The 70,495-nt window shown below is 37.5% G+C and overlaps 1 protein-coding gene, 1 long non-coding RNA gene, 1 other non-coding gene and 3 pseudogenes across 7 annotated transcripts; 3 read left to right on the forward strand and 3 right to left on the reverse strand.

The window, feature by feature from the left end:
* Positions 1-6,903: 6,903 nt before the first annotated feature.
* Positions 6,904-8,132, reverse strand: LOC107611241 (protein JINGUBANG-like; annotated as a pseudogene).
* A 10,784-nt stretch (positions 8,133-18,916) lies between these two features.
* On the forward strand, positions 18,917-19,024 carry LOC148578352 (small nucleolar RNA R71). Its single transcript, XR_015903329.1, has one exon. It is a non-coding gene; the product is annotated as a small nucleolar RNA R71 (small nucleolar RNA).
* Positions 19,025-33,093: 14,069 nt separating this feature from the next.
* LOC107611250 (uncharacterized) lies at positions 33,094-34,506 on the reverse strand. The gene has a single exon (XM_016313201.1). The coding sequence runs from the start codon at positions 34,504-34,506 to the stop codon at positions 33,094-33,096; it is 1,413 nt and encodes a 470-aa protein (XP_016168687.1).
* A 1,620-nt stretch (positions 34,507-36,126) lies between these two features.
* On the reverse strand, positions 36,127-36,830 carry LOC107611256 (vacuolar iron transporter homolog 2 pseudogene; annotated as a pseudogene).
* Positions 36,831-38,295: 1,465 nt separating this feature from the next.
* On the forward strand, positions 38,296-42,168 carry LOC107633990 (uncharacterized). 5 transcript variants are annotated; one of them, XR_015902441.1, is made up of 8 exons: positions 38,398-38,413; positions 38,611-38,719; positions 39,160-39,236; positions 39,309-39,782; positions 40,059-40,278; positions 41,247-41,358; positions 41,581-41,659; positions 41,755-42,168. It is a non-coding gene; the product is annotated as an uncharacterized LOC107633990 (long non-coding RNA). The 5 variants fall into 5 exon arrangements; XR_015902443.1 differs by having other exon boundaries at positions 38,399-38,413; positions 38,611-38,676; XR_015902442.1 differs by having other exon boundaries at positions 38,296-38,676.
* A 1,818-nt stretch (positions 42,169-43,986) lies between these two features.
* On the forward strand, positions 43,987-57,285 carry LOC107611264 (protein JINGUBANG-like; annotated as a pseudogene).
* The last annotated feature ends 13,210 nt before the right edge of the window (positions 57,286-70,495 follow it).

Genomic DNA, 70,495 nt, shown 5'->3' on the forward strand with positions numbered 1-70,495 from the left:
ATGGGGGCCCGGCCTGTGGGTCCCCCTTTTTTAAACTCTTTATATTTGTGGCGATGGTGTGTCGACATTGGCCTTTTATGGCCGTAAACAAAAAGAATATTTATAATTACCCTTTTTTGGATAAGGGTTATTTTAACAAAAATACCCTTTTCGGTATAAGGGTTTCAGCTACCTTTTTGTGTGCATGTTTTTTCTGATTTTGTTTTTTCGAAGCTCCCTTGATCTTTTCTAAAAAACCTTTCTTTTGGCTTGTCTGTTTTCCTGAGCCTTTTCGTTTTAAGGACTTTAGGACAGCTTTTAAGCTTTTTCTAGGTTTTTTCAATCCCTTTTTTGTTATTCCTACTACTCAACTTTGTTTTATTGAGTATTTATGACTTAGGTTATTTTTGCGATGCGTTTTCTTTTCTACTCGATTTTTCATTTCGACTTATGAGTCGGAATGTTTTCGAGTTCCTCACGATCAACTTTTATAACCTCTTTACACCGACTTGTACCTCGTCGTTTTATCCTGACGACCATCTAGGTCGGTTCATGGGATTTTCACGTTTTGTCGAGCTTAAGTCGGCGCGTTTCGTAGAAAAGTAAACGAGAAGAAATTTATAAGAGATATTGTAAAAAAGACCTTTATTTATTTGGGGAGGTACTTTTGCGGCCACTAAGGGTTTAATGATCTATTCCCCCCTTAGCCTCTACTATGATGCCTCGTTAAAAACCCTCTTTCAGAAAAAACCCTTTAATTTTTGGGAAAAAATCATGAAGTTGGGAAAAGAGTACATCAGGGAGTAGAGTTCGCTTTTAGCTATAGTACCTTTTCATGTTACAAGCATGCCACGACCTTGGTAGCTCAGCACCGTTTAAGTCGGTCACCTTGTAATAACCTTTTCCTAAGACCTCATTAACTTTGTAGGGTCCTTTCCAATTGGCAGCGAGCTTTCCTTCCCCCGATTTGTTGACTCCTATGTCGTTTCTGATTAAGACCAGATCGCTTAGTGCGAAACTTCTTGGAATGACTTTCTTGTTGTATCTGGTAGCCATCCTTTGCTTCAGCGCTGCTTCTCTTATCTGGGCTTGTTCTCGGACTTCGGGGAGCAACTCGAGCTCCTCTTTGTGCCCCTGTATGTTTCCGATTTCATCATGGAGAATCACTCTTGGGCTTTGCTCACTAATTTCCACTGGTATCATGGCTTCTACCCCATAGACAAGTCGGAAGGGTGTTTCTCCAGTTGCAGATTGGGGTGTCGTCCGATAAGCCCACAACACTTGGGGGAGCTCCTCTGTCCAGGCTCCTTTTGCATCTTGTAGTCTTTTCTTTAGCCCTGCCAGTATGACTTTGTTGGCTGCCTCGGCTTGTCCATTTGCTTGTGGGTGTTCCACCGAGGTGAACTGGTGTTTGATTTTCATACTGGCCACTAGGCTTCTGAAGGTGGAATCGGTGAACTGGGTTCCATTATCTGTGGTAATGGAGTGAGGTATCCCATACCTTGTGATGATATTTTTGTAGAGGAACCTCCGACTTCTCTGGGCGGTGATGGTGGCCAATGGTTCTGCTTCTATCCACTTTGTGAAGTAGTCTATTCCCACAATTAAGTATTTGACTTGTCCTGGTGCCTGGGGAAAAGGACATAACAAATCCATTCCCCATTTTGCGAAGGGCCATGGAGAAGTTATACTAATGAGCTCCTCGGGGGGAGCCACGTGGAAATTTGCATGCATTTGGCAAGGTTGGCATTTTTTCACAAATTCTGTGGCATCTTTCTACAAGGTCGGCCAGTAGAATCCAGCTCGGATTACTTTTCTGGCTAGCGACCTGGCTCCGAGATGGTTTCCGCAGATCCCATTGTGGACCTCCTCTAGCACTTCAGTGGTCCTTGAGGTCGGTACGCACTTCAACAATGGCGTTGATATTCCTCTTTTATAAAGGATATTTTTCACCAGAGTGTAATGTTGTGCTTCCCTCCGGATTTTCTTGGCCTCTTTTTCCTCTTTGGGGAGGATGTCGAATTTTAGGTATTCGACCAGAGGATTCATCCATCCGAGATTTAGCTCGGATACCTCAAGGACATCTTGTTTGCCCTCTGCTTTTACTACAGAGGGCTCTTGGAGAGTTTCCTGGATCAAGCTTCTATTATTCCCTCCTGGCTTAGTACTCGCTAACTTGGAGAGGGCGTCTGCTCTGCTATTGAGATCCCGAGTTATATGCTTAACTTCGGTTTCGGCAAAGCGCCCGAGGTATTCCAGAGTTTTTTCCAGGTATCTCTTCATGTTTGGGTCTTTAGCCTGATACTCTCCATTTATCTGGGAGGTCACCACCTGAGCGTCAATGTATATCATCACTTTTGTCGCACCGACTTCTTCGGCCAGCTTCAGTCCTGCAATCAGGGCTTCATATTCTGCCTGATTATTTGAAGCTGGGAATTCAAATTTGAGGGATACCTCTATTTGAGTTCCCCTTTCGTCGGCCAGTATTATACCTGCACCGCTTCCTGTCTTGTTTGAGGATCCATCTACATAAAGTTCCTATGTAGTTGGCTTTTCCTCTTGATCTCCCGCATATTCTGTTATGAAGTCGGTAAGGCATTGGGCTTTGATTGCTGTCCGAGTTTCATATTTCAAGTCGAACTCGGAGAGCTCTATTGCCCATTGAACTATTCTCCCCGCAACATCCGTCTTTTGGAGGATTTGCTTCATGGGTTGGTTCATCCGGACTTTTATTGTATGTGCTTGAAAGTAAGGCCATAGTCTTCGTGAGGCTATTACTAAGGAGTAGGCAAACTTATCTAGTTTGTGGTACCTTAGCTCAGGGCCTTGTAGAACTTTGTTGATGAAGTAAACTGGATGCTGTCCGACCTCGTCCTCCCTTATCAGGGCTGATGCGACACCTTTGTCTGCTACGGACAAATAAAGGACGAGGTCCTCCCCGACTAGAGGTCGGGTTAGTATTGGTGGTTGGCTCAAGAATCTTTTGAACTCCTGGAACGCTCCTTCGCATTCTGGAGTCTATTCGAACTGGCATCCCTTTCTTAATAAAGAAAACAGTGGAAGGGATTTTAGTGCCGATTCTACCAAAAATCTAGAGAGGGCTGCGAGTCGGCCATTCAGTTGCTGAACCTCTCTTAAGCAAGTCGGGCTCTTCATTTCCAGGATAGCTTTACACTTATCGGAATTTGCTTCAATCCCTCTTTGTGTTAGCATGAATCCTAGGAATTTTCCGGCCTCCACCGCGAAGGTACACTTTGCAGGATTTAGCCTCATCCCGTGTAACCTTATGGTGTCGAATACTTGCGAGAGGTCGGCTAAGAGGTCGGCTTCTTCCTTGGTTTTTACTAGCATGTCTTCTACGTAGACTTCCATTAAGCTCCCAAGGTGGGAAGCAAACACCTTGTTCATCAGCCTTTGGTATGTGGCCCTTGCATTTTTTAATGCAAATGGCATGACCACGTAGCAAAAATTTGCTCTGGGCGTGATGAATGATGTTTTCTCCTGGTCTGGCTCATACATTGGGATTTGGTTATATCCCGAGTAGGCATCCATGAATGACAAGTATTGATATCCCGAGCTAGAATCTACTAGAGTATCAATACTCGGGAGTGGATAAGGGTCTTTGGGACATGCCTTGTTTAAGTCGGTGTAGTCAACACACATCCTCCATTTGCCGTTTTGCTTCTTGACTAGCACTACATTTGCTAGCCATGTTGGATATTTAACTTCTCTGATGAAGCCGGCTTCTAGGAGTGCCTGAACTTGCTCTTCCACCACCAGGGCTCGTTCCAGGCCGAGCTTGCGCCTTCTCTGTTGTACAGGTCGGGATCCCGGATGTACCGAGAGTTTGTGGGACATGAGCTCGGGGTCTATCCCGGGCATGTCGGAAGCCTTCCAGGCAAAAAGGTCGGAATTGTTTCTTAGGAGCTTAGTCAACCCTTGCTTCAGGGTTTCCCCTAGGTTGGCTCCTATGCTGGTATTCTTCCCTTCCTCTTCGCCGACCTGTATTTCTTCAGTTTTTCCTCCTGGCTGTGGTCGTAGCTCTTCTTTGGCCCTTGCACCACCGAGCTCTATGGTGTGAACCTCTTTGCCTTTTCCCCTCAGGTTTAGACTTTCGTTATAGCATTTTCTTGCCAACTTCTGGTCTCCCCGCACTGTTGCTATTCCCGCAGGTGTCGGAAATTTCATGCAAAGATGGGGGGTAGACACCACCGTTCCGAGTCGATTCAGGGTAGTTCTGCCGATTAGGGCATTGTATGCTGACCCCACGTCGATGACTATAAAGTCTATGCTCATAGTTTTGGACTTTTCCCCCTTTCCAAAGGTAGTGTGGAGGGGTAGAAATTCCAGTGGTTTTATTGGTGTGTCGCGTAGCCCATACAGGGTGTCGGGGTAAGCTCTCAACTCCTTTTCATCCAGCCCCAATTTGTCAAACGCGGGCTTGAAAAGGATATCCGCTGAGCTTCCTTGATCCACTAGGGTTCTGTGGAGATGGGCATTAGCTAGGATCATAGTTATTACCATTGGATCGTTGTGTCCAGGGATTACTCCTTGTCCATCTTCCTTTGTAAATGAGATGGTGGGGAGGTCGGACGATTCATTTCTGACCTGGTAGACTCGTTTTAGGTGTCTTTTGCGAGCGGACTTGGTGAGTCCCCCTCTCGCGAATCCACCTAAGATCATATGTATATGTCTCTCCGGAGTCTGCGGTGGTGGGTCTCTTCTATCTGCGTCGTCTCACTTTCTTTTCCCATGATTGTCCGACCTTTCTATGAGATATCTGTCAAGTCGGCCTTCTCTGGCCAGCTTTTCTATCACATTTTTAAGGTCGTAACAGTCATTTGTTGAGTGACCATATATTTTATGGTACTCACAGTAGTCGCTGCGACTCCCCCCTTTTTTATTTTTAATGGGCCTGGGAGGTGGCAGCCTTTCAGTATTGCAAATTTCTCTGTATACGTCCACTATAGAAACCTTTAGAGGAGTATAAGAGTGATATTTCCTGGGTCTGTCAGGACCGAGGTCTTCTTTCTTCTTGGGCTCCCTTTCTCTCTCTTTTATTGAGGGAAGGTGCCCAGGTCGTCAGCTTGACTCTCTCAGCCTGACATTTTCCTCCATGTTGATGTACTTTTCAGCTCTTTCTTGTACATCACTCAGGGAGGTGGGGTGCCTTTTTGATATGGACTGTGAGAAGGAACCTTCTCTAAGTCCATTTACTAGCCCCATAATGACTGCCTCGGTGGGCAGGTCTTGAATCTCTAAGCATGCTTTGTTGAACCTTTCCATATAATCTCGTAGAGGTTCTCCGACCTCCTGTTTTATTCCCAGGAGGCTCGGTGCATGCTTTACTTTATCTTTCTGAATGGAGAACCTCATCAGAAACTTCCTCGAGAGGTCCTCGAAGCTGGTGACCGACCTTGGAGGGAGACTATCGAACCATTTCATCACTGCTTTCGATAAGGTGGTCGGGAAAGCTTTGCAGCGCATTGCATCAGAAGCATCAGCCAGATACATCCGACTTTTAAAGTTGCTTAGATGATGCTTTGGATCGGTGGTTCTGTCATAGAGGTCCATATCGGGGCTTTTGAAGTTTTTTGGAACTTTTGCCCTCATTATATCCTCACTAAAAAAGTCCTCCCCTCCCGGGGGCGACTCTTCTCGATCTTCACGGGAGTTTCGATCTCTGAGGGAGGATTCTAACTTCAAGAGTTTTTTCTCTAACTCTTTTCGTCGATCCATCTCCTCTCTTAGGTGCTTTTCTATCTCCCTTTGTCGCTCCCGTTCCTGTTCCAGCTGTTCCAAGCGACTTTGGTGGACATGGACTAGCCCCATTAGTTCAGTTGCGTGGGGTGGTCCATCCTTTTCTGACTCACACCCCTCCGAGGAATTTGTCTTCGGATTTTTAAATCCGGAGGCTCCTTCCCTGTGTTGGTCATTGGTTTCCTGGTGGAGGGTCAGGTCTGCGTCATGGTTTCCGGTATTCAGATTCTCTTGTTCGGAATCCGACGCCACATGACCATCTTCAGGGGATACATCCGCAATTACTGGCTGATCTCTCATGTCCCCAGCAACGGCGCCAATGTTATGATGGGTAACCGGAGATTATTAGGTTGAATTAGTTTGGCTGGCCCAATCATTGGAATGAGGGAGTATCCAAGCAGATTGATGATCCAAGGCCCCCGTCCGACTTCGGTATGAGAGAATGGGGGGTGGTACCTGCAAAGACACTCCGGTGCCAAAGTCAGCAAAGGGAGCAAAACAGGTCTAGAGAGTATTGGGCTTCTGAGATACCTGAGAAGTGTCAATGTATTTATAGTGGTGAACTCATAACCACCGTTGGTGTAGTTCCGTTATTCATGGGGAATAACCGTCCCTTTATCTTAGGGAGGTTGAGATATGCCTCCAGGAAGTGGGTAGAGAGATTTTAGGGGCAGTTACTCATTTGAATGGGTGTTTATCTGCCAGCTAACCTTCATCCCGACTTCTTTAGAGCAAGTCGTGGTAGGAACCGACTTCGTGGGGTGAAGGTCGGTGTAGAGCGAGGCTTAATCCTTTGGATTGGGCCTTTCGTTTGGACCTGGGCCTTATCATTAGGCCAGGGTATGAACAAAAATAAAGCTCATCAAAAAAATAGAAATAGAGACAAAAAAAGACAAATAGTACTATTTATGCCATTCCTATAAAGAAAAAATAAACGTGAATTTTGTTTCCTTTTCAGAATAATAACCTTTACTTTTTCAAACAATTTGTATACATATATTTGACAAAAATTAAATAAATAAAAATTTAAGATAAATTTAAATGAAAAATTGGTCAATAAGAATGAAGAAGAACGTACTAAATTTTTCTGTTAGGAATTTTGGAATAATACGCAGAAAGAATTGAAATTATTTTAACTTTATGTGAAGTCGTCTGAACGTGAATTTAGAGAAGAGGAACAAAAACCTTCCAAACCTTAATGTCAGAGTCCAAACTGCCACTGTAGACTACCACGGATGCTTGGGAGGTATCATCATGGTTATGATCAACCATGGCGGTTGGTCCTCTATGCCCTTCCAAAACCGCCACACAACTATACTTTCTCCCGCCAAAACCCCTCCAAACACGAATCGTTTTGTCCTCTGAACCACTCACAACAAAATCCATCACCACCACCAAGCAAAGTATAGACCTACCATGCGCCCTAATCGCACCCACCACCACCATTTTTCCATCACCACCTTCTCTTTCTTTGTCTTCTTCCTTCTTCGCCCACAACAGTATTGATCTATCACATGCCCCGGAATATAGTAACGAACCGTCGCCGTTAAGCGCCAAAGCGTTGATCCCAGACTTGTGATTCTCCAACGTGTCCACAAGGTAGTGTTTGTTTTTGCTTTTGCTTTTCTCTCCCACTACTCCTTGGCCGCCGCCTTTCTTTTTCTTCCAAACCTTGATTCTTTTGTCCGCCGATCCTGTGTAGACGCGTCCATCGTTGGAAACTGCGACTGCGTTGATGGCATCATCGTATGCATTCATCACTGATTCCAAACACGCAAAATCTCTGGTTCGCCAAATCTTGATCGTCCTGTCCCATGAGACAGAGTATAACAAGACATTGCATCTACGTGGTGAACCCACGTGGACTTTTTGTGCCTCCGAATTCTAACGTGGTTTTTGGGGAGTAATATCTTCGAGACGCGGTCGCTGAGCGTTGGAAGCGTGGTCAACCACGTGTACTTCTGCTCATGGTCGTGGTGGTTGTTGATATTGTTGGTGATCTTCCAAACCCTAATTTTGTTATCTTGGTGAGCAATAAAGAGCTTGTTGGAGTGAATAATTAGAGCCTTGACTGCACCTTTCCCAGCAAGGACTATATTATTATTGGTAGTTAATAATGATTGTTTGGACCATGACCTAATTTCTCTATCGGAGGAGCCACTATAGAGGAATTTAGCGGAGACGGTTACGGAGGATGTGTAGTAGTTGTGTCCTTTTAGGGTTGCGATGCAGTTGTATGAGGCCATTGAATAATTAGAACAAGAATAATGGTAATTCTTGTTAAGAGAAGGTACTGAAGCCAAGCTGGGTTCTGAGGATAAAGAGGTTTGGTTATGGTGGTTGGAGTAATCAGATGAAGAACCTGTGCTGCTGAACCTATGGAGCTCCATCATGATTCACATGGCTTAATAAGTGGAGTGATGATGTTATAATATTAGGTGTTTGCATACGTTTGCTTCTTCTTCATTCTCTGGGTTCTTGATAATTGTTGTTGTTGTTCAAGGTCACTCGCTACAAAGTTAATTTGGTTTTAATGGGTGAATTATTATTGTTATTATTATTATTATTGGATGCCATGAAAATTGAAAAATGATGGACGATGAAAAATGATTAAATTGTGGAGGACACACACAATAATTTAATAGTATTTATGGATAAAATTTTAGTTGGTTACTATTGGAGAGCTAAGATTTCTCTACTAATAAAGTGTGCTATCTATAAAGTTTTTATTGTCCTTTTCACTTTAACAAAAGTAAAATAAAATAGTTACCATTAAAAGAGTGAAATTTTTTTACTAATAAAGTTCTCTATATAATAATATATGTCTTGAATCATATAAATGATAAATTTACCTTTCCAATGCAATTAGCTAGTGAATGAGAATTGAGTAATATGAATGTAGAATGATAAGTACTCATGGAGAGCAAAGGAAGTACAAAGTTATATGGATTGCGGAAGAGGTAAGCATTAAGGTTGTGTGTATCATAAAAAAGAGAGTATGGAATGGGAAGGCCACCAAAGGAATCAGTCACTGCAATAATAAGCATTATCCCATCCTATCGCATTATCTCATCCTATCAGAGACGCAAATTAATTGAAGTTACAAACGCAAACACTTTCATTCATTGCTTTGCATTATTAATTCAACTCTTCCATTGCTTCACACCTAGCTAGCTTCAAAAATATAATATAATTAAATTTTGTGGTATAATCACTAATACTCTGCATTTATTTACTTTTCATTCAAGAAGAAAAGTAATAAATACATACTAATCTTCTTGAAATGTTGCGTTTTTAAAATACCATCTTGTTTTTGGGTAGTTTAATATGTGCCTAAATGTATATTATTATTTTTCTTTCTAAAATTAGAAGTGTGATTTGAACCTAAAACTTTTAAATAAAGATAAAAAAAATTATATCATGACCTATAATTCGTTAAATGTATATTATTATTATTTACGGGTCTGCTACACATACAAGCAAAAATGGTATACAAGTTTTACAAGTTGGCCCAGTCCATAAAAAAAACACGCGCATAGTGAAGAGCATTGAATGGAGCGTGATTTACACGCGCTCCACTCAAACGGTTACGCTTCACGTAAACCGCGCCCTTAATGGCAAACTCTTCCACTTCTTCCACTTCTCAAAGCCATTCAGAGAAAAAGCAACCCTTCCATTTTCGAGCAACGTTTGAAACTCAAGATATACACCTCATCGCTAACATTCGAAAACTCCATCAACACACCATAGAACTCTCGATCAAGAATCTCCAGAGAGAACAAAGCTATAATACTCAAGGTAAGTTACATTACCATTGCTGTATATTTTCCATATTTCGAACTAGGTTTTACTATTCTTCTACGTTGTTGTACGTTTTACTATTCTTCTTGCTCTACGTCTCATTTTACAGTTTATGATGTTCTACTTGTTCTAGGTTTCACTGTTATTCTTGATTCTATGTTACACTGTTCTTCTTCGTTCTTCTAGGTGTTACTGTTCTTGTTCTTCCAGTTCTTCTGGTAACTGATTTTTGGGAGTATATTCCGTAGTTTGGTGGGTGTATATGAGGTAATATACATGGGTGTATATGGCGCAAATTGTTGGGTGTATTTTTCTGAACTAATATACTGTAATAGTCAGCAGTTGCAATTGTTCTTATATTTGCTTGTCCATGGGTGTATATTGCTTGACCTTGTATATTGATGCATGTTTGAGTGATACCTGACTGATATATATGGGTGTATCTGAATCATATCTATGGGTGTATCTGACTGATATATATGAGTGTATCTGAATCATATCTATGGGTGTATCTTACTGTTATCTATGGGTGTATCTAACTCATATATATGGGTGTATCTTACTGATAACTTTGTGTGTATTTTTTATTTCAGAGAAAATGGCAGCAAAAAACCAACCAGGAAGAAACGTAAGAACAAATATATGTCTTACCTGAAATCAGTTTTATATAATAGAAACATATCTGACTATAATTTTGTTTCTGTTTACAGCAAACAAAAGACCTTAAGTGTGCAACACATCTGCTAAGTGATAAATTCAGAAACATGACTGAGGAGAAGAAAACGATTGTGAGGGATTTGGGATTCGGTGGCTTGATGCACATCCCACCACTAAGGGTGCATCACCAAGTGTTAAGGGAGCTGGCTAACAACTTCAAATTGGGGGAGAACAGACTGGAAATCGGATACGGTTCTTTTAAAATAACCCCAAGAAAAATAGGTCATGCGCTTGGCATCAACGCAACAGGTAACTCGCTAAAAATTATAGGTGTATATTAACTGATGCTTGGGTGTATTTTAGTTGATGCTTGGGTGTATTTGAACCGATATTCATACTTTGTTGTTTTCCTTTTTGTAGGAGATCTATTTCCTCAGAAAGTCGATTATAAGAAACTTTTTGAGGATGACAAAGTAATTTTTAGAAGATTCCAGGGTAAGACCCTCAAAAGTCTTACAGATGAGATGATGGATATTGGCGTTGGTAACGAAGAGGATCGCCTAATGTTCAAGAGGATTTTCATCCTCTATATACAGATGACGTTCCTTTTGCCAATGACAATAAACAAAATCTCGCCTGTACACCTGGCCCCAATTTTTGAGATGGACAGCATAACGGAGCGAAACTGGGGAGGGCATGTTTTGACCTTTATCATCAAGGGCATAACCGACTACAAGGAGAAAAAGAATAAGGCAATTGATGGCTGCCTCTTTGCCCTGATGATAATATACTTTCATCTTTCTAAAAATAAAGGCAAGAAGAGGGCTGAAAGACCGCCAAAACTCTGGATTGCCAACTGGAGTAAGGAGCAGTTGGTCGAAAGAATGAATGCAGAAACAGAGGAAATTTTGGTAAGTGAACATAATATGTTGGGTGTATTTTATTTATCTGAATGCTGCTAAATAAATTATCTGATGTTTCAGGGGATTGTAAAGATGGCGCAAACAAGAGAGAAAATGAAAAAAATAGAGAAAACAGAAAAAAAAACAACAAATCAAAAAAACAAAGAAAGGAAGGCAAGTTCAACATCGTCTTCGGAGGAAGAAACAACTAATAGTGACAGTTCTACCTCTGAGTCTGAGACTCAAGAAGACTCGGAGGATTCAGCAAGAAAACAACCCAGCAAAAAGAGAAAAAAGTAAGTACCATACTTGGGTGTATTTTCTTTCTCGGGTTGGGTGTATTTTGTGGAACCATTTGGGTGTATTTTGTTTATCAAGTTGGTTGTATGTTGTTTATTAACTTGGGTGTATTTCGTTTGTTGTGTTGGGTGTATATTGTCCATTCAGTTGGTTGTATCTTGTGCATTCATCTGGGTGTATTTTATATCTTTAGTATGTTCTAAATAATGATTGTTTGCCTTCCAGAATGGACTCCAAAAAAAGGAAGAAGAGTCAAGAGGATTCAGATTCTTATTCAGAATCCGAATCAACTGATGAGTAATGTTCTGAAATTATTACTCCTTTCTTTTGGCTTCATTATCAAGATTTCGTGTATTAACTGAAGTGTCTCTTATTATCTTATAGAAGCGAAGAATCATCACCGGTGGAGAAGCAAAGAAAAAAGAAAAAGACACAAAGAACACCAAAAAAGTAAGCACTTCTTTGGACAATATTCTGTGATAAAATTAATTTTTTATTTCTGATTCATACTTATTTTTTCCACCCAAAACACAATCCAAAAAGAAAAAGGTTGTTGCTGAGCATTCTTCTCCTGAAGAAGATCAATCCTATGATGGGTACAGTAATACGTAAGATATATTACCGTCATCATCATAATTATTTTAGTTAACATCTTCTTTTATGAATGTAGTGAGAGATATGAAATATCAAGTGAAGATCTAGATGAATTGTTAAGGGAAAACGATGAAAATTCTGGTGCACAGAGGTATGTCTTGATGGGGTATATATTTCAGATTTTACTGTGTTTTCTTTGCTAATAATTGTTTCTTGTTTCGCAGGGAGAAGGAAGCTGACATGCGATCGACAGAAGGTCGCTATGTCTCTTCTAAAACATAAGATGCTTTATTTAATAAAATCTTTTTATCATGATTTACATGTATCATATTTTGTCTGAAATAACATGAAATCTGTTCAGAATACTGGACGTCAACTTGGGAAGTGATGATCCTTCCTCTCAAAGACACACAAAACAAAGTAGTGTAAACAGGCCTGCAGAGAGCACGTAATTTCTCTTTCAAAGAACCGTTACTTTCGTTCTTTTATTACCTTCTGCTTCTAATTCTGTATATATTTTTTTTAGAAAAAAAAGCCCTTTATTATTTTATTCGAAAAAAAAAGGCAGGAAAAAAAGAGCAAAAACTGCAAGTATGTAAGTTCTCAAAAAACAAAGCCTGTGTTCCTTTTGAATTGTTCGGGTGTATTTTTCGACTCTCTTTGGGTGTATTTTAAGTTGAGTCTTGTTCAAGAGTCAGCCAGTGAGCCGGCTGATTCGAATATAATGGTTGTGAGGGAAGAGACACCGTCGGAAGCGCTTGCAATGTGAGTTTTTCAAGAATATTTCAACCTTATAACCTTATTATTTTCAAAGGTGTTGTTAACCTTTCATTTTTCTTCTTGTTTAGAGTTCCGATTCAAGTTTTCGTGCCAATGTCCCAAACAACCACCGTGCCGGAATTTGAAGAAACACCTGAGACAGAATTTTATGCAACCCCTCTGCTACAAATTGAAGGAACTACAAAAACGTAAGAAATAGTATTGGGTGTATATTTGTTTTGATTTTGGGTGTATATTGGGTTACAGTTCGGGTGTATATTTGTTTTGAATTTTGGTGTATATTTGCTTACAGTTTGCGTGTATATTGATCCTGAATAGTTTTTTTTCGTCATAATTAATTTGATGTGCCGTGCAGCACTCCTGAACCCCCCCCAACAACTTGAAGAAAGCACAGCCACACTTCCCCCAGCTCCATCTAAAAGGTAAGTTCATCAGAGTAAAATCAATGTATGGGTGTATATTGGGTTACAGTTTGGGTGTATATTGGGTTACAGTTTGGATGCATATTGTTCCTGAATAATTTTTCTTATGTCATGATTAATTTTCTGTGCCGTGCAGCACTCCTGAACCCCCCCCCCCCCCAAAAAAAACTTGAAGAAAGCACACCCACGCTTCCCCCAGCTCCATCTAAAAGGTAAGTTCATCAGACTAAAATCAATCTTTACTTATCATCCGTATATTCTTACTCTTATAATACGTTATACATGATCACGCAGTTATCCAGCCGAAGAAGACGCTGCTGCACTGATGATGATGGCACGGACAGCATCATATGTTCCTAAAACAAATCCAATGCCATCATTCAGCCTGGGCTTCACTGATTCAAGCCAAGAAGAAGCAGCAACGCAGGAGGGAGCGTCAACGCAGGAGGCAGACAGGGCAAAAACTCCAAAAACTGCAAATTTGCTGGAACAACTAGAGGATTTGGTACAAAAAATAGCAAGCAGTGCGGCGAAAGAAGAAAGTAAAAGTCCACAAATTCAAAAGGAGACTGGCAGAGAAAGTTCTGGGAAGTTTGAAACTCCTGCGAGAATAAATCAGAATACGGATGATATGAAAGAGAAGTGCTACATCTGGGCGACGCGAGTGAAGACATACGCAGATGACAGTACTAACGAGTTTGACAACCTGTGCACTCTGATTGCCCAAGACAAATACATTTTGAATAGAATGCACCTTGCATCGCTCCAGGCAGGAACTTATATAGAATCTGAGGTAATATTAGAATAACATTAATGTTTTAACACCAAAGTTAAATGCATTGTTTATTAATGTAAATTGATTTCGGCATATATTTCTAGATTGTATCTGTCATGTGCCTCATCCTCAACCAGAAAAATGATAAAAGGTTTCAAGAACAAGTATACTGTCTCTCCTTTGATATTGTGGTAAGTGTTACTTCTACGAATTTTGGCTGTATTTTCTGTATTCCTTAGGGTGTATATTCTCTGATCAACGGGTCTGTTTTTGTATTCATTTGGGTGTATTTTTTACGTTCAATTGGGTGTAAGTTGTGTAGTCATTTGGGTTTATTTAAAGTATTCACTTGGGTGTATTTTCAGTATTTCATTTGTTGTTTCACAATTGTTGCAGAGCATGGCCGTTTCGAAGCACCCAAACGGGGAATTCATATCACCTAAAACCAATAAGGAATTCAAGGTAGAAGACTACCTGGTGCACGAAATTGTGATCTCTGGTAATGGCTCCAAAAACTTGGTGCTCTAATCTCAATTCATAATTTGTCACAACTTCGATACAACTAACCAGCAAGTGCACTGGGTCGTCCAAGTAATACCTTACGTGAGTAAGGGTCGAATCCCACGGAGATTGTTGGTATGAAGCAAGCTATGGTCACCTTGTAAATCTCAGTTAGGCAGATATAAAACAGTGATATGGTTTTCGAATAATGAATAATAAAATAGGGATAGAGATACTTATGTAAATCATTGGTAGGAATTTCAGATAAGCGAATGGAGGTGCTTTTCGTTCCTCTGAACCTCTGCCTTCCTGCTATCTTCATCCAATCAGTCTTACTCCTTTCCATGGCTGGCTTTATGCAAGGGCATCACCGTTGTCAGTGGCTACATCCCCTCCTCTCAGTGAATAATATGCTCACGCACCCTGTCACGGCACGGCTATTCATCTGTCGGTTCCCGATCATGCTGGAATAGGATTCAACATCCTTTTGCGTCTGTCACTAACGCCCAGCACTCGTGAGTTTGAAGCTCGTTACAGTCATTCAATCATTGAATCCTACTCAGAATACCACAGACAAGGTTTAGACCTTCCGGATTCTCTTGAATGCCGCCATCATTCTAGCTTACGCCACGAAGATTCTGGTTAGGAGATCTAAGAGATATTCATTCTAGCTTTATTTCATGTAAAACGGAGGTGTTTGTCAGGCACGTGTTCGTAGGGGAGATGGTGATGAGCGTCACACATAATCATCACCTTCATCACGTTCTTGGGTGCGAATGGATATCTTAGAAGCGAAATAAGATGAATTGAATAGAAAACAGTAGTACTTTCATTAATCTTTGAGGAACAGCAGAGCTCCACACCTTAATCTATGGAGTGTAGAAACTCTACCGTATGAAAATACATAAGTGAAGGTCCAGGCATGGCCGAGATGGCCAGCCCCCTAAAGCGTGATCAAAGGATCATAAGGTAATCCAAAGATCCAAAGATGGTCAAAAAGACGCCTAATACAATAGTAAGAGGTCCTATTTATAATAAACTAGTCACTAGGGTTTACATGAGTAAGTAATTGATGCATAAATCCACTTCCTGGGCCCACTTGGTGTGTGTTTGGGCTGAGCTTAAGTGTTGCACGTGCAGAGGCCATTTGTGGAGTTGAACGCCAGTTTTTGTGCCAGTTTGGGCGTTCAACTCTGGTTTTGGATCCTTTTCTGGCGCTGGACGCCAGATTTGGGTAGAAAGCTGGCGTTGAACGCCAGTTTACGTCATCAATTCTTGGCCAAAGTATGGACTATTATATATTGATGGAAAGCCCTGGATGTCTAATTTCCAACGCAATTGGAATCACGCCATTTCGAGTTCTGTAGCTCCAGAAAATTCACTTTGAGTGCAGGGAGGTCAGAATCCAACAGCATCAGCAGTCCTTTTTCAACCTCTGAATCTGATTTCTGCTCAAGTCCCTCAATTTCAGCCAGAAAATACCTGAAATCACAGAAAAACACACAAACTCATAGTAAAGTCCAGAAATGTGAATTTAACATAAAAACTTATGAAAACATCCCTAAAAGTAACTAGATCCTACTAAAAACATACTAAAAACAATGCCAAAAAGCGTATAAATTATCCGCTCATCACAACACCAAACTTAAATTGTTGCTTGTCCCCAAGCAACTGAAAATCAAATAGGATAAAAAGAAGAGAATATACTATAAATTCCAAACTATCAATGAAACAGAGCTTCAATCATATGAGCGGGACTTATAGCTTTTTGCCTCTTGAATAGTTTTGGCATCTCACTTTATCCATTGAAGTTTAGAATGATTGGCATCTATAGGAATTTCAGATTTCGAATAGTGTTATTGACTCTCCTAGTTCAGTATGATGATTCTTGAACACAGCTTCTTTATGAGTCTTGGCCGTGGCCCTAAGCACTTTGTTTTCCAGTATTACCACCGGATACATAAATGCCACAGACACATAATTGGGTGAACCTTTTCAGATTGTGACTCAGCTTTGCTAAAGTCCCCAATTAGAGGTGTCCAGGGTTCTTAAGCACACTCTTCTTTTGCTTTGGACCTTGACTTTAACCGCTCAGTCTCAAGTTTTCACTTGACACCTACACGCCACAAGCACATGGTTAGGGACAGCTTGGTTTAGCCGCTTAGACCAGGATTTTATTCCTTTAGGCCCTCCTATCCACTAATGCTCAAAGCCTTGGGATCCTTTTTATTTGCCCTTGCCTTTTAGTTTTAAGGGTTATTGGCTTTTTCTGCTTGCTTTTTTTTTTTTCTTTCTAAATTTTTTTTTTCTGCAAGCTTTGTTTCTTTGCTTTTTTTTACATCCCTGCACCAATTTAGGCATGTAAAATGCCCTTGCACACAACTCTGGGCGTTCAGCGCCAGGTTGGTGCCCATTTTGGGCGTTCAACGCCCCTTTGCTGCCATTTCTGGCGTTGAACGCCAGAACCATGCTTGTTCTGGGCGTTCAGCGCCAGGATGCTCCCATTCTGGGCGTTCAGCGCCAGAACTATGCTCTGTTCTGGCATTTGAACGCCAGACAGATGCTCCTCCAGGGTGTGATTTTTCTTCTGCTGTTTTTTATTCTGTTTTCAATTTTTTTATTTATTTTGTGACTCCACATGATCATGAACCTAAGAAAACATGAAAAACAATAAAAATAAGAATTAGATAAACATTGGGTTGCCTCCCAACAAGCGCTTCTTTAATGTCAATAGCTTGACAGTGGGCTCTCATGGAGCCTCACAGATGTGCAGAGCTTTGTTGAGACTCTCCAACACCAAACTTAGAGTTTGGATATGGGAGTTCAACACCAAACTTAGAGTTTGGTTGTGGCCTCCCAACATCAAACTTAGGGTTTGGCTGTGGGGGCTCTGGTTGACTCTGCTTTGAGAGAAGCTTTTCAAGCTTCCTCTCCATGGTTGCAGAGGGAGATCCTTGAGTTTTGAATACAAGGGAGTTCTCATTCCATTGAAGGATTATTTCACCTCTGTCAACATCAATCACAGCTCTTGCTGTGGCCAGGAAAGGTCTTCCTAGGATGATGGATTCATCCTTTTCCTTTCCAGTATCCAGGACTATGAAATCAGCAGGGATGTAAAGGCCCTCAACCTTTACTAACACGTCCTCTACTTGTCCATAAGCCTGTCTTCTTGAGCTGTCTGCCATCTCTAATGAGATTTTAGCAGCTTGCACCCCATAGATTCCCAGTTTCTCTATTACAGAGAGGGGCATGAGGTTTATTCCTGAACCAAGGTCACACAGAGCCTTAAAGATCATGGTGCCTATGGTACAGGGTATTATGAACTTTCCAGGATCCTGTCTCTTCTGAGGCAATGTCAGTTGATCCAGATCACTTAGTTCATTGATGAACAAGGGAGGTTCAACCTCCCAAGCATCAATGCCAAATAATTTGGCATTCAGCTTCATGATTGCACCAAGAAACTTGGCAGTTTGCTCTTCAGTAACATCCTCATTCTCTTCAGAAGAGGAATACTCATCAGAGCTCATGAAGGGCATAAGGAGGTTCAATGGAATCTCTATGGTCTCTAGATGAGTCTCAGATTCCTTTGGTTCCTCAGAAGGAAGCTCCTTATTGATCACTGGACGTCCCAGGAGGTCTTCCTCCTTGGGATTCACGTCCTCTCCTCTCCTCACAGGTTCGGCCATGGCGCTTATGTCAATGGCCTTGCACTCTCCTTTTGGATTCTCTTCTGTATTGCTTGGGAGAGTACTAAGAGGGATTTCAGTGATCCTTTTACTCAGCTGGCCCACTTGTGCTTCCAGATTTCTAATGGAAGACCTTGTTTCATTCATGAAACTTACAGTGGCCTTAGATAGATCAGAGACTAGATTTGCTAAATTAGAAGCATTTTGTTCAGAGTTCTCTGTCTGTTGCTGAGTTGATGATGGAAAAGGTTTGCCATTGCTAAACCTGTTTCTTCCACCATTATTAAAGCCTTGTTGAGGCTTTTGATCCTTCCATGAGAAATTTGGATGATTTCTCCATGTTGAGTTATAGGTGTTTCCATAAGGTTCACCTAAGTAATTTACCTCTGCTATTGCAGGGTTCTCAGGATCATAGGCTTCTTCTTCAGGAGAAGCCTCTTGAGTACTGTTGGATGTAGCTTGCATTCCATGCAGACTCTGAGAGATCATATTGACTTGCTGAGTCAATATTTTATTCTGAGCCAATATGGCATTCAGATTATCAACCTCAAGAACTCCCTTCTTCATAGGCGTCCCATTACTCACAGGACTCCTTTCAGAAGTGTACATGAACTGGTTATTAGCAACCATGTCAATGAGTTCTTGAGCTTCTGCAGGCGTTTTCTTTAGGTGAATGGATCCACCTGCAGAAGTGTCCAGTGACATCTTTGATAGCTCAGATAAACCATCATAGAATATATCCAGGATGGTCCATTCTGAAAGCATGTCAGAAGGACACTTTTTGGTCAACTGTTTGTATCTTTCCCAAGCTTCATAGAGGGATTCACCTTCTTTCTGTCTGAAGGTTTGAACATCAGCTCTAAGCTTGCTCAGCTTTTGAGGAGGAAAGTACTTGGCTAAGAAATCCGTGACCAGCTTATCCCAAGAGTTCAGGCTGTCTTTGGGTTGAGAATCCAACCATAATCTAGCTCTGTCTCTTACAGCAAAAGGGAAAAGCATGAGCCTGTAGACTTCAGGATCTACTCCATTAGTCTTAACAGTATCACATATCTGCAAGAATTCAGTCAAGAACTGAAAAGGATCTTCAGATGGAAGTCCATGAAACTTGCAGTTCTGCTGCATCAGAGAAACTAATTGAGGTTTCAGCTCAAAGTTGTTTGCTCCAATGGCAGGAATGGAGATGCTTCTTCCATGTAAATTGGAATTAGGTGCAGTAAAGTCACCAAGCATCTTCCTTACATTATTATTATTTTCGGCTGCCATCTCCTCTGCCTGTTCGAAAATTTCTGAAAGGTTATCTCTGGATTGTTGTATTTTAGCTTCTCTTAATTTTCTCTTCAGAGTCCTTTCAGGTTCTGGATCTGCTTCCACAAGAATGTTTTGGTCCTTGCTCCTGCTCATATGACAAAGAAGAAGGCACAGAAAAATAATAATAATAATAGAGATCCTTTATACCACAGTATAGGGATCCCTTTGAGAGTGGAAGAAAAGAGGGGGAGACAAAGAATGTGATGTAAAGGAAGAAACACAACTGTACGAATGGAAGAGATGTGAGATGAGATGTTAGGATATGAATGAATAAATAGAATGAGATGGGGGAGGGATAATTTTCGAAAATTATTTTGAAAAAGAGTTAGTGATTTTTGAAAAATGGTTTTTGAAAAATGTTAGAAATTTTCGAAAAATTTTTAAAATCAAAAATAAAAAAAATTAAAAATAATTAGTTAATTAAAAAGAAATTTTTGAAAAAGAGGGAAGATATTTTCGAAAAATGAGAGAAAGAGAGTTAGTTAGGTGGTTTTGAAAAAGTTAAGAAACAAACAAAAAGTTAGTTAGTTAGTTGAAACAAATTTTGAAAAGGTAAGAAGTTAGGAAGTTAGAAAAGATATTTTGAAAAGATATTTTTGAAAAAGATAAGATGAGAAGATATTTTTGAAAAGATATGATAGAGATTAGTTTTTGAAAAAGATTTGATTTTTAAAATCACAATTAATGACTTGATTCATAAGAAATCACAAGATATGATTCTAGAACTTAAAGTTTGAATCTTTCTTAACAAGCAAGTAACAAACTTCAAATTTTTGAATCAACACATTAATTGATTATGTTATTTTTGAAAATTTGGTATAAAAATAAGAAAAAGATTTTTGAAAAATATTTTTGGAATTTTCGAAAATAACTAATAATTTTGAAAAAGATTTGATTTTTGAAAAAGATTTTGAAAAAGATAAGATTTTCAAATTTAAAATTTGATTTGACTCATGAGAAACAAATTGATTTTAAAAATTTTTGAAAAAGTCAATCCAAATTTTCGAATTTGATGAGAGAAAAAGGGAAAGATATTTTTTTGATTTTTGAATTTTTATGATGCAAGACAAAAACACTAAAAAGATGTAATGCATGAAATTTTTAGATCAAAACATGTGATGCATGCAAGAATGCTATGAATGTCAAGATGAACACCAAGAACACTTTAAATGTCAAGATGAACATCATAGACACAATTTTGAAAAAATTTTTAATGCAAAGAAAACATGCAAGACACCAAACTTAGAATTCTTTAATGCTTAGACACTAAGAATTCAAGAATGCATATGATAAACATGAAAAGACACAAAACAAAAAAAAAATCATCAAGATCAAACAAGAAGACTTACCAAGAACAACTTGAAGATCATGAAGAACACTATGAATGCATGATATTTTCGAAAAATGCTAGATGCATATGCAAGTGACACCAAACTTATGCTTTGACTCAAGACTCAAACAAGAACAAAAAAATATTTTTTTGATTTTTATGATTTTCTAATTTTTTTGGATTTTTTCGAAAATTATATGAAAAAGAAAAATAAGGATTCCAAAATTTTTAATATGAATTCCAGGAATCTTGCATTCTTAGTCTAAAGCTTCAGTCCAGGAATTAGACATGGCTCACTAGCCAGCCAAGCTTTTCAAAGAAAGCTCCGGTCCAAAACACTAGACATGGCCAATGGCCAGCCAAGCTTCAGTCTTTAACACGAGAGTATATTGCTCTTTGATAACAAATTGCAAGCCTCAGTCCAAATAAATTTAGACATGGCTTTACAGCCAGCCAGGCTTTACATGCTTCATGAAACACTAGAATTCATTCTTAAAAATTTTGAATAAAAAAAAATTTTTGAAAACATTTTTATTTTTTTTTTTTCGAAAACAGATGAGAGATTTTTGAAAATATTTTTGAAAAATTTTTGAAAATAAAATAAAAAGAAAATTACCTAATCTGAGCAACAAGATGAGCCGTCAGTTGTCCAAACTCAAACAATCCCCGGCAACGGCGCCAAAAACTTGGTGCTGTTGCCGGATCAAAAGGGAATCTGGCACTGATGTTACCGGACCAAAAGCTTGCCGAAAACTCAAACAATCCCCGGCAACGGCGCCAAAAACTTGGTGCACGAAATTGTGATCTCTGGTAATGGCTCCAAAAACTTGGTGCTCTAATCTCAATTCATAAATTGTCACAACTTCGATACAACTAACCAGCAAGTGCACTGGGTCGTCCAAGTAATACCTTACGTGAGTAAGGGTCGAATCCCACGGAGATTGTTGGTATGAAGCAAGCTATGGTCACCTTGTAAATCTCAGTTAGGCAGATATAAAACAGTGATATGGTTTTCGAATAATGAATAATAAAATAGGGATAGAGATACTTATGTAAATCATTGGTAGGAATTTCAGATAAGCGAATGGAGGTGCTTTTCGTTCCTCTGAACCTCTGCCTTCCTGCTATCTTCATCCAATCAGTCTTACTCCTTTCCATGGCTGGCTTTATGCAAGGGCATCACCGTTGTCAGTGGCTACATCCCCTCCTCTCAGTGAATAATATGCTCACGCACCCTGTCACGGCACGGCTATTCATCTGTCGGTTCCCGATCATGCTGGAATAGGATTCACCCTCCTTTTGCGTCTGTCACTAACGCCCAGCACTCGCGAGTTTGAAGCTCGTCACAGTCATTCAATCATTGAATCCTACTCAGAATACCACAGACAAGGTTTAGACCTTCCGGATTCTCTTGAATGCCACCATCATTCTAGCTTACGCCACGAAGATTCTGGTTAGGAGATCTAAGAGATATTCATTCTAGCTTTATTTCATGTAGAACGGAGGTGTTTGTCAGGCACGTGTTCGTAGGGGAGATGGTGATGAGCGTCACACATAATCATCACCTTCATCACGTTCTTGGGTGCGAATGGATATCTTAGAAGCGAAATAAGATGAATTGAATAGAAAACAGTAGTACTTTCATTAATCTTTGAGGAACAGCAGAGCTCCACACCTTAATCTATGGAGTGTAGAAACTCTACCGTATGAAAATACATAAGTGAAGGTCCAGGCATGGCTGAGATAGCCAGCCCCCTAAAGCGTGATCAAAGGATCATAAGGTAATCCAAAGATCCAAAGATGGTCAAAAAGACGCCTAATACAATAGTAAGAGGTCCTATTTATAATAAACTAGTCACTAGGGTTTACATGAGTAAGTAATTGATGCATAAATCCACTTCCTGGGCCCACTTGGTGTGTGTTTGGGCTGAGCTTAAGTGTTGCACGTGCAGAGGCCATTTGTGGAGTTGAACGCCAGTTTTTGTGCCAGTTTGGGCGTTCAACTCTGGTTTTGGATCCTTTTCTGGCGCTGGACGCCAGATTTGGGTAGAAAGCTGGCGTTGAACGCCAGTTTACGTCGTCAATTCTTGGCCAAAGTATGGACTATTATATATTGCTGGAAAGCCCTGGATGTCTACTTTCCAACGCAATTGGAAGCGCGCCATTTCGAGTTCTGTAGCTCCAGAAAATCCACTTTGAGTGTAGGGAGGTCAGAATCCAACAGCATCAGCAGTCCTTTTTCAACCTCTGAATCTGATTTCTGCTCAAGTCCCTCAATTTCAGCCAGAAAATACCTGAAATCACAGAAAAACACACAAACTCATAGTAAAGTCCAGAAATGTGAATTTAACATAAAAACTTATGAAAACATCCCTAAAAGTAACTAGATCCTACTAAAAACATACTAAAAACAATGCCAAAAAGCGTATAAATTATCCGCTCATCACTACCCAATGTTTATTCCCTTCATAGATGGAAAAAAATTAGCTTCGTATCGATATGTGAGTTTTCATTTGTAAAATTTGTTAGTACCGTTCTTTACTTATATGCCAAATAAAATAACACACTATTGAAATGTGGCAATCCTTCATATTTTTGCGCCTGTTTGCTACTCGGGCCATTGGTGGTTATGGGTGATTGATACAACAAAGGGGAGATTTTATATATTTGACCCGCTACACAAGAAAGCTCCAAGCGATGGGAGAAAGCAGCTTAATAAATTTACTGTAAGTTGGCTCTGTGTTCTTTATTTTAATAGATAGGTGTATTTCAATTCAATATAAGGTGTATGTATGTTTTGATTTGGGTGTAAGTATGTTCTCTTTTGGGTGTATTTCATTCGGGTGTATTACTGATTTGTTTTGTTTTTTAAGGGATATGTAATTTCAAGAATTAGAGCATATACCGGCGGGGCACCTCTGAAGAAAAAGGAGAATGAGTTGGAAATTAAAGCAACATACGTTAAAATCTCAGGCCAAAAATCAAGGTATAAATTTGTGACTCTGAACATTAAACTTTCCTAAATGAGATTTGTAATTTATTTTCTTCGTTTTCAGCTATGACTGTGCTATATAACTCTGTATTACTTTACTGGAATTAATATTGTTGTTTAAACAGAATATACTTTTTAATTGTAGGAGGAGGCGGACCACTATAGAGTAGAATATGCTTCGCGGATACTATTCAGTGAAATGAATAAAGAGAGAGATCAAGCAATTAGAGCGAGTAATGCAATAAGACTGTCCAAGCCATCGTTAGTCTTATTGAGTCCATTTTGTCAGATAAATTCTACTGATGTAGAAACTGAGTAATCTGACTGCTAGCTAGTTTGTAAATTGAACAAATGCTGTAAAAATTTGCCATTTATAAACAACTTCTGTTCAATGAAATTTTTTTCCATAGTTAAACTGTCTGTGCTGTTAAACTGTCTGTGCTGTATTCAAAATGTATGAATCAAGTACTATAATATGAAGAAAAACATCAAATCAAATATACACCCATAACCTGCGATTTTTTACACCCAACCAAAGTTGGATATACACCCTGAAATCTATCCCCCCTGAACCCTAAACACTTAAAACCTAAACCCTTACCCCTAACCTGTAAACCCTAAAACCCTGAACCCTAATATTATATATATGTATCTATATGTAAAATGTGAATCACAAGAAAATTCAGAAAAATACACCCAAAAGAACAGTGCTTTTACACCCATATTCTGTAACTATACAGCCAAAGAGTTATCCCCTGCTCCTGGTATCCTGAACTGATAATTCATAACATGTCCTTGATATTGGCTAGAATTTGAATGCACCACTGATGCGGCATCAAACAAGTTTATCTGAATATAAGAAACTCACATATTAGCTAAACTATTAACGAGAAAAATAAACTCAATCACCACAAATTTAAAGAACATTACTTTTACCTCGCTTAAAACTTTCGTTTTCTTCTTCTTTGTGGCATTTGCGATCTGTTTGTCCAACTTTGAACCTAGCCTATTTTTTGGACGTCCTCTTGTTTGAATCCTTGGCGGGCTTTGAAGCTCGTTAACGGATTCCAAGTTGGCGTCTTCGTGGGATAAAGAAGATGTCCCCTTCCTTTTGGTTTTTAATGATTCCATCTCAGCCATGACGTTATCGTACGCACGGTGCAGAATTGCAGTCAGCTCCTCCGATTCGAATGCAAATTCGTAAATATTTTACGAACGAAAAACCAATTGGTCAAACCTCTTGCTTCTTGGCTCCAACAGTGGCTCGTCGTGGCTACTCTTGATGTGTGTGTATCGCCTCTTTACCTTCTTGCTCCATCGTTCCAATATATATCTCGGTGACACTTGGCTTACTCGTTCAAAGCTTAACACGCTTAGTGCGTGACGACACAGTATACCTCTCGACTCGAATAATAAGCATTGGCATTTTACCTCGGCTGCAACTGAGTCGTAAGTAACCACAAACTTGTTGAATATTGAGCTGGAAACTTGTTCTCCGACTTCGTATACTGAATAGCCTAGAGCAGAATTCGTTAATCTGGTGATGCAATTCGCCTTTCCTCTGAATTGCACTTGGACTTCCCTAAACTTTTGATGAGTGTACACATCTTGAAACTGAGCTTCAATGGAGGATTTGGTTGCACACGGTATGACCGTATGAAAATCTGCAGCATCTGATTCTCTCTCTGCCTGCTCCCGGCTTCCGAGGCAATTATCGTATTGTTTGACAAACTGAATAAGCGAGCTGTTCCGGGTGATAAACTTGTTAAAAAATGAATGCATGCTCTCGCTCCTTTGTGTACTTCTCATCCCTGCCCAGAAGTGGTGATCCAGATAGATAGGAATCCATATATGACGGTCTTCATACAGATCTGCAGAATACACCCAAACACAGACTATAAATACACCCGAAAAAAAATGTAAGTTACACCTCTGCTGCAGATTTTTAACAAACATTACCTGAAAGCCACTTGTTGTCCACAAGGCCAAAATTCAGCAGGAAATCATTCCAATTCCTATCGAATGAGTCTTTGCTATGAGAGTTCCAAACAACTTAGCTCATTTCTTGTTCGATATATGCATGTCCCTTGTACCCGTTTAATTTTCTTGGTATCTTCTTAATGATGTGCCAAATACACCAACGGTGAATTGTTGTTGGCATACAGGCCTCTAAAGCCCTTTTCATTGATGCGCATTGATCAGTGAGAAACCCTTTCGGAGCATTTCCTCCCATGCAACGAAGCCAACATTCAAATAACCATTTGAATGATTCAATTTCTTCGTTTTTCATCAAAGAGCATCCGAGAAGTGTTGATTGACCGTGGTGATTCACCCCGACAAAAGAACCACAAACCAAATTATACCTGAAACAAATTACCATAGTGCAGAATGCAAAATCATTAGGTACACCCAACAAATGCTTCGTATACACCCAAAAAAACAGCCAATATACACCTCTGCTGCGGATTCATAAAAATACATTAATTTAGCATCATAAACAGGGGCAGTTTGTTACCTGTTTGTATTGTAGGTGGTGTCAAATGAAATAACGTCTCCGAAATACTCAAAGGCAGCTCTACTTCTTGCATCGGCCCAAAAAGCCAGCTTAATCAATTGATCCTCCTCGAGTTTGAGCTCAAAAAAGAAATTCTGATTCTTCTCTTTCATTCTCAACAAATATTTCCCGAATTCCTTTGCATCTTCTTGTTCGGAAACATTCTGCACTTCCCTGGTAATGTAATTCCTCACATCCTTTTCGATAAAATTTAACTCGCGGTGACCCCCGGCAGCCGCGACAAATGATTGGTAGGTTTTGCTTGGTCTGATACCGGCCTCCTCGTTATTCTCTATTGTACGACGAATGGACATGCTTAGTTCCTTGTGCTGTTTGAGCATCTCTGCTTTACTTGGACAGCAGGGGTGTGAATGATCCAGCACAACCTTTGAAATGATCCAAGCACCGACATCCTTCAATGTGTGTATATAAATTCTTGCAGGACAGTTTAAACCGGCTGTCGGATTGGTCTTCTCGGTCGGAGATATTTTAGATTTCCATTTTCCCTCTCTGCTACATGTAATCAATTGATTCTTAATCTCGTTTCCATTCCTATTTGTGCTCCGAACTCTTGTAGAAAAACCTGCAGCCTTGGCATAGTTCTTGTAAAATTTTCCAGCATCTTCAAGGGTGGTAAAGGTCATTCCAACCTTCGGAACAAACTGGTCATCAACAACAGAGAGAGGCTGCAGAATACACCATGTCAAAAACTAAAAATACACCCAATCATTGCTGATATAATACACCCGAACCGCAACAACTCAACTAAAATAACAAAAAAAAACCATAAACTGTAAATACACAAGCTGCAGAATACACCATGTCAAAAACTAAAAACACACCCAATCATGTCTGATATAATACACTCAAACGACAACAACTCAGCTAACAACAGAAAAACCCATAAACTGTAAATACACCCTCACTTCTCGCAAAAATACACCCAAAAAAGTTCTGATCTACACCCGAGTGTCTGCTATAAATTCCAGATAATTAATCAAAACTAATACATTACATTCAATCGACAGATTCATGTTAACGTGTTAGTTCAATGTTCAAGAATTTTTCAGCTACACAATGCTATTCAAATGACTGCAACAAAATTCAGAGTATGTAAATCAAACCTCAGGGACTTCGTTAGATTCAAATTCATAATCCACTTCGCCCTGATTCAGCTGACAATCTGAGCTTGAATCATCCATAATCTTCAAAACGAGTTCAAACTTTGATTTCAGAAAACAACAAATCAAATAGAAAACGAAGCTGGAGTTGCAGAGAGAAGAACTAACGTAAATGACGAAGAATATACCAGTGAGAAAGGAGAGAAAAAGAACGATGGAGAAGAAGGAGAGAAGACGCACGAGAAGAAGAACGAGCAAATCCGCAAATAACGAAAATGAAGAAGGAAAAAATCTTTTAAATTTGGTAGTTAGATAAAAGCGGGAGCCCTAATATAGCGCGTGTATACGACGTATGTGTAGCAGCGCATTTTAGATTTTATTTGTTAATAAACTTGTAAAGCATACAAGTCATTAGGACTTGTATGCAGAACTTTTCTGTATTATTTAATTTTTTTTAAACACCAACTGTTTAACAATATTATATTATATTATTATTTACTTCTTTGTTTTACATTATTATATTATATTATTCTTTTTTGTTAAACATTATCATATTATTATCTACTTTTTTGTTTTCTTTTGCTTCTGTTTCCGTTGAAGCATGACAGTATCCTTTTTTCAATTTTATTTTATTTTAAATATTTTATTTTACAATAAATTTCGCATTGATAATGTATAAAAATTTATGCCATCTAAGGTTTGAGTTTTTTTTTTTAAGTTTTATTTTATTTTAAATATTTTATTTTATAATAAATTGTGTTGTTAATATATAAAAATTTATGGTTTCCAACACATCCAACTCATCTTTATAGTTTTTTTTTATAGTGAAGTTGTGATTCACATGGCTTAATAAGTGGAGTGATGATGTTATAATATTATATATATAAATCAAATTAAATGGGTCAGTCACGGAGAAAAAGAAAAAAATGGGGAAAATAATGGTTTAGCTGTATATGCAGTGAGATTGCTTTGTGGGGTCTTGATGTTTTTTATGGATAAGCAAGTTGTTGGTTCGGTTATTAAAGCAAACCAACCAACATACAATAACAAAGCTCGCTAATATATCTTGATGAGCAAGAAAATATAATAAGATTAAAGACAAACCACATATATGGTTTTGATTTTAGATTATGATGATTGATATCACATACACAAACTAAGGGTGACAGTGTATGTGTCTATATCAAAATATCTAATATCTAGATACCAACAAATAATGGTGTGTTAATTACTTCTCGCCTTCATATGTATTTACTCGATCAGATTATTCTCATCAATACAACTTATTTGCATTATTCAACTATGAGAATATAATGTAAGAGGAACAGAACAATTTATTAATTTTGGTCATTAGTTAATTATTAATATTTAAAAGTATAAATTAAAATATATTATTAAATTATTAAATTAAAAAAATTAAATTAATAATTAAAAATATAAAAAATATAATAAATTTTAATAATTTTTTTATATTTCTTTATAATATATATATCTATACTAAATAGTAAAGAAAAAAAGAAAAATATCTGTGTGATGAAAGATTGAAAGTTAAACTTTCTTTAGAACAGTAAATTATTATAGAATAAAATAAGCTAACATAAACTAAAAAAAAATGTCAAGTAATTCCGGTATTCCAATGGTTTGCCGTATGTGTGTGTATATATATATATATATAGTTTATGAGTCCACTTTAACAAATTTTATAATTTTTTAAAGTTTTGGTAACAAATAAATATCTTTAGAATATTTATTTAAATCATCATTAATAAACAAAATTTAAATATTTTTACTAATAAATACGGTATAAATATTTTAAAAATTTTAATTATTTAATTTTTTTAAAGACCATCTTATTAACAAATTTAACTACTGTACTTATTTGCCATATCTTAATTTTAAAGTATTTTTAGAGTAATTTACTTATTTAAATAAAATGTATGAATCCTTTACCCAAATGTGCAAAACAAATAGTTGTTACGTGCATGTGCAAAAACCCTATTCTATGTAAACCGTGGCAACCAACTATGGTTTCTGGATTGTACATAAATCGTGGCTGACAGGGACGGTTTAGGGGGAAACTTTGTTGCGTGTAAACCGTGGGAGGTTCCAGCAGTTTATGAAGGGGGCGTGGAAGGCATAAACCGTGGTAGGCTACCACGGTTTATGAAGAAGTTGAATCAAATATAAAACCCTGTAACCCACCGCGGTTTATGAAGACTGCGCAATAAACAGAAACCCCTCTAACCTCCCACGGTTTATGTGTTAGGGGCTATATAAACCTAATCCGCTGAAGCTTGGGACGGATCATTTGTCTCAGCAAAAAAATTCTCAAGCTTGTTGTGTTGAGAGGATTTGGAAAAACCTTGGAGGTTTGAAGGAGGGGTGGGTGGTGGAGCCAATGGAGGGTAAAGATCGCTTGTACCGACTAAATGGCGTTGCTCACATGGCAGGATATATCGACGAAGAGGTTAGTTATTATTATTATTATTATTATTATTATTATTATTATTATTATTATTATTAATATAAATATTGATATTATTAGGATTATTGTTAGTAAAAATATTTTATGATGTTTATTTTTATTGTTATTATGATTAATATTATTTATATAAATATTGATATTTTTATAGTTACTGTAAATCAAAATTTGAGACGTTTATATAAAAATTAATATTTTTATGGTTATTGTTAGTATAAATATTTTATTATTTTTATTTTTATTGTTGTTGTTATTAATATTGTGTATATAAATGTTCATATTATTATCGGTATTGTTAGTAAAAATATTTTATTATGTTTATTTATTTTGTTTTATTCTGATTAATAGTATTTTTGTAAAAATTGCTATTATTATGGTTATTGTTAGTTAAAATATTTTATTTCTTTATTTTTATTGTTATCATGAATGCATAGTATTCGTAGTTTCATTGTTAATTATACAATAAGAGAGTCAATAAAATTAATGTGAGGATTCTAATAATTTTTACTAAATTATGTTTGATGTTATTAGTAATGGTTGAATGTTAAGGGATTTTGTTACCCACATTTTGCAGCCTAGTAGGGTTATTAGCGCCCTTAGGAGACAATAGAATATGCCGTTACATGACCGGATTATACCGTATCTGGAGACCGCGGGCTTGTATCATCTGGCTAGGCTAAACAGTGAGTGGTTCTGGGTTGATGAGCCTCTCCTTAGCGCATTTATTGAGCGGTGGCGTCCTGAGACCCACACCTTCCACATGGCCTTTGGTGAGTGCACCATTACTTTGCAGGATGTCGCATATCAGCTGGGTTTGCCGATCGATGGTGCGCCCGTTAACGAGTGCCTGACTGAGTTTGAGAATCTGATGGAACACGGTAGACCAGCATGGGTGTGGTTCCGGGAGTTATTTGGGGAGTTACCTCCACAGAGTAAAGTAAAGCAGATGACAGTGTGCTACACATGGTTCCACGAGAGGTTCCGGGTTCTCCCAGCAGATGCTAGTGATGAGACCGTGCGTATATACGCACGTGCTTATATTCTGATGCTGTTGTCGTCTCAGCTGTTTGCGGACAAGAATGCAAACAGGGTCCATCTTCGCTGGTTGCCTTATTTGGCATCATTGGACGACTTGGGCAGATATAGCTGGGGCTCGGCTGCACTGGCCTGGTTGTATAGGTGTCTTTGTCGTGGGACAAACAGAAACATTGTTAACTTGGCTGGGCCGCTACAGCTACTACAGTCTTGGATTTTCTGGAGGTTTCCCACTCTGAGGCCCACTGGTTTTGACGGATTCGGGTTTCCTCTTGCTTCCAGGTAGGGTTTACTATTTTCCGTTCATAAATTGTAGAACAGCATGTGTTATTCTTTGTTTTGGCATCATTTCAATTAAAATTGTAGGTGGGCGACCTTTATGCCGAGGAACGATGCAGGGGCACAAAGATTAGTTTCCGCACGCCTTGCATTGGATCGATTGCGTGTCCACGATGTGAGTCATTTATTTATTGCTAATACTTGAACTGGTTTTTCTTAAATGTCATTGTCTGATGAAACTCTTACTGTTTCGATACAGTTTGTGTGGGAGCCTTATTCTTCTGTTGAGGTTGCTGCTATTATTCATCCGGAGATACTACTTGACGAGCACCGTAGGCTATGGACGGCCGTCACTAGCCTGATATATTTTGCTGCGATTGAGTGGCATCAGGTCGATAGGGTTCTACCCCAGTTCGGCGGTGTTCAGCATCTCCCTCAGTCAGCTCTGAACATAGATTGGCTTCATGCGAAGGATGGTAGGGGTGGGGACCGGTGGTTTTCTACGTATTATTAGGAGTGGCATCAGCTTTGGGAGAACCGGCTCCAGTCAGTCATATGGGTCGATCGAGTCCTTGACCCCGGTCCCTCAACAGAGTACCTGGAGTGGTGGTGTCGTGTGGCGCACAGATTCCTATTCCCAGATGTTGCATTTCAGGATCCTAGGCCGATTGTGTTGACTGAGGAGGCTCGTCACAGAGGGTCGTCCCAGGCACCTCCTAGAGTGCACGTTTACGACAGACCAGATAACAGACGAGTCGATCGGCGTCGCCGTATAGGGACCCGGACCACCGATCGCAAGTGGAGGTTGTTTGCTGACCGTTTGGAGGAGGACGTCCCTGGAGCTGAGCCTGGGGATGCAGTGGATTACCGTGTTCCTCGACGTAGAGGCAGACGGCAGGCTGGGCGGCATGACCGTGGAGGTGCTCGTGATAGAGGACCATCCGTGCAGGATGACGGCACTCAGCACGTGCCCGGTGAGGACGTAGTTGGTTCAGCCTCAGCTATGGATCAGCCGACCTTTGACGTGGGTAGTAGCTCTCAGCTCTTTGGGAACGTGACCCCACATGCTTTTGCTGAGTTTACTACCGCGGCTGTCGGGATGGACATTGATGATCCTGTTACTGAGTCCGAGTTCTACAGGGATATAGCAGACATGCTCAGGGATGATGATGGTACCCATTATAGGCCACAGATGCCTGAGGAGCATGCCCAGTTTGCTGATCAGCAGCCACAGAGTGACGACGTTCAGGCTCAGTTGGCCGTTGACCTCAACGAGCCTGCAGCATCTCCGTCTGACCCATAGTTCGCGTTAGGAGGGACACGAGCCTCTGCATTCAGTGTGGTTCCTGCACAGCCATCAGCACCAGCGACAGATCAGAGACCGAGGAGGGTGAGGCGTCCTCCTTTGTGTGGCACCGGAGGTCACCTGCTTGGCCAGTTCGACGATGATGACAGTGACACCATTGAGGATTCTGATTAGTTATGTCATATTTTCCCGTCTGGTAGGGACTTTGTTAGTTTATGTACTTAGCATGCTAGTGAGACTTATGGCTTTGAGACTTCTGTGAAATGTTATTTTTCTCTTGACTATGTAGTTAAACCGGTTTCAGCTTCTTTTATATGTAACTCTTCCGTCACAATTATCATGCACAATATGAACGATAACAAAGTGATTCAATCAAACATGTAAAATAACAGGAATTTATTCATCTGAAATTTTTGCATTAAGTAAACATGTTGACAGTCATAGACTTAACCAACCATACGTTACTAAAATTATCAAGTTCCTAAAACAACTAAAACAGTTTCCCACGACATTTTAGACGACATGAGATCTAGGCATCCCTTCCACCACTCTGTCTTCGCTGGTCACAGTTCCTCCGCGTATGCCCAGCCTGACGGCATAGCCCACAACGCTTCGGCTGGTTCTCCTGAGACTGATCAATACTTCCACGGATCCTGGTTGCCTTTGGACGACCTTCCTTTGCACGCCGCATATTAGGGTCAGGAATGATAGTAGGCCCAGCATATGGAGGCCATAGTCCTTCAGGGATAGGTGGGAAAAACCCCTGCTTGTAAACGTTGAACACCTCACTCATACGATACACCTCGTGAACATATGACGCCCAGTTAAGGCGGGAGTAGGCGCAACACGCAATGGCGTGGCAACAAGGATAATGCAGCGCCTGAAAGTGGCCACAGTCGCATCGGTGATCTTTAAGGGAAATTCTATAGCTACCCAGCGAGAAGCTCCCGGTTGGTGTCGTCTCCGCGACGGTGTACTCGGACTGATGCCTGTCGTATAACGTCACAGTGAAGCACCTAGAGTCTCTTAGGTTCCGATCAATAGCCTTGACTAATGCCTGACAAAATTCATTCCCATATCCGAGTTGTGCCTCTGCTGTCTGTCCCCGTTCCACAAATAGCTGAGCAAGCCTCCTGTAAGTTGACTTAACCAATGATGTGACCGGGAGGTTGCGAGTTCCCTTTAGCACGGAGTTCACACATTCACTGATGTTGGTGGTCATGTGCCCGAACCGTCGACCACCATCCTCATGTTGGGTCCATTTGTCGTACTCCATCCGGTTGGCCCAGTCACACATTGCTGGATTTTCAGTCCGCATGATGTCAAACCAGTAGTAAAACTCAGCTTCAGTCTTTGCGTACGCAGCATTCACCAACATCCTCCTTGAGTCCTTACCTTTGAACGTTAGGGCGAAATTCGCAGCCACATGCCTAATACAGTAGGCTCGGAAAGCCCGGGGAGGCAGCCACCCAGTCTCAGGTGCCTTAAGCGCTACCTTGATCCCATTATGCCTGTCAGAGATAACAAGTATACCCTCCTGAGGAGTCACATGCTCTCGGAGGTTGGACAAGAAGAATGACCACGATTCTGCATTTTCGCCCTCCACAAGGGCAAATGCTATCGGGAGGATGTTCGAGTTCCCGTCCTGAACTATCGCCAACAGCAGCGTCCCTCCATACTTCCCATACAAGTGGGTACCATCAATACTGACGAAGGGCTTGCAATGCCGGAATGCCTCCATACAGGGTGGAAATGTCCAGAAAAGCCGGTGAAAGTACACCGTCGACTCATCAACCTCACCACCAAGCCGAACAGGAGAGGTCTTCAACACCGTGATTGTTCCGGGCATTGTCAACTGGACCCCTAGCATCCAACGTGGCAACTCCGCGTAAGACTCTTCCCAATCTCCATATATTTGTGCCACTGCCTTCTGCTTGGCCATCCAAACCTTCCTATAACTAGGCCTGAATCCGTAGTCGGCTTTTGTCGCTTGTTGTAGTACCTTTACCGTAACCGCAGCATCTGCCCTAACCAAAGGAAGAATCCTCGCACAGATAACGTGATAATCCAGCTGACGGTGATCACTTGAAATAGAGGTTGCCAAGCATGTGTGTGGCCCGTTGTACCTCCTAACCTCCCAAGTGCCCTTTCGTGCACGAAGCGCTACACGAATCAACCAACTACATAAACCGCGGTAACCCACAAGAGTTTATGACCATTGCACCTTCTTCATAAACCGTGGTAGCCTACCACGGTTTATGCCTTCCACGCCTCCTTCATAAACCGCTGGAACTTCCCACGGTTTACACGCAACAAAATTTCCCCATAAACCGTCCCTGCCAGCCACGGTTTATGTACAATCTAAAAACCGTGGTTGGTTGCCACGGTTTATATAGAATAGAGAATTTGCACATGCACGTAACAACTATCTATTTTGCACATTTGGATAAAGGATTCGTCCATTTTATTTAAATACGTAAATTGCCCTATCTTTTACTATGAAACATGAGAAAAGATTGATTTGAAGTTATTAAGGACTCTCTATATATTGGGATGGGTAGTGCGTAACTATCCTAATTAAAGCGAGGGTCACTCCCCTAATTGTCTTTTCTATTCACCATTAGTAAAGGTGTATGGCAGGGATCACGTTCCTTGTCCAAAGCAAAAAGTGTCATATTAACAAGTTTCGTCCATGGAATATATAACAACAATGCATGTTCTATGTGTTCATCTTTTGGGTAAAGACCGACATTAGAAGCGACTAGAGAGGAACAAAGAGGAAGCAAAATAAAAATCTGTAACAAATAACAGGGTTCACAGCTTCACATACATAGGTCTAGTTAATTAAACTCCCATCTTAAATTCAATAATATTTTGACATAAGAAAAGAGGGAAAAAATGGTAGGATAATCCTAATTTTTTCAACTCACTAAATGCTCTAGTTGACTTAGTTAGGGTATATAACATCAAATTAAATTCTCTTGAGTATTATTTGATTTCTATCTTAGGGTGATAAAAAATATAGAAATAATAGATATATAACTGAATCACGTTCTTGAAATTCATTCTTTTTTTAAAGTACATATATTAACTTAAACGGTTTTGCTTTTAAAAAGTGTGTTATATATTCTAATTTTAAAAATAAATTTATTAAAATTATTTTCAATAGCTAGATAATTTTAACTTGTCTATGTCCTTTTCCATATATGTTTTCATTCCTAGTAGCAGTATCTTTTTGTTTCAGAATAATTATCAAACTTGGTTCTTTTTCTTTTTTTTTTTTCTGAAATAAAAAAAAAAAACCAGATCGAGTTCGAAATCAAATTCTACGAGCAAGTTTTGTTTCTACTTTAACCTACTCTCTCCTAGACTCCTACCCTATGGAAAGGCACATTAGAACTTCTACACATTATAACCCAGATACAACTTTTAGTGATAAATACACACAGATGATGACGATAAATTAAATAGGGGACTCCAACTTCAAACCATGAGACACGTAATTAAAAGATAACTACTACACTTATAACAGAAATAAATATATAAAAATGATAGCCCAATACAGATATAATGTTATCAAGAAAGGTAATTAAAAGACACTTGAGCCAATCAACTTGGTTAGGCCAAAAGTTATAGCCATGGCTAACCATTCACTAAAGAAGGCTCTAACATAAGACCTAAATGGAAGAGTCTTACCAAGTAACCAAACAAAATCAAAACAAAACTATCTGACTCTAAAATAAGTTCCAACCTGAATTTATAGTTCCTTACGAAAAATACCACAAGAAGAGGAACTATTGCACCTGCTGAGAATGTAAAACTTGATGCTGCAGCTATTTGCAAAGGGTTCGGTAAACTCTTTTTCTCTATCTCATCTTCTTCTTCTTCTTCTTGTCTCTTTATTTGAGCAATCTCTATGTCTAACCCTAAATGCACAAAAACAAACTCACTAATGGCTATGCTACATACCCCTGCCACAAGGCTTGTGAAACCGGACAATATCATGGCCTTCGTGTCTTCCCTCATTGCTCCCACTCCCATCATCAGAGCCACCGTTGATACCAGCTGTTGTTAGCTCCCAGCACCGCTGCACGTAGTTATTGGGATCTTTTTGAGTAATCAAATTCCTCTTTCTTTTTTGCTTCTTCTTCATTGTATGGGGTTTTTGATAATTGTTTGTTGTTGCTCAAGGTTACTCACTATAAAGTTGATTTCGTTATTAACGGGTGAACTATTATTGTTATTATTAATATGATTGGATGCCATGAAAATTGAAAAATGATGGACGATAAAGAATGATTAAATTGTGGAGGACACATATAACAATTTAATTGTATTTATGGATGAAATTTTGGTTGATTATTATTGGAGAGCTGAGATTTCTTCACTAATAAAATGTACTATCTATTAAGTTTTTATTGCCCTTTTCACTTTAACAAAAATAAAATAAAATAATTACTATTAAAGGAGTGAAATTTCTTTACTAATAAAGTTCTTTATATAATAATATATTTGTTGAATCATATAGATGATAAATTTACCTTTCCAATGCAATTAGCTAGAGAATGAGAATTGAGTAATATGAACGTTAGAACGATAAATGCAGAAAACTGATGGAGAGGAAAGGAAGTGCAAAGTTATATGAATTGCTGAAGAGGTAAGCATTCAAATTGTGTGTATCATCAAACAGAAAGAGTATGGAATGGGAACTAAAGGAATCAGTCACTGCAATAATAAGCATTATCTCATCCTATCAGAGACGCAAATTAATTGAAGTTACAAACGCAAACACTTTCATTCATTGCTTTGCATTATTAATTCAACTCTTCCATTGCTTCACACCTAGCTAGCTTCAAAAATATAATATAATTAAATTTTGTGGTATAATCATTAATACTCTGCATTTATTTACTTTTCATTCAAGAAGAAAAGTAACAAATACATACTAATCTTTTTGAAATTTTTTTCGTTTTTAAAATACCGTCTTGTTTCTGGGTAATTTAATATGTGTTTAAATGTATATTATTATCTTTTTTTTTAAATTAAAAGTATAATTCAAATTCAAAACTTCTAAATAAAGATGAAAAAAATTATATCATTTGAGATATAATTCGTTAAATATATATTATTATTATTTATTTTTTTTTAAACACCAACTGTTTAACAATATTATATTATATTATTATTTACTTCTTTGTTTTACATTATTATATTATATTATTATCTACTTTTTTGTTTTCTTTTGCTTCTGTTTCCGTTGAAGCATGACAGTATCCCTTTTTTTCAGTTTTATTTTATTTTAAATATTTTATTTTACAATAAATTTTGTATTGATAATGTAAAAAAATTTATGCCATCTAAGATTTGAGTATTTTTTTTTTAATTTTGTATATTCGTGTGATTTTAATTATCAATAATACATGACAAAAATTACGTAGATAAAAAAAATACGTGCCTTCAACTATATTAATTGTTGGATTATCATAAATTTCATATTAAATTCAGAATGAGATTAGAAAAATATGTAATTGTGCAATCTTTTTATTTTAATTAGCAATTGACATTATATATACTCACATAATTAACTAGTATTTACCACTTTTTTTAATTAATACGGTCATGTCATAAAATTTGTACAATAATACAAAAGTCTTGATAATATAAAATTTAAATTTTAACTACTACGGTATAATTCATCACTCGTTCCATTCAAATTTTTTTCCTAAATTTGCATTAAATAATTTGTATCATAATTATAGTATTATACTAACTAAAAATACTTCCTTGAGGACCGCCTCCAGACTCTCGTCTTCAAGTTCGGCGTGGCCAAGTCAATCCACCACGCCATGGTCTTCATTCGCCAGCGCTACATTAAGACTTTCTTTCTTCTTTTCACTTTTTTCCTGAAATTTAGAGTTTTTAAATTCCTAATTTTTTATTGTTTGTTTTTGTTCATTGTCGAATTAAGAATCTAATCTTCTTGGTTTCTTGGCTTTTGATAAAGTATTATTAAGTTTTGTGATAATAGAAGATTTGTTGATTTCAGATGTGCTACTCCAGCTTCATCAAGATTTGCCAATAATAACAATAATAATGATGCACTAGAAGGAGAGTAAGATAATTACCCTTTTCCTGTGGTGATTTATGTTAATCAGGTATAAAATAATTGATCTTTTATTCAGGTATAAAATTAGAAAGGCTTTTATTAGTCTTTGGTGAGGGGATTAATCCTTATCACTAGAAAGCTATGCCTCTTCAAATGCAATGTAAATATAAATTATAGAGAGAATTTTTCTTTGATTCATTGTTACATGTCACATATGTTCCTATTGGTTCTGTTCTAATCTCTTTTAGCCAAGCCAATTAGATGAAGTTTGAGATTTTTAAAGTGGCACTATAATCTTCTTGTTTTGGTAGGGGAAGGAAAATAAGCACAATAATGTAATTTTCATTATTCATTTTTTGTTCACTTGTAAGCGTTGATTTCTCTATCGGTTATTTATGGATAGTTTCTCAATAGCTTGTTGCGCTTTTCATTTATTCTCTCTTTTCATTTTGCACTCAATTACATCTTGATTTTCATCTTGAACCATAGTAACTGAGAAACAAAGAAGAGAGCAACTGAATGGCAAATACAAAATCCTGAGGAGTGTTATCCCAAGCCCCACGAAGGTATAAAACACTTATAAACTTGTTTACCAATTTTTACAAATCAAACTAATAGGTTGAGTCTGCTATTAACAGATGGATAGAGCCTCTGTGGTGGGTGATGCCATTGAATATAATAAGGGAGCTGCTCAGAACGGTCAATAAGCTCAAATTACTGCTGGAGAAGAAAAGATGTTGAAGGGAGAGATGCAAAAGGCAGAAAGCGAAAGATGATGCTGCAGAGAGCTGCAACATAAAGCCTTTCAGCAATCTAGATGGATGCATAAGGACCTCATGGCTTCAAAGGAAATCGAAAGATATCTAACCTGAAATTTGGCTTATTCTTTTTGCAGGTCTTAACCAGAATTCGACACTGCAGCTATCACGTGGCTTTTCTGTGGGAAAATCTCCTGGTTCTAAGCCTGGTGTTGCTGTGGTTGTCGAAAGAGTTAGGATACACGGGCTGTCAAGGTTTAGAAACCTGAGTAAATTCGCGCACTCCATGAAAGTGAAGGTGTTGCCTGCAGATCCAAATATTCGCATTCCAAACATAGAGATCTGTTTTCATAGGTGTGTATTTGTGTAACCTATCTGCTTTTGAAGAATCTCTTTGTGCACGGTATGAATATGTATTTGATCAATGAGGTTGGTTCTAGTGATCTGTTGTCTTGTTGAGTGAACATGGTGAACACCATTTTCTCTAGGACTGGGCTTATACCTCAAGTCTCAATTTGATTATGCAATATTATTCCCTTTATAACTCACAGTTTTCGTGTATTAAATTGAACTAGGATTTATAAAATGGTATATCTAATTTATTAGGGCAATTTTGTGCGTCTTGTTCAGGAATGCATCTCTTGCTATAGGAATGTGCTCACAAGGCCAGTGGGAAAAAGTTACCAAGGGTTCTTGGGTTCGATCAATGTCTCCTTTTGACCACAAGCTCTTAGATATAAGGACTGCTAGCTCAACACTGGCATCCTTCTTAAGCAAATCGTTAGCATTTTATTATAGCAGCGCAATGGCAGTTGGGATCATTCTTGTGATACTTATGATTCTTTACCAGGTAACTTATTACTGTTCCTCGATGTTTAGAACTTTAGATAGTTTGACTGTACTCTCATATGATGTTTAGGATGAGTCTTCTTGTTGAGAAATTGACCAAGACTTCATCAATTCTTCCTCTCAAGAAAACGTCAGCTCTTGTTCATGGCTTATCTTGACTGATCCAAATTTTTCTTGCAATATCTTTGATGGTCTTGGTCATTAAGGCAAAAATGCAAAACAGTTACTATTCATGGCTGAAATTGCATCCATAATTCATTGGCTATAATTTATTTTATAGTTTAAATCAGTCTGAGTAGTTTGGGATGAATTTTTGTTGAATATGATGCTAGAGCATAGATTATAAAAGCTTATATATCTTAACTTAGAGTGTATAACGTGGTTGCTACATGTTGAAACTAAAATCCAGTTTCCTCTAATTAATACTTTGTTGATCTTAGCATGGAATTTTCTTTAGTTTAATTATTGCTGTGCACTGTATACTAACTACTTTGTAAACTATAGTGAGTTGAAGTGCTCCCTATCACTCTGCAAAGGTCTCTCTCGCTCTATATATGCAGAATATCCTACTTATCTATATATTTTAAACTTCTACCCTATCAGTTCTTTTCCTTATACTTAGTACCAGTCCCTTTTTTTCACTAAAATACTTCCAAGATATAGTCATACACCAATCTCTTCCTTGAGTCTGCAATGATCTGAATTATAAACTAAATAGAATCTCAATCAAGTTATTAAATATTTACCCAATGCTCCCTTTGTGCCACTTGTGAATTCCTGAAGAGAGTTATTTTGATTTTTAAACTTGGGTTATCCTTGGTTGTTACATGTCTTCGTACTGTTAGAATGCTTGAAACCATGAAAGAAATGATTTTGGAAGCATTCTAAGGATCTGGTGGAGATATTTATATTTCTTTTTGAGTTTCAGTTTTTGAGTTTAACCAAGATGTGAATCTTTTGAATTGGCAGATAAAGAAGCATTATTTTCAGGAAATTTCATGTTTACTCCTTTGAAGCTTGAGAGCCAAAGTGCAAAGGCACATCAGTGATAAAGTGATTTCTAAAGTCATGATAAATAGTGGCAAGTACATTCTGTTCTTTTATTCTTTGGTCTATAATTTATGAATTATTAGGTTGAAAGCTTGTAGCTTATCTATATGGCCTTTAGATTTTATTAATTTTGTCCTGAAACGAGATTTGAGAAACATCCGTTTCTCCTTTAATCTCAATGTGTATATTCGGGATTGAATTTTGTTTGGGGTGAAAAATTTTAAATTTTTGCAACCATGTGTTTCTGATTCAGACTGAACATTGTGGATGGGGTGTAGAGGCAGCTGAAACCATCTACAAAGACGAATTCATAATTGAGTATATTGGAGAAGGTAGCTCTCATTTCTTTTGGCTTATATTGTTAAAAATCTTTTTTATCTTTCAAGTGTGCCTTTTCACCATTAACCGAAATGTTTTCTGCATGCAGGGGTAGGATCAGAAAGTGAGCGAATGGTTTTAGGCGTGGCGTAGTGTGGATTGGAGCATCACTGGATTGAGGACAAGTGCATCCAACACGGCCCCATATGATGGTCACTCACCAATAGTGGGATGTTTATTGCTGACAACTCACTCATGCCTCATGCCTCATGCCTCATGCATAGAGGCTTTAGTTTGTCAATACTCATCACAAAGTAAATTAAAGTGTGCTGCCCAGTTTCCACTTTATTTATATTTTTGTTTCTGTATATGGTGATCATACTGTATATGGTGATCATATTGCATTGTGGATTTTTCTAATGTGGATTTTTAATTTATGTATTTGTTCTTATTACACCTAGTATTTTTTATTTATGTGTAATATACATTCTTATATATATTATAGAAATATGATTTGATTCTATTAACTTGCCAAATTTTTTTGAAAAATCTAAAGCTAAAGCTAAAGCACAAAAATATATTTATAGATATTTTACTTTTTTTTAACTACAAAATGTAATATTCTTTGTCATATTTGTTGAAATCCTAAGTTAAATATGAGTATTAATTTTTGAAATAGAATAAATATATTTTAAATTTTTTACATTTAAAAATAATATTCTATCAATGTTAGAATTATTTAGATAAATAAGTAATAGTGAATATAGAATTATTTATGATGGATATAACTAAGTATATCTTTTTATTGAAAATATGAATTTAAAAATATTATATTCAATTCTCAATAGTCAATCTCTCATTGAATCATTGTATATTCAAAATATTTTTAAAGAAACGAAATAATTTTAGGTATATAATTTTTTGTAAAAATTTAATTAATTCAAAAAATTTATTGTTGTTGATTACAAAAAAATTAAAATGACAATTTAAAATTTTTATACTCTTAAAATATTATTTATATATTTTTTTAGTATTTTTTATCATTCACTGATCATATTAATATAATTTAATTTAATAAAATTATTTATCTTCATTTGATTAAATAAAAATTCTATTTTATCTGAAAATTTTACGATTTTTCAACTTTAAGATCATCCACATTAAATCATTAACCCTTCATTCGAGAGCATGATTGAGATTAGAGAGCTTGGCTCTTGTTGTTCTTTGATTTTCGTCAATAAAACCTCATGTATTTTTGATAGGGCTGAATCACAACTCTACCATGGAAAAAGAGTTACAGAGATGAGTTTGATGTGCTGGAGACCATAAATTTTTATATATTAACAACACAATTTATTATAAAATAAAATATTTAAAATAAAATAAAACTTAAAAAAAAATACTCAAACCTTAGATGGCATAAATTTTTATACATTATCAATACAAAATTTATTCTAAAATAAAATATTTAAAAACGCAAAAAAATTTCAAGAAGATTAGTATGTATTTGTTACTTTTCTTCTTGAATGAAAAGTAAATAAATGCAGAGTATTAGTGATTATACCACAAAATTTAATTATATTATATTTTTGAAGCTAGCTAGGTGTGAAGCAATGGAAGAGTTGAATTAATAATGCAAAGCAATGAATGAAAGTGTTTGCGTTTGTAACTTCAATTAATTTGCGTCTCTAATAGGATGAGATAATGCTTATTATTGCAGTGACTGATTCCTTTGGTGGCCTTCCCATTCCATACTCTTTCTTTTTTATGATACACACAACTTTAATGCTTACCTCTTCAACAATCCATATAACTTTGCACTTCTTTTGCTCTCAATCAGTCATGTGTACTTATCATTTTACATTCATATTACTTAATTCTCCTTTTTTAGCTAATTGCATTGGAAAGGTAAATTTATCATCTATATGATTCTAAGACATATATTATTATATAGAGAACTTTATTAGTAGAAAAATTCTACTCCTCTAATGAGGACCATTTTATTTTATTTTTGTTAAAGTTAGAAGGGAAATAAAAACTTGATAGATAACACACTTTATTAGTGGAAAAATTCCAGCTCTCCGATAGTAACCAACCAAAATTTCATTCATAAATACCATTAAATTATTGTATGTGTCCTTCACAATTTAATCATTCTTCATCATCTATCATTTAAATCAACTTTATAGTGAATAACCTTGAACAACAACAACAATTATTAAGAACACCAAAAAATGATGAAGAAGCAAACATATCGATACGTATCAATTTATCATCGTACCGAAGCAAACACCTAATATTATAACATCATCACTCCACTTATTAAGCCATGTGAATCATGATGGAGCTCCACAGGTTCAGCAGCACAGGTTCTTCATCTGATTACTCCAACCACCATAACCAAACCTCTTTATCCTCAGAACCCAGCTTGGCTTCAGTACCTTCTCTTAACAAGAATTACCATTATTCTTGTTCTAATTATTCAACGACCTCATACAACTGCATCGCAACCCTAAAAGGACACAACTACTACACATCCTCCTTAACCCTCTCCGCTAAATTCCTCTACAGTGGCTCCTTCGATAGAGAAATTAGGTCATGGTCCAAACAATCATTATTAACTACCAGTAATAATATAGTCCTTGCTGGGAAAGGTGCAGTCAAGTCTCTAATTGTTCACTCAAACAAGCTCTTTAGTCCTCACCAAGATAACAAAATTAAGGTAGGTTTGGAAGATCACCAACAATATCAACAACCACCACGACCATGAGCAGAAGTACACGCGGTTGACCACGCTTCCAACGCTCAGCGACCGCGTCTCAAAGATATTACTCTCCAAAAACCACGTCAGAATCCGGAGGCACAAAAAGTCCACGTGGGTTCACCACGTAGATGCAATGTCTTGTCTCGTTCTGTCCCATAACAGAGCCTTGTTATACTCTGTCTCATGGGACAAGACGATCAAGATTTGGCGAACCAGAGATTTTGCGTGTTTGGAATCAGCGATGAATGCACACGATGATGCCATCAACGCAGTCGCAGTTTCCAACGATGGACGCGTCTACACAGGATCGGCGGACAAAAGAATCAAGGTTTGGAAGAAGAAGAAAGGCGGCGGCCAAGGAGTAGTGGGAGAGAAAAGCAAAAGCAAAAACAAACACTACCTTATGGACACGTTGGAGAAACACAAGTCTGGGATCAACGCTTTGGCGCTTAACGGCGACGGTTCGTTACTATAATCCGGGGCATGTGATAGATCAATACTGTTATGGGCGAAGAAGGAAGAAGATAAAGAAGGAGAAGGTGGTGATGGAAAAATGGTGGTGGTGGGTGCGCTTAGGGGGCATGGTAGGTCTATACTTTGCTTGGTGGTGGTGATGGATTTTGTTGTGATCAGTGGTTCAGAGGACAAAACGATTCGTGTTTGGAGGGGTTTTGGCGGGAGAGAGTATAGTTGTGTGGTGGTTTTGGAAGGGCATAGCCGCATAGAGGACCAATTAAGAGCCTAACCGCCATGGTTGATCACACTAACGGATACAAAAAATTTTGATAGTGGAAAAAATTTATATATCATAATAATAATTTTTATAATAAAATTAATATGTGTAAATAAAAAATTAAATATTAAATTATCTATTAATCATTATATATATGTGTATAAATACATGTATTATATAACTTATTTTTAATGTTGTTCGGTAGGTCGGGTACCGGACGGTTCGGGTTAAGACTTTGAGGTCAACGTTTCGGATGGTGGAGAGGCTCGTCTGGTCGTGGTTTCCTGGTCCCGAGTGAGCGAGATCCCGAGTACTTCGGATGGAGAGGGAGGTGCCACCTGTAAAGACACTCCGACGCCCTTGTCAGAATATGTGCAGGCGGAGAGGAAATGGTGTGTGAATGTCACGTACCTTGGGGGGAGAGCCAGTCTCCCCCTTATATACATGTCAGTAGTGGGCCCTTCCAGTGGGCAGGCCCATACCCTCAAAGGTGTTGTCCCACGGCTGTGTGCGAGCCGTACGGGACGCGTGTCCGGGTCGGGTGGAGGACGCACCACTGGGCCGGCGAGAACTCGGGTCGGGTTGACCCGCGCGAGTTTTGGGCCAGGCCGTAACAGTGCCCCCGTGTCTACCAGGATTCGTTTGACGAGGCCAGTTTCGACCCTAGCCGTGATGACCATGGGCGGACTTTCCGGCACTTCGTCAAACCATTGGTCCTCCGGGCCGAAAGAGATAGGTGGGAGACCCTTAAGACCTCTAACAGGTGGGGTGGAGACCGCTAAGACCTTGGCATCTTTCTTCTGCGCCGATTTCGACCTCGGGGCGGTATTCCTGGCCGTCACCACGTTTACCACCGTGAGACCGTGGTCGTCACCCTCTGGCTCCTGTCGTCGTCTTGTTGGTCGGGATCTGTCCTCGTTGTCGTTGTCCCGGTTGCGTCTCCTTGGTTCCCTTATAAGGTGGGAGAAGTCGGCGAGTTTGCCGTCCCTGATAGCTTGCTCGAGGGCATCCTTTAGGTCAAAGCAGTCTTGGGTCTTGTGCCCGTAACCCTTGTGGTACTCGCAGTAGAGGTTCTTGTTTCCTCCCGTCCTGTCCTTCAGTGGTCGGGGCTTCGACAGTATCCCCTTTTCTGCTATCTGTTGGTAAACTTCAGTGATCGATGCCGTGAGGGGGGTGTAGTTGGTGAACTTCCCAACTCGGGGGAACGGTTTGGATGGTTTACTCGGACCGCCGTCCTTGGCGTGTTCCTTTGGTCTTTCTCTGGCTTCGAAGTGCCGGGGTTGGTTGTAGGCGGGCTGCCGTTTATTGGCAGCCACAACCCGGCTGACTTCCTCGTCATTAATGTATTCTTTGGCCACGCCCTGGATCTCTTGCATCGTCCAGACGGGCTTCGTGGTGAGGTGTTTCCTGAAATCCTCATTCGAGAGCCCGTTCGTTAAGCACAAACTTGCCACTGAGTCCGTCAGACCGTCAATTTCCAAGCACTCGTCATTAAAACGGTCCAGGTACTTCCTGATCGGCTCTCCGGGTCTCTGGGTCACCCCCAGCAAATTGATTGGGTGTTTGGCTTTGACAATCCTAGTTGTGAACTGAGCCAAGAAGGCGCGGCTGATGTCGGAGAATTGGGTCACCGAGCCTTGCGGGAGGTTGTTAAACCACCGTATTGCCGGGCCCGCTAAGGTGACCGGGAAAGCGCGACATCTGACCTCGTCTCCCACCCCTTCTAGGTTCATCCTGGCCTCGAAGGCCGTCAAGTGTTCCAGGGGGTCTTGCGTTCCGTCATACTTCATGTCTGTCGGCTTGTCGAAATGTTTTGGTAGTCAGACCTCGAGTACAGAGCGGTGGAAAGGGGTCGCTCCTATTATGACGGGTCCTCGGGCAGTTCTTCTCGACTCATTGTTCTCGCGGTGGGCTTCCTCGTTGCCTCTGTTCGACGCGCGCCGCCTTTCGTGTCGGGCGTAGATAATGGGGTCGCGACTTCTTCTTCTGGGGCGTACCCGTTCCCCAGTGCTCTCCGACTCGTATTGGGGGCTCGGCGTGCGCCTCGAGCGGCTCCTTGAACGGGAACAGGTGGGGCTCCGCTCTGGGGAGCGTTGGTCGCGCTCTTTTTCTGCTAGCCTGCGCTCTAAGTCCTGCATTCTGTGGCGTAGTTCTTGCATTATCCTGGCGTGGTTATCACCCGTCCCCCCGAAGGGGCGTCTCTCGTGAGTCTGCGTCGCATCCCTCGGGGGCGACCGTTGCTGTTGCCGGGATTCCGTCGCGACGGCGCCTCCTCCGAGCACGGGAGGCGCTACCTCGGAACCTGTCCCAATCTGGACCAGCACGAAATCCATGAACGTTTTGTCCCCACAGACGGCGCCAATGTTCGGTAGGTCGGGTACCGGACGGTTCGGGTTAAGACTTTGAGGTCAACGTTTCGGATGGTGGAGAGGCTCGTCTGGTCGTGGTTTCCTGGTCCCGAGTGAGTGAGATCCCGAGTACTTCGGATGGAGAGGGAGGTGCCACCTGCAAAGACACTCCGACGCCCTTGTCAGAATATGTGCAGGCGGAGAGGAAATGGTGTGTGAATGTCACGTACCTTGGGGGGAGAGCCAGTCTCCCCCTTATATACATGTCAGTAGTGGGCCCTTCCAGTGGGCAGACCCATACCCTCAAAGGTGTTGTCCCACGGCTGTGTGCGAGCCGTACGGGACGCGTGTCCGGGTCGGGTGGAGGACGCACCACTGGGCCGGCGAGAACTCGGGTCGGGTTGACCCGCGCGAGTTTTGGGCCAGGCCGTAACAAATGTATATTTTATATTTTAATATATATTTTATACAGATAATTATTTTTTATGTACATATAGCATGATTATTGTTATTATTATATTTTGTTATTGTAAAATATGATTAGCCTTCAAAATATCTAATATACAAATTAAAACACTAAAATAGTAATTTAAATAATAATATATAATTTAAAATTTTATTATTTTAAGTTTTATATTTTTAAAAAATTAAGTAATTTTTCTCTTTCCATATATATTACTAAACAATTATTTAGAAATGCACTTCCCAACACAATTAGAAGCCGAATTTTATTGATATTCATAGTTAAAAAAATTCTTTCAATTAATACAATTACTACGCAAAAATTAAAGTTAATTTAAAAAGAAGATAAATAATATTCTTTTGAGTTAATTTTTAAAAAAGAATACTAATTTTGTTTAAATCTGAGAATTGATCAATTTAACGAATATCTAATATAAAATTTTTAAATTGATGATTAAGTACCAAAAATTGAGTAAAAAATTATTGTGAGGTCAAATTTAATAATTTAATAGGAACAAATAAGTATTATTATTATATACTACTCAAAAAAATTTCAAATTGTAGTAGGGGCGCTTGCCCCCACACCCTTACACTTAGAACCGTCCCTGGCTTGATCATTACCATGATGATCCCTCCCAAGCATCCGTGGTTGTCTATAGTGGCAGTTTGGACTTTGACATTAAGGTTTGGAAAGTTTTTGTTCCTCTTCTCTGGATTCACCTAGGGTGTACTTCACATGAAGTTGCTTTTGGATGGTTGATACGTGTTATTATATGGTTTAAAATATATATATAAATAATTTTTTTTTTAAAATCGGTTTGAATAGATCAAATAACTACTTTTAAAATAATTTCAATTCTTTTTGCGTGTTATTTCTAAATTCCTAACAGATGAATTTTTTTGTACGTTTTTCTTCTTCATTCTTATTGACTAATTTTTCTTTAAAATTTATCTTAAATTTTTATTTATTTATTTTTTGTCAAATATATGTATATAAATTGTTTGAAAAAGTAAAGCTTATTATTCTGAAAAAGAAACAAAATTTACGTTTTTTTTTATAAGAATGGCATAAATGGTACTATCTGTTAGGGGTGTGCATGGGCCGGGTTTGGTGTGACCCAGATCCGACCCGAAATATATATCGGGCCTATTTTTTAGACCCGAACCCGACCCTGGATCCGACGAAACCTATACACTTTCGGGCCACGATTATACCGGGTAAAAACCGGGTGAAAACCGGGCCGTTAACATTATATTACCTTGATACCTTCTTGTAAGTTAGCATGTAAAAATATCCAAATTTTCAAGACTCCAATCATTATTTGACATGGTAAAATTCACTTAAAAATATATACTAAGAACCAACTCTTCTCTAAAATTAAAGCATAACCATAATCAATACTAATATTGCCTAATAACACTAAATATTTAAATCAATACAAATAACACAAGATTATGTATTAGTCTAAAGTCTTATGCATTTTAAACATAAAATATTAACTTATAGTCTTATATATAATGACTAATAACACAAAATATTAAGGTTTACAACACTTAAATTTCACATAATAATAGCCATCATCCATCACTAATAACACAAAATATTAATTATATATGATGACCGGGCCACCGGGCCGATTTCGGGCGACCCGAGCTATGGCCCGGACCCGACCCGAAATTATGACCGGGTCTATTTTTGAGACCCATACTCGGCCCTAGACCCGATGAAATCACACCAAATTAGCCCCTAAAGTATTCGGAATCGGGCCGGGTCTTCGAGCCGGGCCGGGCCATGCACACCCCTACTATCTGTCTTTTTTTTGTCTTTGTTTTTATCTTTTTGATGAGCTTTGTTTTGTTTTCTATGACTTACATTTTCAGTTGCTAAATTTTTTCTCTAACACAAATTTTAAATTAAGTTGTAAAAAAATTTTAAATTAAGCTGTAAAAATATGTTCAATTACAAATTTACCGTTAAATTAAATTTCATGGTAATCAATCAATTAACTTTTATTTTACTAATAAACTATTTTTATGCAAATTATTGTTGAATTTTTAAGATTATTCTATAAATAAATTATTTTTTTAAGATAATAAGACGATAATTTACTTGTCTAGAAATCATGATTTCACTGTCATGCACGTTTTTGTATTTTTACTAACAAACTAAAATTTATTTTCAATGAAATAAAAATATCTAATCAAAATATTAATTTGGTCTTTTTAAATAATTGAACATAATATTATTAATTTTGTCTACAACAATATCTTTTTAAAATTTTTTAAAATAAAATCGACCCAAAAATAGAGAAAAAAAAAAGAACAACTAATGAAAATATTTATTTTGCCATTGCCATAAAAAATAGGATAGCCATAGAAAAAATCCAACAAAAAAAAAGACCTAACTCATACAATTAAACTACCATCATATCATCACAATAAACTATAACATCACCAACTAAAGAGCCATGCAACAAATATGGAAGAGATCATGCCAAAATTTCAACTATGCTCATGCTATCAACCAGTCTACATTATACCATAATTATATTTTTGTCTTTCATCACATGAAATTGCATTGAATTATCTTGACATTTATGATATCTTTCTTAAACTTGTAAAGAATCTCTATTTTCGTTTTGAAAAAGTATTGGGAACGAATATTAATTGTATACAATGTATACAATGAATTAAAAAAAAGGTAAAATTAAAATTAAAAATTAGATCATTAATTAATTATTTAATTTCAAATTTTAAAATTTGAAAATTAAGATTAGTATTTAAATCCATTCACACTATATACTGTTATTTCTAATATTACCGTAACCTCCAATACACGTCTAAAACTCACCGTTATCTTCTCCGATTCTCACCTCGCGTCACTGAATTTCTCGCCGGCCATACCGAGGCCGCCGCATCCTCCCACCGACACCGTCCTCACCTCCGCCGGTCAGCCCGATGCGCCTCGCCCTCCGACGCTCAGCCTAACGTTGCTGCCGCTTTCGTGCCTCTCTTCCGAACTGGCTTCGCTTTCTCCCATTCCTTCAAGCCTCTTCTCACCGATGATACCACCATGCTCTTCTTCTTCAGATCCAAGCATGGTTAACTTCTTTCATGATTTGAGCCATATGCTTCATAACAGTGCCACTTTTGTCATGACTAGTCCTTCAAAATTTTGTTTCACCACAATAATAGTTTCTTCTGTTTATTCATCATCTTTTTCTATTTTAATAGTCAATTTAGGATGGTCATTTTAGTAGGTATGTGAATAGTTATTTTATTTTTATGTAAATGATTATTTTGATTGGATTGAGTTTAGTTATATATAATTAAAATATGTTAGATGTTCAATTCATTAGGTATGTAGATGATTATTTTTATCCTTAAGTGGATGGTTATTTTTATTAAGGGTGAGTGGCGTGTGGCAAGGCAAGTAGAGACGGTGAAATGGGATGATTTTTGATGAAGGTGGGGTGGCTGCCGGTTGAAAAAGAAGAGTATTGGAGGATTTCAGATTGTAATTTTTTTGAAATAACTGAATTTTAAAAAAATTTGAAATTAGAAATTTGATGTGAAATAACTGAATAAGAATTTTTAAATTTATTATTTCGTGGGTAATTTTCATTTTTAACTAATATTAGGCTAAATAAGCAGCTCATTGTACATATTGTACAAATACCCCATTGGCTCCCTAACGGGACTCTTTTGTTTTGTCTGTCTTCATACTAACCAACTATGTTACGCACGATTCCCACAAAACCATTGACACCAAATTTCAAAGCTAATATTTTCTACGTATTTCATTTGCTAATACAATTATTTTTTTTAAAATAAAAAATAAAAAAGATAAATACACGATTTATCTCTACACATATCTTTTAGGCTTTTTTATTTAAATAAAATAAAGAGAGATTAATTTTATTTTATTCTTAGATTAAATTCAAAAGCGTGAATATTCTAAATCTACTAATACAAAAATCGTGCTAGAGTAGTGTGTATTAAATATTATATTAAATACCACAATTTAGGATAATTTATGCATCAAACTCCATCAAAAAATGCTCATAAATCATTACACTGCATCAAGCATCCCAAATTATATATAATTTGTCCTAAGATAGGATGGTTTATTTTTTTTTTCACCTAAACCACTATAGGATAGCACGATTTACATGCAACGAGCTATCCCACACTCCCTAATACGATTAACGTGCAACAACTTATCCCACACTACCCTAAGGATTAAAAGAACATGCCTACATTTATTTAAATATATTCATATTGTTTTAAATTAAAAGAATATATTTATTTAAAATAATAAAAATATATTTATTTAAAATTCTAAAATTTTGAATCAATCTACTTGTATTAATTTTAAAATGATTTAAAATAATATGAGTACGTTTATTTAAATTTTAAAAATTTTAAAGTAATAAGAGTATGTTTATTTAAAATATTAAAATTTTAAATTTTAAATAAACCTACTTATATTAATTTTAAATTTTATTTAAAATAATACGAATATGTTTATTTAAAATAAAAAATTAAAATAATAAGAATATATTTATTTAATAAATTTTAAGTTAAAAATAATATAAGTGTATTTATTTTTTAGTTAAGAATTAACGGTTTCAAATCGTTATTTTTTTTAAATTAAAAAAATATAATTAATTATATGAGTACAATAATATAAATAATATAATTTTATAAAATTAAATTTAATTATTAATTTAAATTATATCTATTTAAATTTTAAACTTTTAAATAATACAAATTTTTAAAACGTAAGCAAGTTTGCTGAGTTCATAAACAAAATTTACGTAAATAAATAAGTTCAGTCAATGTAATAGGTAAATTTTGTGCAAGCTTTATCAAAACACTATAAAAAATTAAATCCTAAAAAATAACGTGATTTTAATTTGTTTTGAGAATAAAAATTTTATTATATTTTATAATAGAAAAATAAAATGTGATTTACATTGAGTTGGTCCCAATATACTAAATAATTTTGTTTCTTTTTAATGATTTTTTGTAAACCCCGTTAAATTAGTAAATAATTAGTTAATAAATTAGTTTTTAATAAAAAAGATTAAAAATAAGAATATTATATTAAATTAGGATAGAGCTAATCGAAACGAGAATTTTGACACTAATTTCAAAAAAATTGGTCCAAGATTAGACCGAACAGAGTCAAACCGGTTGAACCGGGCCCAACCGGGCCAGCCTTTGAATGAACCCATGTTCCTTCTCTTTCCCATTTTAGTAGCGTTGAAGCACACAGGAGAAAGGAAAGAAGGAATCCTGTAACCCTTACGGTAAGTTCAACTCGCCGTAACTCTTCCATTCGAGCTCCGATCGCTGCACCGTTTGCGGCCACGCGACCACCGCGTCGAGCTCTACGTTTCTACTGGAACAATTTCATAGGTAACTTATTTTATTGTTCTCAGCCACTTCTTTCCCCAATTTTTGAAAATTGAGTGGAGGTATTGAATTTCTTTACTCTTTGATGTTTTAGGATCCAATTAGCTTGAGGAAAACGTTTACTCTTGCTTATGTGAAGCTTGGGTACGGTGAGGATACTATAATTCCATTTTAATTTTGCTGAATTTATGTTTCGGATATTAAATTGGGTATATATGTGTTCTGAATGTGTATTAGGTTGTGAATAAATAATTCGAGCTCGAAATTGTGAATATTGAAACTTGGTGGAAGCTGAGCCTAGTGTTTATTGAATTTTTGAGGGGCTGTGTTTGTTTAAAATAAGTTGCCTTGATCATTATGTGGGAATCGACCAATGTATGGTTTAGGTTTCTTGCATTTAATATATAATGTTCTGTGAAAACTTAGGCTAGATGACCATAGGATAGGTTGGAATATATGTGTGTGTCGTTGTTTAGCATTTTGTTGTTATATATGGATTGGTATGGAGCTGTGGATTAGTTGATGATTTGACAAATTGTAATTGTTGAATTGAGAATATCATTATGTATCTTGTGAGCTATAGTTTTAGTTGCAGGATTGGGTATGTGTGTATGAAATTATTGTTGGGTTAAAGTATGACCTTTATATGGTTATTGCATTGAGAATGGAGGACACTTTGTGTAGTAAGTGTAGGTTGTTATGTTGATCTCATGGGTTTTAGTTTGAATGAAGAGGAGGTTTTGAAAGTTCATAAGATCTTGGTTTTGGGCCGAACTTCAGCGAGGCATAACTTGGCTTCCAGACCCTCAATTTGCTTCTAACTTGTTTAAAAATGAAAATTGGGTTTATAAAGTTTATGCCGTTTGAAGAATGGGTGAAAAATATTTTAAATCGAAGAAGTTATAGGTGTTGGAAGATTGGAACTCAAAACTAGTTTTTGTTACAATTTTGCAGCTTTGCTACTGAATCTGTTTTTTTTTTTAAAGAACGTACGCCCACGCGTACGCGTGGCATGGAATTTTGGCGATGCGTACGCGACCGGTCCCATGCGCACGCGTAAGGGGTTAGCAAGCATGTCCACGCGTACGCATGACACAGGGACACGCGCGCGAGCTGCGGTTTCACACTCCCACGCGCACACGTGATCCACGCGTATGCGTGGCCCCTTTTCCAGCAAACATGATTTTTTGAGTTTTAAAATCCTATTTCAAACTTCTAAACCTTTATTTTCATTCCTCTAGTCATAAATAATAGTATTAAACCTGATAATCAGATGAAGTTAGGAAATGGAAATAACTTGGAGACGAAGTCAAGCTGAAAAATGAAGAATTTATTATGAAATGCTACAGATGATCATGTATGATACTTGGCTTGAATAATCAAATGAATGATCATGTATGATACTTGGCTTAATTAATTAAATGATCTGAGATACGAGATTCCCTGGGTAAAGTACCGTCACTTGCCACCACGTGTACTAGGTTGAAAACTCGATACTCTATTGACCCTACGACATAAGGGTGACCAGACACTCATAAATTCCTGGGAATGTTAACCCCCATTGAGCAATATTGATTATTTGAGAAAAGTTATGCATAGACTCTTGGGAATGCACGTCGGGGGACAGTCTAATGGTTTAGTAAACCGGACTTGTCGGGTTGGCTGTATAACTGACAGATGAGCTCATTAGCCATAGGACAGGCATGCATCATGTGCATATTACTTGAATTACTTGTAACTGGGTTTGTCTAAGTGCATTTGCTATGTTAAGTGTATATTTGCTACCTGTAGTATTTGTAACCTTCTTGTGTTTGCTTTTATCTGTTTATTTGTCTATGAAATGTTGATGGAGAAGGAGGTATGGAGGAATGGCAGTTTGGGTCTTAGATTTAAGATTAAGTTAAGTTAGGCTTAGATACTCTTAGAAAACCACATTTTATGGCTTCTGTTTAATACTTTAAGCTCTATAATCTGAGTGTTGGCGTTCTAGGATTGCCTCTGGCATTCCCAAGACCTTATATCTTATGTGTGTGGCACCTTTACCATACTGAGAACCTCTGGTTCTCACCCCCATACTATGTTGTTGATTTTCAGATGCAGGTTGAGAGGCATCTCGTTAGGTGTCTGGACTCCTGAAGCAAAGTGGTTACTGGGTTATTTTGTTGTACAGTGATATATATATATGTACTTAGCTTGACTCTCCGCATGGCTTGTTCTTTTGATCCTCTTAGAGGCCTATGGAGAGACAGGGTTTTGTTTATATAAATTTGGGTTTTGGATATGTATATGTATATATGTGTTATATCCTTCGGTAAGCCTTGATTTCGCGGGTTGAGTTAGGAGCTTGTTATTTTGTATCTTTGGCCCTCTATTCCTACTTTCGTTATCTTATGCTTCACAGCTACATTTTTCTTTGTTCGCAAGCTAACTCCTTTTCTGAACATTGCGCTTTTACTCTGCGATTTTTATTTCTCCTGTTCTTCAAGGCTCCTAATTTATTATATTCTTTCTGCTATTATATGTACACATTTTATTTTAGAGGTCGTAATACCACATCACATCTGTTTTATGACTTAAGCGTAAAGTTGAGTGTGGTAGGGTGTTACATTTTTCAATTATAATTTTGGTTTAAAAAAATTTATAATAATCAATTAACTACAATTTCTCAATTTAAATTAGTTAATTTGTTTTTGATAGGAAAGAATTGGTTTCCAATGATCATTGTTCAGACACAAGAGAAGCTTTGATGACACTAAAACCTGGACAGCCTATTGTTGATGATGTATTGTATTTTTTTTTTTTGCTTTGTTACACATTTATCCAAAATGTACTCAAATTGATTTTATTTTGTAGCAAAATTTATTGAATTGTTTATTTTATATAATTTATGACCTTGTGATTTGATATAACTATAGGTCCTTATCCTTGTTGCTTCCATGCTAACTCATAATGATGATGGCCACAAGTGATTTCTTCCCACAATATTTGCAGTATGTTTATTCTTTTTCTATATTATAGGTATGTATACTCGGTCTAATTGACATGTCTTTTACAGCAAATTGTAATGCATCTAGAAAATGTTTCCATCGGAACTTGGAATTACATTAAGGCCAATTTTATGAGAAAAACAGATAATCTTACTAAGGTAGACATGTCACATAGAGAAATTTGCTATCAAAATATGGTGCTAAAAGTGATTTATTATTGTAACAAATAATCTAATATCATTTGTTAATGTAGATTTATGTTCCAATTCACGTGAATTTTCACTGATTCTTAATGGTTGTTAACCTACCTGATCACGAAATTGTGTATCTTGACTCTAAAAAATCTAAGATACAGAAAAAGTCAAAGATGACAGCAGTCAATAAAGTGGTGAACTATTTAAACAAACCAGATTGTATTTAAAAAATATTCTTTCATCATATTTGGATTACCACTTATGGTTGATGACTACCATTTAGATGTCATTTCTTGAAAATATTTTAGGTGACGGAACATATAAATTGCTTGTTGGAATATCACCTGCAATTTTTACTTATAAATTGGTAGATTCCTAAATTACGTAGCAAAAAAATGGCTGGTAAGTAAATAAAAATTTTGCACTTCATTCACTAATTTTAATATAAATTAATATGAATGAAAAATTATAATAATTACATAAACTTATCTTATTATTAGGAAGCAATATTATTAAAATTTTAAAAACCTAGTATTATCTTTTTTTTTTCTTTATGTGTTCTATTGCAGGAATGATTGTGGTATTTATGTTGCACAATGGATGATACTATCATATCTTTGGGGATCATATGATGTTGGGGTACTATAACAATATATTTAATTTATTAAATTCATAAGTTAGTTTCTAATCTAATATAACATTGTAATTTTATTTTGTAACAGAGTGAATGATTTTACAAAAATGCACCTTCCAATTGATCTGGTTAGTAGAGATCACAACATCAAGAAAAGGAAAATAGAAGACTTGGCTATAAAAAATTGGAACAAAAATTCAAGACCAATTTAATTTTAGAATAATTTAAATTAGGAACAATTTTAATTTTTTTCACTTGAAGAAAGTGTTTTGATTATCTTAGTTTTATAGGGTAATTTAGTCTACTTATAATTCTATATTAGAATTATTAGTTTATTTCTTTAGAAAATTTCATTATTTTTTGTTTCAATAAATTATAAGTCTTTGAAGTTTAAATTATTAAAAATTGAGCTTATTAGTTATAATGTATTTGCATAAGAATGATTATTATCTTATCTTTATTTTCTTAATACGTAATATTCTACTGTATTACATTTATATTAAAAGAAGACGTGTACTATTATAAAATCAATGGATATTTATAAAAAGTATTGGAATACCTTAGATTTTAACCTAATTAACGTAATATAATCCAAAAAAAATAAGTGAATAAAAATTTATAATATCTATCTTAAAATTAAATTTATTTTATTCTTCACATTTTTATTGTTTACATATAAATCGGATAGTAATAGTACATTGTCTTGTGTGGGTGTAACTTTTAAAAAAATGTTAAAATAATTTTTTTTAAAGAATCTTATAAAAAATAAAATTAATTTAATATTTAAATATATCACTTTTAAAAAAAAATACTTTCACGAATAGTACAATGATGTAAAAATATATTTTGTTTATTTATTATGTTTTATAAAAAATATTTTATATCTACTAAATATGTTTGAATATAATAATATCAAATGTTATTTATTTATTTATTATGTTTTGTTTAAAGGTAATTTTTTTTAACTCGGTATACACTAAAATTTGTTAAAAAAAAGTAAACATTAATTAAAAAATATTTTGCAAACAACATAATTACATATACACATACATTAAATTATCCTTAATTAAAATATCTACTTTCTATCGACCTATGATGTACTTCTAAAGGATTAGTATTTAAGGTACTATATTAATGGATAAGAATAAAACCGTACTCTAAAATTTTTCATTATAAAATTTTTCCAAAAATGTTTAGAATTACAAATAGGACCTGATTAAAAATTCTTTTAATCTTATATTTATTGTTTATTTAATTAATTTATTATGTAATGATATTATTTTTTATAAAAATTAAATGTTTTTTTTTACTATTGTATTGGCTATGTATCATTGTATTTTAAAAATTTTTTTCTGTAAAATTGATTATATATATAGAACATATGAGAAACATTAATTTCTGCGAAAACCTAAATTAAATAAATAATATTTCAGGACTGCTACACATGACACATCTATATAACCATATAACCAGATAGGCCCAAGCCCAAATTGTTTCAAGCACATTAAATGCAGAGTGAGAAACACGCGTCACACAAAAAATGTCTCGTTTTCCCATTCGCGCTTCATTATGAACGAATGTTACATCTTCAACACGAAACCAATACACCAAAACACTCACTCTCTTCGAATCTCTCTGAATATCACTCAAACTTCAATCACATTCTTTGCGGAAACCACTACTGCAAACGAATCGGAAGAAGATTTCACAAGCAACAACTAGAAACAAGCGAAAACAGCAACAAAGACTACAAAAGGTGTGAGAAAACTACTGTTCATTTAAAATCTTGCAATGTCGCGTTTCGCCTAGTTTCATTTCAGTTTTATTGGTTTGATTTGCTTCGTTTAGTGGATTGAACTATTGTGAATAATTTTTACAGTATAACTAGGGCTTTAAGATATAGTTGCTTGTTCTTATTGGTTTGGACAGTTTAATTAGAGCTCTATTACTATCTTCAGTACTTATTTTCCATTGAAGAACACTATTCTTGTTGATTGAAAATTGATAATGATTTATTAACCACATGAACGTTTTTCGGTTCGGTGGCCTTTGTGATTTTGGTTCTGTGCATGAAGGATTTTCGGTTCGGTGGGTTGTTGATGTATTGAATGAGTTTTGTTTAAAAAAATTCATATTAGAGACAACTCTTTCACTTTGATAATCCATACTATTGTAATATTATGGATATACATGCTTGTGGTTGTTGATAATCCATCTGGCCTTTAAGATATACATGCTTGTGGTTGTTGATGTATTGAATGAGTTTTGTTTAGAACAATTCACATTAGAGATAATTCTTTCACTTTGATAATCCATACTACTGTAATAGTATTTTTGTTGATTAAAAGCTGATCATCATTTATTAACCACATGAATATTTTTCGGTTCGATAACCTTTTTTATTTTGGTTCTGTGCATAAGGAATTTTCGGTTCGGTGGGTTGTGGCATTCTAATTGACTTGTTTAACATACACATGCTTGTGGTTGTTGATGTATAGAATGAGTTTTGTTTAGAACAATTCACATTAGAGACAACTCTTTCACTTTGATAATCCATACTAGTGTAATAGTATTTTTGTTGATTGAAAGCTGATCATCATTTATTAACCACATGAATATTTTTCGGTTCGGTAGCCTTTTTTATTTTGGTTCTGTGCATGAGGAATTTTCAGTTCGGTGACTTGTTTAACATACACATGCTTGTGGTTGTTGATGTATTGAATGAGTTTTGTTTAGAACAATTTACGTTTGAGACAACTCTTTCACTTTGATAAACCATACTACTGTAATAGTATTTTTGTTGATTGAAAGCTGATCATCATTTATTAACCACATGAACATTTTTCGGTTCGGTAGCCTTTTTTATTTTGGTTCTGTGCATGAGGGATTTTCGGTTCAGTGGGTTGTGGCATTCTAATTGACTTGTTTAACATACACATACTTGTGGTTGTTGATGTATTGAATGAAATATTGACCAAAATTTTTTATTACAACAAAACACAACAAAAAAATGGCAACAATGAAGGAAAAGGCACATTATAACGTAAGTAGATTAAATATATTTATCCACTTTCATTTGAATAATATCTATTTTGTATTATAAATATATCCTCACATTCTGTTTCAAAACTTGCAGAAAACTTACTATTGCAGATGCCAAACAAAGGCAATAGCAACAGTGTACAGGAAAATGGGTCAAGAAAAGAAAGATATTGTGGAACAAATGGGATTTTGTGGTCTGGCTGATGAGCGGATAATTTATACCATTTTTGGCATTGTTTTTACATAGTTTTTAGTATGATTTAGTTACTTTTTATTATATTTTCATTTGTTTTTATTCAAAAATCACATTTCTGGACTTTACTATGAGTTTGTGTATTTTTCTGTGATTTCAGGTATTTTCTGGCTGAAATTAACGGACCTGAGCAAAAATCTGATCCAGAGGCTGAAAAAGGACTGCAGATACTGTTGGATTCTGACCCTCCTGCACCCAAAGTGAATTTTCTGGAGCTATAGAAGCCCAATTTGGGTGCTCTTATTTGCGTTTAAAAGTAGACATCTTGGGCTTTTCAACAATATATAATAGTCCATACTTTGCCCGCGATTTGATGGCCCAAACTGGCTTTAAAAGCCAGCCAAAAACTTTCTGGCATAAAACGCCAGAACTGGCATAATTCTTGGCGTTAAACGCCCATTTTGGCACCCAGGGTGGTGTTTAACTCCAACCTTGGGCATATGCACGTGAAAGCTTGAAAGCTCAGCCCAGACACACACCAAGTGGGTCCCGGAAGTGGATTTCTGCACTATCTGCACTTAGTTACTCATTTTCTATAAACCTAAGTTACTAGTTTAGTATAAAAACTACTTTTAGAGATTCATTTTGGAACTTATGTCATTTTACACTTCATATTGTATCTTCTACAGCATGAGCCTCTAAACCCCATAGGTGGGGGTGAGGAGCTCTGCTGTGTTTCAATGGATTAATGCAATTACTACTGTTTTCTATTCAATCACGCTTGATTCTATTCTAAGATATTCACTCGTACTTCAATCTAGAGAATGATATGATCCGGGACACTCATCATTATTCTCAATTTTATGAACGGTGCCTGACAACCACTTCCGTTCTATCTGAGCTCAACGTAGTCATTGGGCGACAGCTTGAGTGCGTATCTCTTGGGTCTTTGATCCACAGACCGAGTCTGTGAGATCAGAACCTTCGTGGTAGAGGCTAGAACCAATTGGCAGCATTCTAGGGATCCAAAAAGTCTAAACCTTGTCTGTGGTATTTCGATTAGGATCTAGGAAGGGATGACTGTGACGAGCTTCAAACTCACGAATGTTGGGCACAGTGACAGTGTGCAAAAGGATAGAGAGATCCTATTCCGACGCTAGTGAGAACCGATAGATGATTAGCCGTGCGGTAACTGTACCTGGTATTTTTCATCCGAGACGAGAAATCCGACAGTTGATTAGCCGTGCAGAGATCGTGCCTGGTATTTTTCATCCGAGAGGATCATACAGCTTGCCATTGAAGGAAGCCATGCGTGTTTGGAGAAGAAGACAGTAGGAAAATAGAGATTTAGACCACAGAGCATCTTCGGAACCTCAGCCTATTTCTCATTACTAAATCACAAGTACTATTTATTTCATGTTATTTATTTTTCATAAATACAATCATTCTTGTCATTAATCTCCTGACTAAGATTTACAAGATAACCATAGCTTGCTTCAAGCCGACAATCTCCGTGGGATCGACCCTTACTCACGTAAGGTATTACTTGGACGACCCAGTTTACTTGTTGGTTAGTTGTGCGGAGTTGTGAAAAGTGTAATCACAATTTCGTGCACCAAGTTTTTGGCACCGTTGCCGGGGATTGTTCGAGTTTGGACAACTGACGGTTTATTTTGTTGCTTAGATTAGGAAAAATTTATCTTTTTGGTTTGGAGTCACTAAAATTGAGTCTTCTATTATTATTTTTTGTTAAAATTTTAAAATCCTTGTTTTCTTTTTCTAAATTTTTTTTAAAAATTTTTAATAAACTGATAATTGAGTTTTCTGTTTGAGTTTAGTTTCTTGCTTTAAGTTTGGTGTCAATTGCATGTTTTAATTTCTCTTTAATTTTCGAAAATATATGCATTGTGTTCTTCATTGATCTTCAAGCTGTTCTTGTTTATTTTCCTTGTTTGATCTTTAGTTTTTCTTATTTTGTGTTTTTCCTTGTTTTTCTTGTACATTTTCGAATTATTAGTGTCCAAAGTATAAAAATTTTTAAGTTTGGTGTCCTTTGTGCACAAAAATTACTTCACACTATGTAATTCTGCACAACTAACCAACAAGTGCACTGGGTTGTCCAAGTAATACCTTACGTGAGTAAGGGTCGATCCCACGGAGATTGTTAGCTTGAAGCAAGCTATGGTTATCTTGCAACTCTTAGTCAGGATATTAATCAGTGGCTATCAATTGACTTGCAAATGAACAAGAGAGCATGAATTAAAGGTTACTTGTTATGCAGTAAATGAGAATATGTTGGAGTTTTGGAGATGCTTTGCCTTTTGAATCTCTGCTTTCTCTCTATCTTCTTCTTCACGCACGCTCGTCCCTCCTATGGCAAGCTGTGTGTTGGAGGATCACCGTTGTCAATGGCTACCATCCTTCCTTTCAGTGAAAATGGTCCAGGTGCGCTGTCACCGCTCGGCTAATCATCTGTAGGTTCTCGATCATACCGGAATAGGATTCGCTATCCTTTTGCGTCTGTCACTATGCCCAGCACTCGTGAGTTTGAAGCTCGTCACAGTCATCCAATCCCAGAATCCTACTAGGAATACCACAGACAAGGTTTAGACTTTCCGGATTCTCAAGGATGCTGCCAATGGATTCTAGCTTATACCACAGAGATTCCGATTAAGGAATCTAAGAGATACTCATTCAATCTAATGTAGAACGGAGGTGGTTGTTAGGCACACATTCATAGGTTGAGAATGGTGATGAGTGTCATGGATCATCACATTCATCATAATAAGGCGCAAAGGAATATCTTAGATAGGAACAAACATGATTGAATAGAAAACAGAAATATTGGCATTAACTCATCGAGGCACAGCAGAGCTCCTCACCCCCAACAATGGAGTTTAGAGACTCATGCCGTCAAGAGGTACAAAGTTCAGATCTAAAAATGTCATGAGATACAAAATAAATCTCTAAAAGTTGTTTAAATACTAAACTAGTAACCTAGGTTTACAGAAAATGAGTAAACTATGATAGATGGTGCAGAAATCCACTTCTGGGGCCCACTTGGTGTGTGCTGGGGCTGAGACTAAAGCTTCTCACGTGCATAGGGCTGTTTTGGGCGTTCAACGCCAGCTTTGAATCCAATTCTGAACTCCAACTCCTAACTTGTTTCTGGCGCTGGACGCCAGTTTACATTGTCTATCCTTGAGCAAAGTATGGACTATTATATATTGTTGGAAAGTCCTGGATGTCTACTTTCCAACACAATTAAAAGCGCGCCATTTGGAGTTTTGTAGCTCCATAAAATCCACTTTGAGTGCAGGGAGGTCAGAATCCAACAGCATCAGCAGTCCTTTTTCAGCCTGAATCAGATTTTTGCTCAGCTCCCTCGATTTCAGCCAGAAAATACCTGAAATTACAGAAAAACACACAAACTCATAGTAAAGTCCAGGAATATGAATTTTGCCTAAAAGCTACTGAAAATAAACTAAAAACTAACTAAAACACACTAAAAACTATATGAAATTAACCCCAAAAAGCGTATAAAATATCCGCTCATCACAACACCAAACTTAAACTGTTGCTTGTCCTCAAGCAACTAGATAAATAAAATAGAATACAAATAATTTAAGAAACAATAATATCTCAGAGTTTTTGAGTGAAGCTCAGATTCTAATTAGATGAGCGGGGCTAATAGCTTTTTGCTTCCGAACAGTTTTGGCATCTCGCTTTATCCATTGAAGTTCAGAGTGATTGGCATCTATAGGAACTTAGAATTCAGATAGTGTTATTGATTCTCCTATTTCAGTATGATGATTCTTGAACACAGCTACTTTATGAGTCTTGGCTGTGGCCCTAAGCACTTTGTTTTCCAGTATTACCACCGGATACATAAATGCCACAGACACATAATTGGGTGAACCTTTTCAGATTGTGACTCAGCTTTGCTAAAGTCCCCAATTAGAGGTGTCCAAAGTTCTTAAGCACACTCTTCTTTTTGCTTTGGACCTTGACTTTAACCGCTCAGTCTCAAGTTTTCACTTGACACCTTCACGCCACAAGCAGATGGTTAGGGACAGCTTGGTTCAGCCGCTTAGAATAGGATTTTATTCCTTTAGGCCCTCCTATCCACTGATGCTCAAAGCCTTGGATCCTTTTTATTACCCTTGCCTTTTGGTTTTAAGGGCTATTGGCTTTTTGCTCTTGCCTTTTGGTTTTAAGAGCTTTGGCTTTTTTTTTCTGCAAGCTTTTGTTCTTTGCTGCTTTTTCTTGCTTCAAGAATCATTTTTATGATTTTTTAGATTATCAATAACATGTCTCATGTTCATCATTCTTTCAAGAGCCAACATATTTAACAGTCTTAAACATCAAATTCAAAAGACATATGCACTGTTCAAACATTCATTCAGAAGACAGAAAGCATTGCCACCACATGTAAATAATTAGAATGTTCTTATTAAAAACTCGAAGATTATTGCCTCTTATTTTAAAGAAATTCTTCTATTTTATTCATGTTTGATGATGATGAGAAAATTAAATTATAGCTTAATTGGAGATAAAATCAAAAATATAGATACTAATTACTACTATATGACTCCTAAGGTAAAACTAGAATAAGAACAGTTATCACAGAGTTAAGGCTAAGATTGGAATTTAACAACCTTTGTTCTAGGGAGTGGATGTTCCTCTAATCTGCGGGGTGCTTGGTCCTTCAAGAGATAATTTCTAGCGCTTCAATTCCCTTAAGTCGCGCCCTTGCTCCTCCTGTTCTTTAATCAAATAGCAAAGAATGCTACTTTGTTCCTTCTGTTCTTTCATTATTTGTTCCATAGCTTCTTGCATCTTGGTAACTGATGTTTCAAGATACTCCTAGTATTCAGATTGAGGGATTTCTGGGAGAAATTCCTGTGTTTTCTTCTTGATGGGGTCATCCTGTGCTTGTTGTTTTTCCATTGATGCTTTGGTGATTGGTCGCTCAATTGAGATATACTCAGTTATTTCTATCCTTACTCCAGCGTCCTTGCAGAGCATAGAAATCAAGCTTGGATAAGCCAACCTGGCATCTTTGGAATTTTTGTTTGCAATTTTGTAAAATTCAGTTGAAATCAGTTGATGAACTTCCACTTCTTTTCCCATCATGATGCAATGGATCATCACTGCTCTTTTAATAGTGACTTCAGAACGGTTGCTAGTGGGCAGCAGAAAATGCCCAATGAAATCCAGCCATCCTCTGGCGACTGGTTTGAGATCTTCTCTTTTGAGTTGATTTGGAACACCCTTCGTGCTGGTGGTCCACCTGGCTCCAGGGATGCATATGTCCTCTAGAATCTTATCCAGGCCCTTGTCTGTTCTCATCATTCTCCTATTGAAGGAGTCTGGATCATCTTTTAGCTGAGGTAGCTTTAAGATCTCCCTGATCTTGTCAGGGTGGGTATGAACAATCTTTTCTCTGACCAAGGTCCGATAGTCATAGATAGCAGATCCAGATAGTCTTTGCCTGTCTGTATGCCACATATTAGCATAGAACTCCTGGACCATATTCCTTCCCACTTTCGTTTCAGGATTGGCTAGGATCTCCCAATTCCTGATTCGAATTTGCTCCTGGATCTCCGGATATTCGTCTTCTTTCAGATTGAATCTGACTTCCGGGATCACTGATCTTAGACCCATTATTTTGTAATAATGGTCTGAATGTTCTTTAGTTAAGAACTTCCCTTGATTCCAAAGTGGTTTTGGAACACTCTCTTTCTTGCCTCTTGGAGTGGGTTGTTTTCCTTTAGGAGCCATGATCTTAGTGATCACGGATAAGCACACCAAACTTAGAGGTTTGCTTGTCCTCAAGCAAAAGAAAAGAAAGGAGAGGGAGAGAAGGAGAGCTAGGTGCAATGGTGGATGGGAGGGGAGGGAGGCCGAACCCATATTTAAAGGGAGAGGGGGTGGGTTTTCGAAAATTAGGGAGACAGATAAGATAGAAGATATGATTTTTAGAAAAAAATATGATAAGAAAAGATATGATTTAAAATTGAAAAGATATGGAGGATATTTTAAAAAGATATTGCTTAGTTGAAAAGATTTTTGAATGAAAAGAGAGAGATTTGTTTTGAAAATTTTGAAAAAGAGTTGAGTTGGATTGAAAAAAAGGATTTGTGCTTATGGATTAAGATACATTTAATATTTTTAAAGAAGGGTTTTTAGAAATTAGGGATTTTAGAAATCAGGGTTCTTAACATGTTTATGCAAGAAATCATGAATTGAAACATGAAAACTAGGATTAAAATGAAAAATATGAAGAAAAAACGAATTTACCTCCTCCCCACCATCCTGGCATTTGAACGTCCAAACGCTACATGTTTTGGGCGTTCAACGCCCAAATGCTGCTTCTCTTGGGCGTTCAACGCCCAACTGCTGCTTATTTCTGGCGTTGAACGCCAGGAAGTCCTTTGTTACTGGGCGTTTTTCTGAACGCCCAGAACGCTGTAAATCTGGCGTTCAACGCCCAGATGGCTATCCTTACTGGCGTTTAACGCCCAGTGGATGCTTCTGTTGGGTGTTGAACGCCCAAAACAGGCTTTTACTGGCGTTTTCTTGCCAGTGAGCTCTTTTTCTCTGTTTTGCGTCCAGAATCCTTCTGTAACCCTGTGAACTTATACAATTGACTCTTTACCTTAGGATCAATGAACTTTATATAAACAAATAAAATCAAGAATAGGGCAAAATGCTTAGAGGAAGTGATGCCCTATGGCTGGGTTGCCTCCCAGCAAGCGCTTCTTTATTGTCTTTAGCAGGATCTTGCTGAGCTTTTAATCTAGCTTCAGCCTTGAGCACTCTTGCTCAACATTGCCCTCAAGATAGTGCTTGATTCTCTGTCCATTAACAATGAACTTCTTATAAGAATCAATATCTTGAAGCTCCACATAACCATATGGTGATACACTTGTAATCACATATGGTCCCTTCCACCGGGACTTCAGTTTCCCAGGGAATAGCCTGAGCCTAGAGTTAAACAACAGAACCTTTTGTCCTGGTTCAAAGATTCTAGATGACAGCTTCCTGTCATGCCATTTTTTTTATTTTTCTTTATAAAGCTTGGCATTTTCGAAAGCAGTGAATCTGAATTCCTTTAGTTCATTTAGCTGGAGCAATCTTTTTTCTCCAGCTAATTTGGCATCAAAGTTTAGGAATTTGGTTGCCCAGTAGGCTTTATGTTCCAGTTCCACGGGCAGGTGACATGCCTTACCATACACAAGCTGGTAGGAGAGGTCCCTATAGGAGTCTTGAATGCTGTTCTGTATGCCCACAGAGCATCATCCAAGCTTCTTGCCCAATCCTTTCTTCGGGTACTTACAGTCCGTTCTAGGATTCTTTTTAGTTCTCTGTTAGAGACTTCAGCTTGTCCATTAGTCTGTGGGTGATATGGAGTTGCCACCTTGTGGCGAATCCCATACTGGACCATGGCAGAGGAAAGCTGTTTGTTGCAGAAGTGAGTGCCCCCATCACTGATTAGTACTCTAGGAACCCCAAACCTGCTGAAGATATATTTCTGGAGGAACTTCGGCACTGTTTTATTATCATTGGTGGGTGTGGCAACGGCCTCTACCCATTTTGATACGTAGTCAACAGCCACCAGAATATAAGTGTTTGAGTATGATGGTGGAAAAGGTCCCATGAAGTCAATTCCCCATACGTCAAACAACTCAATCTCCAATATTCCTTGTTGACGCATGGCATAACCATGAGGCAGATTACCAGCTCTTTGGCAACTGTCACAGTTATGTACGAACTCTCGGGAATTTTTATAGAGTGTGGGCCAATAGAAGCCACATTAGAGGACCTTGGTGGCTGTTCGCTCACCTCCGAAATGGCCTCCATATTGTGATCCATGGCAATGCCATAGGATCCTCTGTGCTTCTTCTCTAGGCACACATCTCCGGATTATTCTGTCTGCACATCTCTTAAAGAGATAGGGTTCATCCCACAAGTAGTACTTTGCATCAGTAACTAATTTTTTCTTTTGTTGCCTGTTGTACTCTTTGGGTATGAACCTTGCAGCTTTATAGTTTGTAATGTCTGCAAACCATGGTGTTTCCTGAATGGCAAATAAATGCTCATCCGGAAAAGTCTCAGAGATCTCAGGAGAGGGGAGGGACGTCCCTTCTACTGGCTCTATCCGGGACAGATGATCAGCCATTTGGTTATCTGTCCCTTTTCTGTCTCTTATTTCTATATCAAACTCTTACAGAAGCAACACCCATCTTATGAGCCTGGGTTTTGAATCCTGCTTTGTGAGTAGATATTTGAGAGCAGCATGGTCAGTATACACAATCACCTTTGATCCTACCAAGTATGATCTAAACTTGTCAATGGCATAAACCACTGCAAGTAATTCTTTTTCTGTGGTTGTGTAATTTTTCTGGGCATCATTTAAAATGCGGCTAGCATAATAAATGACGTGCAGAAGCTTGTCATGCCTCTGCCCCAGCACTGCACCAATGGCGTGATCACTGGCATCACACATTAGCTCAAATGGTGATGTCCAGTCTGGTGCAGAAATAACTGGTGCTGTGACCAGCTTGGCTTTCTGCGTTTCAAACGCCTACAGACACTCTGTGTCAAACACAAATGGTGTGTCAGCTGCTAGCAAATTGCTCAGAGGTTTTGCGATTTTTGAAAAATCCTTTATAAATCTCCTATAGAATCCTTCATGCCCCAGAAAGCTTCTGATTGCCTTAACATTGGCAGGTGGTGGTAATTTTTCAATTACCTCTATTTTTGCTTGATCCACCTCTATTCCCTTGTTTGAAATTTTATGCCCAAGGACAATCCCTTCAGTCACCATAAAGTGACATTTTTCCCAGTTTAAAACCAGGTTGGTCTCTTGGCATCTTTTCAGAACTAGTTTCAGGTGATCAAGACAGGAGCTGAATGAGTCTCCATACACTGAAAAGTCATCCATGAAGACTTCCAGAAATTTTTCCACCATATCAGAGAAAATAGAGAGCATGCATCTCTGGAAGGTTGCAGGCGCATTACACAGCCCAAATGGCATCATTCTATAAGCAAACACTCCAGATGGACATGTGAATGCTGTTTTCTCTTGATCCTAGGAATCTACTGCAATCTGGTTATAGCCTGAGTAGCCATCCAAAAAGCAGTAATAATCATGACTTGCCAGTCTTTCTAGCATCTGGTCTATGAATGGTAAAGGAAAATGATCCTTTCTGGTGGCTGTATTGAGCCTTCTGTAGTCAATACACATGCGCCACCCTGTAACTGTTCTTGTAGGAACCAGTTCATTCTTTTCATTATGAACCACTGTCATGCCTCCCTTTTTGGGGATAACTTGGACAGGGCTCACCCAGGGGCTGTCAGAAATAGGATAAATAATCTCAGCCTCCAGTAATTTGGTGACCTCTTTCTGCACCACTTCCTTCATGGCTGGATTTAGCCGCCTCTGTGGTTGAACCACTGCTTTAGCATTATCCTTCAATAAGATTTTGTGCATGCATCTAGCTGGGCTTATGCCCTTAAGGTCACCTATGGACCACCCAAGAGCTGTCTTGTGTGTCCTTAGCACTTGAATAAGTGCTTCCTCTTCCTGTGGATTTAAAGCAGAGCTTATGATCACTGGAAAAGTGTCACCTTCTCCCAGAAATGCATATTTCAGGGATGGTGGTAATGGTTTGAGCTCGGGTTTAGGAGGTTTTTCCTCTTCCAGAGGAAATTTCAGAGGCTCTTTCATTTCCTCTGAATCCTCCAAATCAGGCTGAACATCTTTAAAGATGTCTTCCAACTCTGATTCGAGACTCTCAGCCATGTTGATCTCTTCTACCAAAGAGTCAATAAGATCAACTTTTATGCAGTCTTTTGATGTGTCTGGATGCTGCATGGCTTTGACAGCATTCAACTTAAACTCATCCTCATTGACTCTCAGGGTTATTTCCCCCTGTTGGACATCAATGAGAGTTCGTCCAGTTGCTAGGAAGGGTCTTCCTAGAATGAGAGTAGCACTCTTGTGCTCCTCCATTTCTAGCACTACAAAGTCAGTGGGAAAGGCGAATGGCCCAACTCTGACAAT

This window comes from Arachis ipaensis, chromosome B1 (assembly GCF_059453495.1).
Source record: "Arachis ipaensis isolate K30076 ecotype BB chromosome B1, ASM5945349v1, whole genome shotgun sequence".
Classification (NCBI taxonomy): domain Eukaryota; kingdom Viridiplantae; phylum Streptophyta; class Magnoliopsida; order Fabales; family Fabaceae; genus Arachis; species Arachis ipaensis.

Excerpts from the sequence above, each read along its gene's own strand:
- LOC107611250 (XM_016313201.1), bottom strand. The coding sequence starts at position 34,506 with ATGGCCAAGCAGAAGGCAGTGGCACAAATATATGGAGATTGGGAAGAG.